The sequence below is a fragment of the Tursiops truncatus genome, chromosome 2, assembly GCF_011762595.2.
Source record: "Tursiops truncatus isolate mTurTru1 chromosome 2, mTurTru1.mat.Y, whole genome shotgun sequence".
NCBI lineage: Eukaryota > Metazoa > Chordata > Mammalia > Artiodactyla > Delphinidae > Tursiops > Tursiops truncatus.
In genome coordinates this window covers 150341490-150413578 of record NC_047035.1, presented here as the reverse complement: position 1 = coordinate 150413578, position 72089 = coordinate 150341490, and the positions used below count along the sequence as shown (strand labels likewise).

Sequence of the window (72089 nt, the reverse complement as noted above, 5' to 3'; positions counted from 1 at the left end):
AGGGGTGAGGGAGCTCCTGTGGTCTCTTTTATAAGGACACTGATCCCATCGTGGCAGGTCCACTCTCATGACCTCATTACCTCCCAAAGGCCCCACCTCCTGACACTATCACCTTGGGGGACAGGGTTTCAACATGAACTGGGGGGACACAGACACTCAGCCCATAGCACCCTCTCTTGAGCCTTGTCTGTGGGGTGGCGGACACACTTTTCACAGGAGAAGGGTTTGCTCTGGGACAACATGTGGACATCTGACTCCCTTGACTTGATTAGAGTTCGGAAAGTTATTCAGAGCAGTAGAGGACATTATCCTTTTAGGAAGACATTTGAGTTTGCAGTAGTTTTTTAGCCATCTGGCCCCAAACCCTTCCAGTCCACTCTCAGTGGTGTCTGTGGGAGATGCTCCCGGTGCATCCTTAGGCCTCTGCTCCCGTGTCTTCCCAAAGCAGCTGCGGCTCCAACCTGGCTCCCCGGGGAGGCATTGGGGTGTTAGAGCCCCTGGGGATAGCCTCAAATGCTGGGAAATGGTAGGTGGGGTCTGGAGCACAAGCATCCCAGTATCGTTGCCCGAGGTGGGTGGTCCAGAGGTGTGTTCCTCAGTGTCTCCCAGAGACACCCCAGAACTGAGCGTGGTCATCCACAGAAGTGGTCCACTCCACAAGGACCCCTGCTCCGTGTCCTCCCTTCCTTGTCTCTATTCCCTGCTCCCTTGATGGCGCTTGCTTTTGCTCCCCCCCCCCCGTATAAACTATTGGCCCTCAAGTCCTCGTATGAGTCTGCCTCTTGTGAAACCCAACCTAAAATAGTCTCGAAGGTATTAGAACCTCACCTTTACAAAGAGATACACTTGTAGACACCTACACGTCCTGTGTTCCCTAATTACTGTGAACCGTCAATTCCGTGTGCTAATGATCCGTGTGTCTCTGTCTGATGGAAAGAGGAAGAACAGGAAACAGGTTGCCCGAAGACCTGGGTGCTAATGCCTGCTAACCCCATTCATCAGCCTCATGATATCAATGAGTCAAATGCTCTCTCTGGACTGTGGCTTCCACATCTATAAACGTGAGAATGACTGCTGTGATTCCTTTCCAGAGCTGCTGGAAAGTAATAATGAAATTGAGGTCACTCTCAAAATAGACAATGTGACTATTACCAGCAACCTGCAGGAAACAGCAAGCCTGGGGCAAGCCAAGGACTCTCCAAAGCCTTACTTCTTACCATGACACTGGACACCCATTTCCTCAGTAGGAAGGATGTTTTATGAAATATTTGCTTTGGCTTCTTTGATTTTTATCTTCAGTGATAATGCCCATTTTCATATACACCTTGCTGAACAAAACTATATGGAAATTCAGTATTTGGGGTGAATTTCCCTTTTACATAGCCAAACCTGACATCTCTGAAATATTAATCTGTTATCTGAAGTCACCTCAACTAACATCTAACAGATGTAAATTTGGTAAAACGAACTTGTCTATCCCAAATATCACACATTTCACATAGTTCTCTCTCTGAAGCTGCATTTCCCAGAAGATTCAGGAGACACTAAAGAACATTCAGATACACACTACTGTATATAAAATAGACAAACAACAAGGACATACTGTATAGCACAGGGAACTAGAGTCAATATCTTGTAATAACCTATAATGGAAAAGAATCTGAAAAACTATATATATATATATATATATATATATATATGTATATCTGCATCACTGCTGTACACCTGAAACTAACACAACTTTGTAAATCAACTATTCTTGAATAAACAAAGAAAAGAAAAGAGAAAAAGAAGAACATTCAGAAACGAAAGGCCACTGTCAGATGCAGATACGAAATGAATGTTCCCATGAGCTCACATCCCTCCAATGATCTTCAGCATCTTCATTTCCTTTATTAGCTCTAGTTCCAGCATGGAAGGGAAAGTGAGGCCTGGCAGAATAAGTAATAAATCACACAGTTATTTATTTTATTGGATATCATCATTCATGGTTAATATAGTCCATACTTGACTTTTCATGTTTTATTTTATTTTTAAATAAAGGAGCCCAGGATTCCCTTTCCAGTAGCATCCACGGAATGTGTTGTGTGCTGTCTCGCTCCTCTTCTGTGTTGGTCGAGGCTACACTTGAATTATTGGGCTGATCACCAGCTGCAGTGGTTGGTGACTCCACTCTTGGCCGAACCCCTAGAACAAAGAGGGTCTCCCTCAGACACTGCTTTCAACTCCTCCCAGGGGGCAAAACCATTGATAAGATTTCTACCAAAATATCTACTAAAGCCATAATATATTACCCATTGGACACTTTCTCCTTCTTTTTGGAGGAGAAACACTCTCCAGTTGAAGAATGGTTTTGGATAACTATTGGCCAGAAAGGAGTCAGAGGAGTTCATATCGGATCTTCATAGCTTTCCCCTAATACCTGATTATGATCTGTTAGTTTTCTGTTCTTTCCTTCCTTTTGCCTTTTTTAAATTGAATAAAAGTGTTCACATATTTCAAGAATTCATAGTTTTTATTACTTCAAAGTTCAAGCCAGCCTGTGTGATATGACAGATAACATGTTTACATCTGGCAATGGAGATGTCTGGTTACATAACAGCAATTTGACTAAGAAATATCCATTCTGATATATGATATTGTAACATGGAAGTTGGTTATCAGCCTACTGCTATGATTTTTTTTTAGCTTTTAATTATGTACTACAAAACCTCTATGACTAGGATACAGTTAGCAAGAATCAATGTCAGAAAACTAATGGTATCTCTTGTGTACAAATATAACACGGTTCTGATTCATAATTCAAAGAACTGACAGAATTTAAAAGATTAACATTTAAATTAAATGCCAATCCACTGATGTCTCATAGCTATTTGATATCATACAGTCAATAACCTTCACTGGTGCTAATTTTTCTCATGCCTATTAATCCCAGTTTTATGGGATTGCTGTGGACAATAAATAAGATAAATTATATGAAACATTTAGTACAAAATCTGCCATCCTGTAAGTCCTCAAATCCTTGCTGGGTTCACTTTTAAGGCTATCAATGCAGTGTTAAGTTTGTTCTTTTCATTCAAATTTGTATTTATTTATTATTTATGTTTTAAGCTTTATTGAAGTGTAATCAATAGTCCATTAACTGCACATATTTTAAGTGTGAAATCATTGTCACAGTCAAGATAATGCACATATCTTGCTCCCCCAAGATTTCTTTGTGCACATTTGTAATGCATCCTACACATCTTTCCTTGCACCCCCTGCTCACCCATCTTCAGACAACGACTAATCTGATTTCTGCCACTTTAGATTAGCTTGCGTTTTCTATGTGTACAGAAACAGAGTTATATATCATCTACTCTATTTTTTCGTTTCACTTCTTTCACTCAGTATAATTATCTTGAAATTCATCTATTTTGTTGCATGTATCAATGATTCATTTCTTTTCCTTTCTGAGTAGGATTCCTTTTTATGGATATGCAATTTACCTATGTATTAATCTACTCATGGACATTTGGGTTGTTTACAATTTGGCTATCACAAATAAAGCTGCTATGAACAAGCCTAGATCTAAATGTGAGAGCGAAAAAAATAAAAATTCTAAGAGAAAACATGTTTTCTTTGGTTTGGCAAATATTTCATAATTATGAAATAAAAAGAAAGCACTATAGAAGAAAACGAATCATTGAAGTATACTTACCAAAATTAAAACCTCTTCAGATGACATTGTTAAGAAAATGCAAAGGTAAGCTACACACTGGAAGAAAATATGTGTGAAATATATGTCCAAGAAAAAATTTGTTTCTAAAATATATAAAGAACTCTTGCAACTCAATAACCACAGGATAACATAATTTGAAAAAAAAAGGAAAGACTTGAACAGACCCTTTGCCAAAGATGATATATGGATGACTAATTAACACATGAAAAAATGTTCAATGTATTTCTCCATTATGGAAATACAAAAAAAAAAAAAAAGCCAAAAAAACCCACCTCTACATGCCCACTTGAATGGCTAAGGTCAAAGAGTGACCACACCACCTGTGCATGAAGACGTGAGCAATCAGATCTCCCCTCTGCTACCGGTGGGCATGTAAAAGGGTGCATCTGCCTTGGAAAACAGTTGGCCGTTTCTTAGAAGTTAAACATAAATCTACCATATGACCAAGCCATTCCATTCCTAGGCATTTACCCAAGAGAAATGAAAGCATATGTCTACAGGAAGACTCCTAGCTTTAAGTTAAAAGAAAACAAAGCAAACTTGATGTATAGAAACCACTATCTGAAAGAGTAATTAAAGCTTTGTAACATCGACCAGTCCCTCAAAGGTCATTTAAAATTCTGTAAGGAGAGAACAACACCAGCTCCTCTTCATTATCATCGCTTATTTCCTAAAATGTGGTAGAAATCAAGGGCATTAGAAATTACTGTGTAAAGGGAAGAAGTGACACAGAAACACAGAGGGAAAAAAAACAAACTTCTTAAAGACAGTCTTAAATACATAAATGCTTTATCAAGTAGTCCTGCATGATTTTCAAAGATAAACAGTCTCTAATGTGGTGTATGCTTTAAGACTTTGCATAAGGTGTGTTAATTCAAGTTAACAATGGATATTATATAAAATGTACAAATGTAGCAAATCCCTTCACTTACTTTCAGTCATTCACGTACTATATTAAGCTGTATAATTCACATCCCAATTGACAGCTACAAAATAAATCCTTCCAGAAATATGAAAGCTTTGTCTAATAATTCTCCCCATATGTTTCTGGCAAATAAATAATTGAGGCTTAAGAGAAATGCTATCTCTGCTCTTGTTTCAAAAGAACAAAGGCCTAGCATCTTTTCTAGTTTTAAAAAAATTCTTTGCATCATAGATCAAGTCACATATTTGAAGGAAGCCAATATGAATATTTCCTTTTCATCTTCGTGTGCTTAAAAAGTAGTTCAAACGATTTCCACACATCTGCAACTTAGATGGAGATATAGCACAACCCCAAAAGATGTAATTCTAACACTCTCATGCTTTAAAGATTCTCCAAAGGACTGTCAACCAACTGTTTGGCCTAAATCATCTGGCTAATCAGCTGGTGACATCAGCTTGAGTCAAGGGAAAGAGAAGTAAAAAATGAGACTTTGCTGTTTAGTAACAAGTAGAGTAGAAATGACACCCCCATTATGTTCCCAGTCATTTCTTTAAAAAGCTCACTTAAGCAATCAGAGACATAGACAAAAAAATCTTAAGCGTAGTTTCTCTTCATTAACAACAAAAAAATGTCCGGACATATGACATGAAATCTCAGGTAAACAGAGGTAAAAGTAGTAAGGCAGGTAAATCTTCTCTTTTTGCCATACATTTTTTTACCCTTTGCAAGCACAACCTGTTTGCATCAAGCCACACAATTTTATATTAAACTGTCCTCTCGAGTGAAAAACAATAAAACAAAACAAAACTCAAACACGCATTTGTCTGAGTGTTAGTTCTCCTGTTATAAAAAAGAAAAATAAGTGTGCATTAAACACACATAGGCATAGTAAGAAGAATTTTTTTCACCTACAAAGAATATGTGCTTGAATCACATGGGCAAACCCAACAAGCATTATAAGCACTTGTTCTATTTCTTTACAAGAGGGACAAACCTCTGTTTTCTCTCCAGATACTTCCCTGAGCACTATTTGTCAGCATTCAGTAGTTCTTGTTTGGCAGTAATAATCTTTCTAAGTTTGACAGATTTATGTAATTTCAAATTGTTTTCAAGGCTCACTTTCAATTCATGTTTTAAATTGCAGTATATGAGGCATGTAAAACACTTGTTTCAATGAGAACATGATGCTTGCACTTAGTATTTACACAATATGAAATAAATCATGTCAGAATTAATAAGGTCTAATTCTATTAATGTCAGAAAAGATTAACGTAAGTTCTCTCTTCTAAGCAGACTTACTCGATACTCTTTGAATTATCCTTGACAGTGTTAAAATTAGACTAAGCCTACAAATAAAATAAGCCAGCAAATAAATTGAAGTAATAAATTAAGACATTGTGTAAACAAAGGTATCTGTGCTAGAAGAAGCCGATTTGATTGAAAACCCTTAGTAGATTTGTCATCGGCAGCACACTTTATTTGTATCTCTCCTGATGGTTCTAGTTTCCTCTGAATTGAGTTTGTCTATATTGTGTTTGTTGTGAAATGTGAGTTTCTTACCAGGGATGTAAAAATGTTAATTATAATTAAGAGAGGCCATATCAAAGCAAGAGAGCATTATTTTATGATGTGACAAAAGATGTTTTGCTTGTCAGTTCGATTAGCTTGATCAGTCAGAGGTAGCTAAAATTTGTATCTAAACCTCATGAGTTCATACAGTTAGAGAAAATGTGAATGAGTGGTTTAGTCTGATTATCTCTTTTATTTCTACATTTGTTTCCATTTGTTCCCTTGTGCAAGTTAATACTCATGAGGATGTGTTTTTCCAAGAAGTGGGAAAAATGTCTTTAATTTAACCTTTCACTGAAATTCTATCCAACCACGAAAAGGCATTGCTTTCATTAAAAAATGTTTTTATTTTAAAATAAGGTTAGCATTCCAACTGGCAGTAAATGATATTATTCCTGTATTTTATTAAGAGAAATATAGATCAGATTAGGGAGGCTGGAAAAGAAAGAGAAGAAGAGGTAAAATGGACCTGAAATAATGAAGAAAAATGTAGGAACAATATACATCTCCATGTTCTTCATGGGTACCAAGGGTATTATAGGTATGTACATGTTGCTTGCGATATGTTTATATTGCTAAGGATACATACTATTTAAAATTTAGTGTATATGATGTTTATTTAAGTTCTCTAAGGTATTTTGTGTAAAATTCATTATAATCCAAAGAACAGAACTTAGTCAACTCAAGAAAATTTTGCCCTGATGATGAAACAGAAATAAGTCATGTTTTTATTTTCTCCTAAAGAACATGGTTTGGAGACCAACGGTTAATATTTACAAGGCTTCAAACATTCAATTGAAATGAACAAAATGGGAAATATGTAGATTATCATTACAAGGTGCACCCACTGGGAGAGGCAAACTGGAGATTCTGTGCAGGGGATTTCCTGGACCCTGCCGCACACCCCTCTAGCTTGGCTGGTCCTCATGTCTCTTTGTAATAAACCGTAACTGTGGGTACTACAGCTTTCAATGTGAGTTCTGTGAGTTCTAGCAAATTACCAAATCTGACAGTGGTCTTGGGGATCCAGAACTCGTAACTGGTGTCAGAAGTGAGGATGGTCTTGGAGACCCCCTAACTCTGCAGAAATACACCAATCACATATGGAGTATTCTTGCCCAAAATACATTAAACTTGAACCTATTCATGAGAATCAACTAGACAAATCCAGGACGTGGAATGGTTAAAAAAAAAACCAACATGAACTCTTAAGTATGTCAATAATCTGAAATCAGATAAAACAAAAAAGTGGAAAGAACGCTTCCAGTATAAAGCATTATAACATCCAGAGGAAGAGAGAAAATGTTTCTCCTTACCATGGAATAAAAGTCTTTTAGTTTGGACATTTTAGGCCAAAGTAATTTTGTGCCCAACACTGAACCACTAAGATGTAACAAGGGTTTGCTGTGTTTTGCCTGGTATAAGCCTGGGATTGAGAACCAGGCGTGGCAGAGCTGATGAGCTTGCTCTGGTCTGCTAAGCCTATTCAGACACTACCCCTCAAACTGAGGATGGAGTGGTATTTCCTTATCACGTATGTCATATGGGGGAAAAAAGTAAGTAACAACAGTGTCCCATACACACACATAACTTGTCCAGATTTGGGGTTCAAACTACCCAAACAATAAAGGTCCACCTTCTTCTGGGACTCATGTTGGATTACAAGCATGGAGACCTGTACAAGATTTGGATTCCAACCACAGAGACCTAATTTTTAAAACATATTTTTGTTTTTAATTAAAAATAAATTTTATTTTATATTGGAGTATAGTTGATTTACAATGCTGTGTTAGTTTTAGGTGTACAGTTAAGTGATTCAGTTATACATATACATATATCTATTCATTTTCAGATTCTTTTCACATATAGGTTATTACAGAGTTTTGAGTAGAGTTCCCTGTGCTATACAGTAGGCCCTTGTTGATTATCTATTTTTATATATAGTTAGTGTGTATATGTTAATCACAAACTTGTAATTTTTCCCTCACCCCTACCTTTTTCCTTTAGCAACCATAGTTTGTTTTCTAAGTCTGAGAGTCTGTTTTGTAAATAAGTTCATTTCTATCTTTTGGTTAGATTCCACCTATAAGTGATATCATATGATATTTGTCTTTCTCTGACTTAATTTCACTTAGTATGATAATCTCTAGGTCCATCCATGTTGCTGCAAATGGCATTATTTCATTCTTTTTTATGGTTGAGTAATAATATTCCATTGTATATATGTACCACATCTTCTTTATCCTTTCCTCTGTTTTAGGTTGCTTCCATGTCTTGGCTATTGCAACATAAACCAAATACCCTTGAGAGAAGAATGACAAATAGTAGCTATTTGAAAACCACTAATTAGCACAGCTTAGAATATCACTTTCTTTTCTTTTTTTTTCTTAGCATCCTTTTTGGAGTATAATTGCTTTACAATGGTGTGTTAGTTTCTGCTTTATAACAAAGTGAAACAGCTATACATATACATATATCCCCATATCTCTTCCCTCTTGTGTCTCCCTCCCTCCCACCCTCCCTATCCCACCCCTCTAGGTGGTCACAAACCACCGAGCTGATATCCTTTTGCTATGCAGCTGCTTCCCACTAGCTATCTATTTTACATTTGGTAGTGTATATATGTCCATGCCACTCTCTCACTTTGTCCCAGCTTATCCTTCCCCCTCCCTATGTCCTCAAGTCCATTCTCTAGTAGGTCTGCATCTTTATTCCCATCCTGCCCCTAGGTTCTTCATAACCATTTTTTTTTTTTAGATTCCATATATATGTGTTAGCATACGGTATTTGTTTTTCTCTTTCTGACTTACTTCACTCTGTATGACAGACTCTAGGTCCATCCACCTCACTACAAATAACTCAATTTTGTTTCTTTGTATGGCTGAGTAATATTCCATTGTATACATGTGGAATATCACTTTCTTATATTCTACAAGTACTCTTATCTAAGACACCATTAATATTGATGAAAAATATCTGTAGCTACCAATACCATACCTCATCATGAAGGATGCACCCCCATCCAACTGTATTTTTTTCCCCTAACATGGCTAGGTGAGAGCAAGATTCAGATGGCCCTGGAATTTAAAATCCTATGATTCTAAAAACAATAGAGGAAAATATAAGTGATTCAAGAGAGTAGAACTTTAAAAAAAATGAGTACAAGTTAATAAATTAGATGTCTCTAATAAGTTACATTGGACCTAGAAATTAAAAGCACATTTGAAATAAAAATAACATTAAAAACAAAAGTAAAATTGGGAAATAAAGAAATGTTCAATTAAAAAAAACCCAGGAATGTCTCAATGTAAATGAGCCAACTACATGATGAAACAACAACCATAGAAGAATCTGCAGATGATTAGCAAATGAATATAAAGTTTTAAATTACATGGAATCTAGGACTATAGCTAGGAATGTTGTGGTTGCCACATAGGGTGAGATGCTGAAATCAGAAATGATGGATTTGTTGCCAGCACAAACAAATCCAATAGCTTTAAAAAATCTATGATATTCACTTAATAACATAAAATTAAAATAAAATGGCCATTATTCAGAAACATTTTGTAAGAAAAGAAATCCTAATCAGTCATAGCAGTTTGGGTGATTATGTCTCTGGTTAGTCTAGAAGAAAATACACATATGAAACTGGCTTTATTTTTAATTATAGAAAATAGGCTTATTTTTCTTCGTCATGATAAAGAAAAAACTTTCAATGATCAGCCTTAAAATAGTGCCTGAAATTCAAATATGAGGACTAAGCACACAGACTAAAATCATAAAAGTGACTCATTTTCTTTTATTGGGGGATTATACATCTCTATAAATCCTCAAAATACAAGTAAATACCAATTTGAAATAGTTCATAGCTACAAAATGGAAAACTGGTTATAAAAGAGGATGAAACAGATACGTGGCATTTCCATGGGAACACTTGGGGAATCTGATGAATAATGTGAGCAAAATCCATTCTGGAAAAGGTTTCCTAACCTGATTATCTCTGTAAACATAAAACATTGACTTCTGCATCTGACAAACCCTCGTATCAATGGATTAACTGCATAAAGGACTGTCAAACATTTCCCTGCTAACATGACACAAGATACAAAATATGAAAGATGTTTCGATCATTATGGGAAAGGATCAATTTCACTTTTAACCTGCTCAATCCTCTCACTCAAGTTCAATAACAATTTATCCTTTAAATGCTACTTAATTTAGCCTTAATTTATTTTCTGGCAAATGACTCTAGGCAAAATTGAATTCAGTAAGGACCCATTTTCCCTTCTTAACCTTCATCCTTTCAAAGATCTATAGCATAAATCACTGTAGCGTTTTCAACTTTATTTTTAGTGTAATTTATCTAAAGAGGACTACTAGAAAATTAAACAAAAAATTAGTATCGTCTGTTCAAACCACATCAGGCATCTGCTTAAGAGAGAAGAGTGAAGTGATCATGTGAACAATCACTAAATGAATCAATTAAAATTATATTTGAAGATGCTGGGAAGCATCCAAAAGCAAAGAGAAACAGGGAGAGTTGAAACTCGGAAAATGAAATTGGAAGAACTATAAGTTGTGACTTATCAGGTCCACGGCTCAATCAATCTCCAAAGCTAAGACAGATAAAACTGCAAAACCCCGAAAAAGGTAGGAAACACCACAGCCTCACTAGTTAAAGGTGCCAGGCTGGAAAGGTGCCGGCATTCAGGACTGGAAATGAAGTTGGAAAATGTAAGGGAAAATCCAGGGCAGGCTGAGAACCAAGGGAGTCAAACAATCTACGATTAATACGCCTGGAAGATTGAGAGGAAAGGTTGCCTCCACCAAATAAAAAACAGGAAAGTAAAAGTAAGGGGAAATCATGACACATGAAAGACGCCATGGTAGTTTAGAATAAGGGAATAAATTTGATGCTCTGAATTGAGGGTGGGATGGTAAAAGCAGAAAAATTTCTCTGAATTAGTATAAAAATAAAGAGAAGAAAAATGGCTTTAAAATATTTGTATATAATAAAATGAGTATCAAGCAGTTATGTTCAAAGCCCTACTTATATCTCTGTGTGTGTGTTTGTGTGTGTGTGTGTGTGTATGTGTGTGTAAAATCATGGAGACAAATATATTAAGAAAATGGTACAAGAAAAATTGTTAGAATGGAAGAACTCAAAATCGCCATATTGAAACTGCCCTGTACCCCACAAAATGAATGCAATGATCTAAATAAAGCCATGTTTTGTGAAATCTGAAAATACTAAGGATGAAGAAAAAACTATAATAGCTTACAGAAATAAAAAGCAAGTTTCCTACGGAGACACAGAAATCAAAACAAATTTATATTGATATTTCTCCACCTCAACATACATTGAAAGAGAAATTAAAATTGATTCCTCTCAGGCCTCCCAAACACTGGAAGCCAGGAGTAAAATAGAACGTGCCCTTCCAGCTCTGAAAGAAAATAATTTTCCTCCTAGAAGTTATGCTCATCAGATCTATCCAGTGAGGAGAGAATAGACATCTCCAGAAAGGCAGTGACTGGAACTGCTCACCCCCTAGGGGGCCCTTCCGTCAAAGTTGTTTAGGTCTTCACTCTTGGACATTCTTACTCAGTTCTCCATATTAATCTCCACAATATATTTCTTCTCAGCAAGTCTCTGTCTCCCCTCCCCCCACCCCATCCCACGGCGCCTTCCTCTCTGTGGATGCCCCAGCAAAGTCCTCCTTTTCCTCACAGAATACCCTCAAATTCATCCCTCACATAGCACCTCACTTCTTTCTGAAATATATTCATTTCACTAGATGACCTCAAAGCTTTCAGCAGCTTCCCATGGCACTTAGGATACAGTTACATTATGTTAGCATAGCCATAAAGTGCTGGTCCTGTAGCTGGAATCTTTAGAAGGGGAACCGATTTCTCTAAAACCACTCGAATCAGTTATGCCATAGTTCCAACATGATGGCCTGTTATTATTTTCTGGATCACACGAAGCCCTCTCTTTTTGCAGGATCTTATCCCATGTTCTTCACTCTGTTTGATTGATTCTTCTCCCAACTCTCATCCTGTCTAATTCTTACTCATTCAAACTTTCTATCTCCCACTGTACTGGACTTTTGACTAATGAAGGTGCCATGTTCATTTTTGACACCAACATACAGTGTCAAAATACAGATAAAATTCACCATCATAATAGCTAATGAGAGATTTAGGTTAAATTGACCAAGTATATGGTCATTCTAACGTTATAGAGTCTGTAATAAAAGTATTATATTCCAACTCCCAATGCAGTGCAGATTAATAATGACAGTACTCTTTTTTTTTTCATTTTTAGGAATAGTTTCTTCCAGGGAGAGAGTGACAATGGTAGCATGGCACAGAGGAAACAGAAATAATCCACAAGATCTTAATGTGCATAGTAGTATGAATATAAACTTTCAATTTTCATTATAATGATGAAAATATTTTTACACTCTTTATTGAAGAAATTTCAAACCTACAGACTAATTGCAAAAGTTGTTCAATGAACACCCATGTATCCTTCGTTTAGATTCACCCATTAATTCCTCTCTCTCTCCGAAGGTACGTGTATATAGTTGTCATCCTTCCCCTCCTCCTCCTGCCCCTTCATGACATCATTCTCATTATTATTACGGTCCGCTCATAAAGAGTAAGTTGCAGACATCCCAATCCTTCAGCCCTAAAGACTTTCTCATCTATATCCTAAGAACAAAGACGTCACCTTACACATCTACTATACGATTATCAAATTCAGAAAATGTACCATGATACAACACCGGTATGCGTTATAGACTATATTCATAGTTCACTAATTGTTCTGTTAAAGTTCTTTTTCAGCATTTGTTTTTCAAGTCAACACACAATCTGGTGTCCATCGTTTCACTTAGCTACCATGTCTTCTTCTGGAACAACTCGTCAGTCTTTGTAATTTATGACATTTAGGTTTTTGAGGAATGTTTTCAAGCTGTCCCTTCATTTGCGGATTTCTAACAGCTTCCTTATGTGAGACTCAGGGGTCTATGTCGTTGGTTTGTTGGCAGAGATGCTCCCTGAGCTGTGCAACACCCTCAGCTCACCACACTGGGAGACACGTATCTGTCCCACTAGTGGATATGAACTGTAGTCACGGGGCTACGGTGGCATCTGTCAGCTTTCTCTGTTGCAAAGTTACGTTTTCCCATCGTCATGAATAAGCTACCTTTGGGGACATACCTTGAGGCTGTTCAAATATCTTGATCCCAGCAAACTTTTACGAAATGGTTTTAGCATTCATTGATGGCTCCTGCCTGGATCAATTATTACTGCCGCAGTTGCAAACTGGTGATTTCAGTACCTCCATCATTCTGTCTGCATTTATTAGTTGGGATTGCACCGTAAATAAGGCTTTCCCTCTCCTACCTCCACTTTTTAAAGCTAATTTAATCATGTTCACTGAAATTAGCTTTATAAATATTGAGCTATGGCTACAATAGCACAGTAGATATATGTCTGGTGTCTAGTGTATCATGTGGACCCCTGGATGGAAAACTCAACCTGAATTTAGTCCTGATTTTATTGATAACATGCAGGGCTATTAGGAAAATCACTTCACATCTCTAAGTTTTAGTATTTGTATCTGTCCAGTGAGGGTTTTGACTACTTAATATGAATGTTTTCTTTCAGTTTTGATAGTTTATAACTCTTAAAATATTTCATTCACTGTCTGTGTGGCCCTAAAATTTTTTAAGACAGGAAGTTCCCCCTTCTCAGTCTTAATGACAGCTGGCTTGATTAATTGCAATTGGCCAAAAACTGGCAAAGAATTCCTAACTCCATTAACTTATTTTGGTTCTCATTAAACTTTTAAATTCACTTACTTTCCCTTGACCTTGTCTATTTCAAGCTTATTCTCATCAGTGGTTTTTCTTTGGCAACCATATTTGGAAAACGCACAGACTGAACACCAGTGTGGGAGGAATTATACAGCTAAAATACATTCCATGAAATGATCACGGGTATTTCAGTTTGCTTCAGGATTAATTATAGTCCTGCAGTTCCCACACCAAGGCAGTCTGTGGGTTAGAAGGCTGGACTAAGAGAGCTGTCATCCCAATAATGACATTCAAGGGGAGTGATTTACTAAAACAAAATCTGTACCAATTTCAACCTACACTTCGGAAAAGCCATATAAGCATTTTTAAAAAATGGTTATAAATGTGTTCCTAGCAAAATCTGCCCTATAAATTCTAAAACTATGAGAAAATCTGATGTTTGACAAAATGTATAACTCCATGAAACACTTAGAAATGATAATTTTAACATCATTACTAATACTTAACAAGAATCTAGAGTGCAGAATGAAAAATCATCCTGGGCATGATACAAAGAATGTAAAGTAGCTAAGCATATATTAAAGGTTTAAAATTTCCATTCCATAAACATTAATATATTTGCTTGCTCCTCTTGACATTGTTCAGAGAATAAATTACATATATAGAAAACAATTTGTTACTTTCATGCCTGTCATTTTTAAACTGTAAATTTTAAATTGAAAAGTATTAAGGAAGGTTTAGAATTCCACTGTGATTTTTTTAGAAACAAAATATTCAAAAAAATACGTGATAAATCGTCACTCTACTTATATCTATCATCTATGTTTGATATGTATATGCATATCTGTGCATAAATATATCTCTATAAATATATGAGCATAATAGATCATTTTTACTGAGCACTTCTTTGGAAAGAGGTGCTAATCACTTCACATGAATTATGACTTTATATAAATTGTATCATTTAGATTTCTTAATAACCCTATGAGATAACTACTACCACTGTCCCATTTTGCAGTCATAGAAATCAAGTCAAAAGCAATTAAGTCAATTGCCTATAGCCAGACTATTAATAAATGGTAGAACTCATTAGGGAAACAGACAGCTAAGTACTAAGTCTTTTATTCTTAAAATTTATTTAAACAAATAATTTATATATGAATGCATTTCTCTCTTTTTCTTTCAAATCGTGCTTATAATATATTATAATATAAATCCTATAATATATAATGTCTCTAATATAATATATACCTATATTATATATGTAATTTGCATCTGCTTTAATATTTACATATATATGAGTATGTATTTTATGCTAACGAAAAGCGCTGTGAACAAATACATTTCCCATCTCTTTTTCTTTTTCTTTTTTTTTTTTTTCTGTACGTGGTCCTCTCACTGTTGTGGGCTCTCCCATTGTGGAGCACAGGCTCCGGACGCGCAGGCTCAGCGGCCATGGCTCACGGGTCCAGCCGCTCCACCGCATGTGGGATCTTCCTGGACCAGGGCACGAACCCGTGTCCTCTGCATCGGCAGTCGGACTCTCAACCACTGCGCCACCAGGGAAGCCCTGTTTTTCCCTGTTTTTCTTTTTTTTTTTTTTTAACATCTTTATTGGAGTATAATTGTTTACAGTGTTGTGTTAGTTTCTGCTTTATAAGAAAGTAAATCAGCTATATGTGTACATATATACCCATATCCCCTCCCTCTTGCATCTCCCTCCCACCCTCCCCATCCCACCTCTCTAGGTGGTCACAAAGCACTGAGCTGATCTTCCTGTGCTATGCAGCTGCTTCCAACTAGCTATCTATTTTACATTTGGTAGTGTATATATGTCAATGCTACTCTCTCACTTCGTCCCAGCTTACCCTTCCCCCTCCCCATGTCCTCAAGTTCATTCTCTATGTCTGTGTCTTTATTCCTGTTCTGCCCCTAGGTTCTTCAGAACCCTTTTTTTTATTTTCCCACATATATGTTTTAGCATATGGTATTTTTTTCTCTTTCTGACTTATTCACCCTGTATGACAGATTCTAGGTCCATCCACCTCACTACAAATAACTCAATTTCATTTCTTTTTATGCCTGAGTAACATTCCATTGTATATATGTGCTACATCTTCTTTATCCATTCATCTGGTGATGGACATTTAAATTGGTTCCATGTCCTGGCTATTGTAAATAGAGCTGCAATGAACATTGTGGTCCATGTCTCTTTTTGAATTATGGTTTGTTCAGGGTATATGCCCAGTAGTGGGATTGCTGGGTCATACGGTAGTTCTATTTTTAGTTTTTTAAGGAACCTCCATACTGTTCTCCATAGTGGCTGTATCAATTTACATTCCCACCAACAGTGCAAGAGGGTTCCCTTTTCTCCACACTCTCTTCAGCAATTATTGTTTGTAGATTTTTTGATGATGGCCATTCTGACTGGTGTGAGGGGATACCTCATTGTAGTTTTGATTTGCATTTCTCTAATGATTAGTGATGTTGAGCATTCTTTCATGTGTTTGTTGGCAATCTGTATATGTTCTTTGGAGAAATGTCTATTTAGGTCTTCTGCCCATTTGGGGATTGAGTTGTTTATTTTTTTGATATTGAGCTGCATGAGCTGCTTGTATATTTTGGAGGTTAATCTTTTGTCAGTTGCTTTGTTTGCAAATATTTTCTCCCATTCTGAGGGTTGTCTTTTTGTCTTGTTTACAGTTTCCTTTGCTGTGCAAAAGCTTTGAAGTTTCATTAGGTCCCATTTGTTTATTTTTGTTTTTATTTCCATTTCTGTAGGAGGTGGGACAAAAAGGATCTTGCTGTGATTTACGTCAAAGAGTGTTCTGCCTATGTTTTCCTCTAAGAGTTTGATGGTGTCTAGCCTTACATTTAGGTCTTTAATCCATTTTGAGTTCATTTTTGTGTATGGTGTTAGGGAGTGTTCTAATTTCCTTCTTTTACATGTGGCTGTCCAGTATTCCCAGCATCACTTGTTGAAAAGGCTGTCTTTTCTCCATTGTATATTCTTGCATCCTTTATCAAAAATAAGGTGACCATATATGTGTGGGTTTATCTTTGGGCTTTCTATCCTGTTCCATTGATCTATATTTCTGTTTTTGTGCCAGTACCATACTGTCTTGATTACTGTAGCTTTGCAGCATAGTCTGAAGTCTGGGAGCCTGATTCCTCCACCTCTGTTTTTCTTTCTCAAAATTGCTTTGGCTCTGTGGGGTCTTTTGTGTTTCCATACAAATTGTGAAATTGTTTGTTCTAGTTCTGTGAAAAATGCCAGTGGTAGTTTGATAGGGATTGCATTGAATCGGTAGATAGCTTTGGGTAGTATAGTCATTTTCACAAGATTGATTCTTCCAATCCAAGAACATGGTATATCTCTCTATCTGTTTGTATCATCTTTAATTTCTTTCATCAGTGTCTTATAGTTTTCTGCATACAGGTCTTTTGTCTCCTTAGGTAAGTTTATTCCTAGGTATTCTGTTCTTTTTATTACAATGGTAATTGGAAGTGTTTCCTTAATTTGTCTTTCAGATTTTTCATCATTAGTGTATAGGAATGCAAGAGATTTCTGTGCATTAATTTTGTGTCCTGCTACTCTACCAATTTCATTGTTTAGCTCTAGCAGTCTTCTGGTAGCATCTTGAGGATTCTCTATGTATAGTATCTTGTCATCTGCAAACAGTGACAGTTTTAATTCTTCTTTTCCGATTGGGATTCCTTTTATTTCTTTTTCTTCTCTAATTGCTGTGATTAAAACTTCCAAAACTATGTTGAATAATAGTGGTGATATTGGGCAACCTTGTCTTATTCCTGATCTTAGAGGAAGTGTTTTCAGTTTTTCACCATTGACAACGATGTTGCCTGTGGATTTGTCATATATGGCCTTTATTATGTTGAGGTAGGTTGCCTCTATGCCTACTTTCTGGAGAGTTTTTATCATAAAAGGGTGTTGAGTTTTATCAAAAGATTTTTCTGCATCTATTGAGATGATCATATGGTTTTTCTCCTTCAATTTGCTAATATGGTTTATCACACTGATTGACTTGTGTACATTGAAGAATGCTTGCATTCCTGTGATAAACGCCACTTGAACATGGTGTATGATCCTTTTAATGTACTGTTGGATTCCGTTTGCTAGTATTTTGTTGAGGAATTTTGCATCTATGTACATCAGAGATATTCGTCTGTAGTTTTCTTTTTTTGTGACATCTTTGTGTGCTTTTGGTATCAGGGTGATGGTGGCCTCGTGGAATAAGTTTTGGAGTGTTCCTCCCTCTGCTATATTTTGGAAGAGTTTGAGAAGGATAGGTGTTAGCTCTTCTCTAAATGTTTGATCGAATTCGCCTGTGAAGCCATTTGGTCCTGGGCTTTTGTTTGTTGGAAGATTTTTAGTCACAGTTTCAATCTCAGTGCTTGAGATCGGTCTGTTTATATACTCTATTTCTTCCTGGTTCAGTCTTGGAAGGTTGTGCTTTTCTAAGAATTTGTTCATTTGTTCCAGGTTGTCCATATTATTAGCATATAGTTGCTTGTAGTAATCTCTCATAATCCTTTGTATTTCTGCCAGGTCAGTGGTTACTTCTCCTTTTTCATTTCTAATTCTCTTGATTTGATTCTTCTCCCTTTTTTCCTTTATGAGTCTGACAAATGGTTTATCAATTTTGTTTATCTTCTCAAAGAACCAGCTTTTAGTTTCATTGACATTTGCTATTGTTTCTTTCATTTGTTTTTCATTTATTTCTGATCTGATTTTATGATTTCTTTCCTTCAGATAAATTTGGGGTTTTTTGGTTCTTCTATCTTTAGTTGCTTTATGTGTAAGGTTAGGTTGTTTATTTGAGATGTTTCTTGTTTCTTGAGGTAGGACTGTATTGCTATAAACTTCCATCTTAGGGCTTCCCTGGTGGCGCAGTGGTTGAGGGTCCACCTGCCAATGCAGGGGACACAGGTTCGTGCCCCGGTCCGGGAAGATCCCACATGCCGTGGAGCAGCTGGGCCTGTGAGCCATGGCCGTTGAGCCTGCACGTCCGGAGTCTGTGCTCCACAACGGGAGAGGCCACAACAGTGAGAGGCCCGCGTACCACAAAAAAAAAAAAGAAAAAAATCTTCCTTCTTAGAACTGCTTTTGCTGCATCCCGTAGGTTTTGGGTCATCGTATTTTCATTTTGATTTATTTCTAGGTACTTTTCTGATTTCCTCTTTGATTTCTTCAGTGATCTCTTGGTTATTTAGTAGTGCATTGTTTAGCCTCCGTGTTTGTTCCTTTTACAGATTTTTTCCTGTAATTGATATCTAGTCTTATAGTGTTGTGGTCAGAAAAGATACTTGATATAATTTCAATTTTATTAACTTTACCAAGGCTTGATTTGTGACCCAAGATATGATCTATCCTGGAGAATGTTCCAGGAGCCCTTGAGAAGAAATTGTATTCTGTTGTTTTTGACGGAATGTCCTATAAATATCAATTAAGTCCATCTTGCTTAATGTGTCATTTAAAGCTTGTGTTTCCTTATTTATTTTCCTTTTGGATGATCTGTCCATTGGTGAAAGTGGGGTGTTAAAAGTTCCCTACTATGATTGTGTTCCTGTTGATTTCCCCTTTTATGGCTGTTAGTATTTGCCTTATGTACTGAGGTGCTCCTATGTTGGGTGCATAAATACTTACAATTGTTATATCTTCTTCTTAGATTGATCCCTTGATCATTATGTAGTGTCCTTCTTTGTCTCTTGTAAGTCTTTATTTTAATGCCTATTTTGTCTGATATGAGAATGGCTACTCCAGCTTTCTTTTGATTTCCATTTGCGTGGAATATGTTTTTCCATCCCCTCCCTTTCAGTCTGTATGTGTCCCTAGGTCTGAAGTGGGTCTCTTGTAGACAGCGCATATACAGGTCTTGTTTTTGTAGCCATTCATCCAGTCTATCTCTTTTGGTTGGAACAGTTAATCCATTTACATTTAAAGTAATTATCGATATGTATGTTCCTATTACCATTGCTTAATTGTTTTGGGTTTATTATTGTAGGACTTTTCCTCCTCTTGTGTTTCCTGCCTAGAGAAGTTCCTTTAGCATTTGCTGTAACATGGTTTGTTGGTGCTGAATTCTCTTAGATTTGCTTGTCTGTAAAGGTTTTAGTTTCTCTGTTGAATCTGAATGAGATTCTTGCTGGCTAGAGTAATCTTGGTTGTAGGTTTTTCCCTTTCATCACTTTGAATATGTCCTGCCACTCCCTTCTGGCTTGCAGAGTTTCTTCTGAAAGATCAGCTGTTAACCTTATGGGAATTCCCTTTTATGTTTTGTTGCTTTTCCCTTGCTGCTTTTTTTTTTTTTTTTTTGGTACGCAGGCCTCTCACTGTTGTGGCCTCTCCCATTGCGGAGCACAGGCTCCAAACGCACAGGCTCAGTGGCCATGGCTCACGTGCCCAGCCGCTCCACAGCATATGGGATCCTCCCAGACTGGAACACGAACCTGTGTCCCCTGCATCGGCAGGCGGACCTTCAACCACTGCACCACCAGGGAAGCCCCTCCCTTGTGCTTTTAATATTTTTTCTTTGTATTTAATTTTTGATAGTTTGATTAATATGTGTCTTGGCATGTTTCTCCTTGGATGTATCATCTATGGAACTCTCTGTGTTTCCTGGACTTGATTAACTATTTCCTTTCCCATATTACAGAAGTTTTCAACTATAGTCTCTTCAAATATTTTCTCAGTTCTTTCTTTTTCTCTTCTTCTTCTGGGACCCCTATAATTCAAATGTTGGTGTGTTTAATGTTGTCTCAGAGGTCTCTAAGACTGTCCTCAATTCTTTTCATTCTTTTTTCTTTATTCTGCTCTGCAGTAGTTATTTCCACTATTTTATCTTCTAGGTCACTTATCCGTTCTTCTGCCTTGGTTATTCTGCTATTGATTCCTTCTAGAGAATTTTTAATTTCATTTATTGTGTTGTTGATCATTGTTTGTTTGCTCTTTAGTTCTTCTAGGTCCTTGTTAAACGTTTCTTATATTTTCTCCATTCCATTTCCAAGATTTTGGATCATCTTTACTATTATTATTCTGAATTATTTTTCAGGCAGACTGCCTATTTCCTCTTCATTTGTTTGCTCTGGTGGGTGTTTTCCTTGCTCCTTTATCTGCTGTGTGTTTCTCTGTTTTGTCATTTTGCTTAACTTACTGTGTTTGGGGTCTCCTTTTAGCAGGCTGCAGGTTCATAGTTCCCGTTTTTTTCTGTGTCTTCCCCCAGTTGCTAAGATTGGTTCAGTGTATTGTGTAGGCTTCCTTGTGATGGGACAAATGCCTGTGTTCTGGTGGATGAGGCTGGATCTTGTCTTTCTGGTGGGCAGGACTGCATCTGGTCATGTGTTTTGGGGTGCCTGTGACCTTATTATGATTTTAGGCAGCCTCTCTGGTAATGGGTGAGGTTGTGTTCCTGTCTTGCTAGTTTTTTGACATGGAGCATCCAGCACTGGAGCTTGCTGGCCGTTGGGTGGAGCTGGGTCTTAGCTTTTTTTTTAAAACATCTTTATTGAAGTATAATTACTTTACAATGGTGTGTTAGTTTCTGCTTTCTAACAAAGTGAATCAGCTATACATACAGATATATCCCCATATCTCCTCCTTCTTGCCTCTCCCTCCCACCGTACTTATCCCACCCCTTTAGGTGGTCACAAAGCACTGAGCTAGTCTCCCTGTGGGTCTTAGCTTTGAGACGGAGATCTCTGGGAGAGCTCACACCAACTGATATTATTTGGGGCCAGGAGGTCTCTGGTGGTCCAATGTCCTGAACTCAGTTCTCCCACCTCAGAGGCTCAGGCCTGACACCAGGCTGGAGTGCCAAGACCCTCTCAGCCACAAGGCTCAGAAGAAAAGGGAGGAAAAAAATATTAAAATAAAAAAAAATCCTCATAATAATAAAAAAAAGAGGAGAGCAACCAAACCAATAAACAATTCACCAATGATAAGAAGCACTAAAAGCTATACTAAGATAAACATAAAATCAGAAACAAGTCAGTCACAGACAGCAAACCCCAAGACTACTGTTGCTCCCAAAGTCCACCGCCTCAATTTTGGGAAGATTTCTTGTCTATTCAGGTACTCCACAGATTCAGGGTACATCAGGGTGATTGTGGGGATTTAATCTGCTACTCCTGAGGCTGCATGGAGAAATTTCCCTTTCTCTTCTTTGTTCACACAGCTCCTGGGGTTCAGCTTTTGTTTTGGTCCCACCTCTGCGTGTAGGTCACCCCCAGGCCTCTGTTCCGCCCAGACAGGATGGGGTTAAAGCAGCAGCTGATTAGGGGGCTCTGGCTCATTCAGACCAGGGGGAGGGAGGGGTACTGTAGTTATAATTGGAATGTGGGGTGAGCCTGCGGCGGCAGAGGCCGGCATGACGTTGCAACAGCCTGAGGCGCACCATGTGTTGTCCCGAGGAATTTGTCCCTGAATCACGGGACCCTGACGGTGGTCGGCTGCACAGGCTCCTGGGGCGGGGGGCAGCATGTGGATAGTGACCTGTGCTTGCACACAGGATTCTTAGTGGCTGCAGCAGCAGCGTTAGAGTTTCACGCCTGTCTCTGGTGTCCGAGCTGATAGCCATGGCTCGCGCCCATCTGTGGAGCTCATTTAGGCTGTGCTCTGCCTTCTGTGAGCAGATGGGGAAGGATTCCTCTCTCCTCGCGCACCCCGAAACAATGGTCTCTTGCCTCTTTGGCAGGTCCAGACTTTTTTCTGGACCCCCTCCCGGCTAGCTATGGTGCACTAGCCCCCTTCAGGCTGTGTTCACGCAGCCAGCCCCAGTCCTCTGCCTGGGATCTGACCTCCGAAGCCGAGCCTCAGCTCCCAGAGCCCACCCGCCCCAGCGGGTGAGAAGACAAGCCTCTTGGGCTGGTGAGTGCTGGTTGGCACTGGTCCTCTGCTTTGGGAAGCTAGTGTTCAGCAGGTGTTCTGTAGGAACTGTTCCACATGTAGATGTAATTTTGATGTATTTGTGGAGAGGAAGGTGATCTCCACGTCTTACTCTTCCACCATCTTGAAGGTTCCCCCTCATCTGTTTTCCAACAGTACCAGGAGCCCTAGACTTCCCTGGTGGTGCAGTGGTTAAGAATCTGCCTGCCAAAGCAGTGGACATGGGTTCGAGCCCTGGTCTGGGAAGATCCCACATGCCTCAGAGGAAATAAACCCATGTGCCACAACTACTGAGCCCATTCTCCACAACAAGAGAAGCCACCTCAATGAGAAGTCTGTGCACCGCAGCAAAGAGTAGCCCCTGCTCTCTGCAACTAGAGAAAAGCCGAAGTGCAGCAACGAAGACCCAACACAGCCATAAATAAATAAATCTTTATAAAAAAACGCAACAAAAAAACAGTACCAGGAGTCCTGATTGGCTATGTGGGCTGTCCTGGTTACAATTTGATAGGACTGTATATGTGTTCTCTGGTGAAATATTGTTCTCTTGGCTAATGTTAACCTTTAAACCTTGTTAAGACCCAAGATTGTAGGAATGGAAAGCAAAACACTTACTAGTGGTCTATTACTGTAACAGTGAGGGGGCTGCTCTCACCTCTTTCTCACTGTTCCCTATGGCGTCCACAACACAATACACTGACTGTGGATTTGAGAGTCAAACAGAATATTTTAGGACCACAACCCCAACTCAAAAGGTGTTGTCCCTTGGCCAAGCCTTCAGCAGTTCGGTCTACCATTCTGTTACCTGTTTTAGGATAAGAGGCAGCTGGCAATGCTAGTCAATGTCTTGGGTGTGAGCCCCTGTCTCCTTTCTTTGCTATAAAATGAGGTGTTTATTGTTAGTGATTAACAAGTCTTTCTGGAAGTCCACAAATGGTGATTCTGGCAGAAGTGTTGCAGCAAGTGAAGGAAAATTCATATGAATATTATAAAATAAAGAGTTTCCCTCTACATTATCAACAGTCTAATGTAATCAGCCTGCCATTGGATAAAGGGCTAGTCCTTCCTGGGATGGTGCAGTCCAAGGATGCTTGGAATTGGTCTCTCCTTTAGAACTGGGCTCTCAGCAGGAGCAATAGCCTGTCAACCTTGGTGAATAGAACTGAACACATTTATGACCAATAATTATTTTAGAAATGTGTAGGAGTGAATTGCTTCTCTGTTTTGTACACTTGCCCCCATTTCCCCACTCCCACCACCTCTCTCTCTCGTTCAGTTGTTGAGGCACATCTCTGGAACCTGTCTAACCTTGTCTTGGCTGAATTAAAGGGCCAGGAACGTTTCCATAGCAAGCTAGGAGTTAGTAGAAAAATCAGAGCTCCTGGATTCTCGATCTGGTGATGGTAGCACCAGCTTTTCCTTAGTCCAGCATCCCCCCCAGGAGTTAGGAACTGCTTCAAGGTTAAGGGGTAAAAATTTGGGAAGGAAGAGTTGAGGACAACCAAGGTGGGTGACCTCCTCCTCCTTATTTTAGAGCTTTTGTTCACTGGAGGCCTTATTTTTTTGTTTGTTTGTTTGTTTGTTTTGGGTTTTTTTTTTTTGCGGTACGCGGGCCTCTCACGGTTGTGGCCTCTCCCGTTGTGGAGCACAGGCTCCGGACGCGCAGGCTCAGCGGCCATGGCTCACGGGCACATCTGCTCCGCGGCATGTGGGATCTTCCCGGACCGGGGCACAAACCCGCGTCCCCTGCATCGGCAGGCGGACTCTCAACCACTGCGCCACCAAGGAAGCCCTGGAGGCCTTATTTTATATTGCAATTTAAGACACTTGAAAAACACCTCATCAAACAAGCATGCAAAGATGAAAGCAGTGTGGAGCCAATTGGGGGCAGTTAATTTTTAATTGTACTCTCTCTCTGCTCTGACTTTATTTATTGCCAAGTAGCTAGAAGGCTAGAACCCACCAGAGGGGAAATCACCAGTGCTGTGTGGATGGGAATGTCGTTACAGTACATGGTTCAAAAATAGACTACAAGTGAGACTGACGTTTTTCAGGACAGCTTGTTTTTTCCTCCTTAAATGTCATCGTAACACAGCCCTGTCTCAACAAAGCCAAGGTGCACAGAAATGTACAAAAGCCACAGCTCTCACAGTCCCCTGGCTCCTACTGAAGGGAAAGTTCTGTTCCAATTACAAGAAAAACATAAAGGCCCGAATTAAGAAGGAAACATCAGTTATAAAAACAATCTACTGATCTCTTTAGAGTCAGCTGAATGACCAATCTTTATCATTTGGAGACTTAAAAAATAAAAGGAAAATTGGAGCTGTTATGAAAGATTACATTGGTTTTAAATCATCCACGTACTCAAAGTTTCATTGCTCTTCACCGAAACACGGTAATGTGGCCCTGGAACTGCACCAGTATGTGACGGCTGATGAAATCCACCAGGCTGGCTGCACTGCTTCTGAAATGATGCCTTGTGAGGTGAGTAAAGCCCAGAGTTTGTCAAAGATGCTATCATACAATTGGGGTGCCAATGTCAAGATGTGGAGTGAGAATTGGGACATACTATTATGGATTGCATAACTTCTTTAACTTTTTTCAGAACTACTGATCACAGATAAAATTACACACAAAAATAAAATCAAGAGAACGATAGCTATTGTCACTCTAAATCCTGTGAAAATACAGATTTTTAAGGTAAATCTTTTGGGAATACATGCATTCTCAATTACTAATGAAAACGACTACAGTCAGCTCCCAATAACAGAAATAAATCAGAGTGTGAACTTCTTGGGAGATGTGCTGATGAGTTGATAAGTGTTGATGTTTAAATACAACAGTGTTATAAGTTCTTATTGTGTTTGTACCGTGGTATATCCTACTTATCAAGTGTAGATCAATTTAGTATCTCTAAGACAAACATCAAATCCTGATAACCATTTATTTCTAATATACAAAATATCTCATTCTATCTCACCTTGCAGATAAACCTAAATGGAAGTGCCTATATGAAAAGTAGGATTTTTTTGATATTTTCGAGTTGTTTTGTTTTTCCCATTTTGCAGTGGTTTTGCTGCTTCGAAGAACTGCCACAAGGGAATGTTTTATCTTAACTTGTACTGACTTGGTTTTACAAAAATCAGTAACATGAGCACTAAGTATTCTAATTGGTGAACACAAGTAACATATACTCCATAAGGGTGTTAAGTTAGTTTTTAGCCCATTTTATATGTACTCAAATCCCCAGATTGGTGCATTTATCATGATAGCCTTTGAGTGTTTCCTTTGTAACCCTTAGATCCAGGGACAATATAGTACATGTGTTTCTAATTGACTTGCACTTAGCTCATGGAAGTGTGGTTTTGTGCAGGCAATGTGATGTCCAAGAAACTGTTGGGAGGTACTTTTCTTGGAAAAAGGAAGTAATGTTCTTTTATTTTATAGTTCACCAGCTGACTTCTAAAGATTGGAATTTATTTCTAATGTACAAAATCACAAAGTTCAAGTATGTTCTAAATTTGGCATGGCATCCTTCCATTTCTGATTAGAATGATGTCATGGTATAAAGCTAAAAGCAAAGAAACAACACCTCAGGACCAAGGAAGCGGATATTGCATTTGTAGGATTTCTTTCTCTTGAAATTCCCTTTGTTGAAGCCAAAATGCTTGTGTACAGACATGGTCAATCCGTGATGTCATATTTCCCAGTAATTCTAGAACAGTTATAGCTCCTTGAGCAAATTTGTTTAATATCTTTAAAATTCGCTTTAATGGTGTCTAAAGATTTTGTTGCTCTGTAGAATCCTTCCGACCTGCAACAAATAGTATGTTTAAATTTTGATAGTTCCATTTTAGAAAGTAAACCATGCATTTCTTTCAGCATTATTGGAGAAAGCAAACAGTGTGGAGTAAACTTCAAGCTTTCAGAGCCTTGGATCTTTCTGCTTTCTTGGCTATGTGATCCCGTACAAAATATTCTGTGCATCAACTTCTTCATGTATAAAATGGATAGTAATGCTCACCTGCAATTATGGCAAAAAGAAGCAAGTGGTATCATGCCTGAAAAACAAGTAATTGTGGTTGACATTACTAGCCACTCAACAAATGCCAATTTCCTTCCTTCTCACTGCCTCAAACAGGAAACCTCTCTACCATTATTGACAACTAATCCATATAATGAGTTTTGCTAGATAACAAAAAACTGCTTTTAATCACATTTCAGGGAGTGAAATTCCTATGGCAACCGAGATTTATTATCTTCTTGGAGACTTCAAAGAGTTCAATGGATAGTGAAACTACATTTTGAACTCGAATTTAAACATATTTAATTAAAATTTTCATCATTCCTGGTAGACTTTTTGACCTCCCTACAAAGAAGAGAAAGATTGGAGAGCTTCTGGCCACACTCCTCTTTCTCTCACCCTCAGCCTTTCTTTTATCACTGCTCTGTCTTCCTGAGCATCTCATCAGCTCTGACAACATCTATCAGGTCTGTGAGCTGATCCACCGGAGCACTGTTGGGAACAAATGCCATTATGAGGATGTTTAGTCCATCACAAAGCTTTTATTTATTTATTTTTTTGGAAACAAAGTGAGATTAAAAATATATGCGTGTGTGCCCATAAGTTAAAATAATTGTTAAAATCCTTCTCTAATGTTTGCATTTTGAAAATACTCATGGTTTACTATTTCACCAAAGCATGTCCATAGTCTATGTGATACTTTGTTATTCCAAAATATAGGATGGGGCAGGTACACGTAATCTACAAACCCCATGTAACCCATCCTGTATACAAGTTGTTATATCTGTTCCCTCACCTGCTCTCTGATGGAGACCTTGCTGGTGCCCACCACCATGAACATAAACTTTTACAAATTATTTCAGGTTGTTTTTCACTTAAGTGTCTCTGCTCTCCTCTTGGTTCTTGTACACCCATCATCTCCAAATTCATGAGAAGCATTGATTAAAAATATTTTTTGTCTGTAGCTAATAACACTCAGCTTTACAAATGAGTGTGAAAAAACTAGCCAAGAGAGTTGTCTGTACACACAACCTGGAACAGACATTGCAAATGTAGCATTCTTTAGAGAGTGCTTTTTCTAGCATGTTTCGAATCATGTTGGTTGGCAAAACCATCATGTGGTACCCACATGGCTGAGAATTATCTCTAACAGTACTGATATGAGTTTGTTGACAGAGCAGAAAAATGGAGAATTACTGAACACTCAGTGAGCAAATTTACAATCTAGGATAAAGTAATTATATAAATAATAATATACAGAAAGTTTCTGGAATTAATGTCTACTTTTTCTTTATTATGGCATTGATCATGGTGCTTGCTATGGACTGAATGTAGTGCCCCCCCCCCCCACTTCATGTGTTGAAACCTAATCCTTAGTGTGAAGGTGTTAGGAGGTGGGGCCTCCAGGAGGTGACGAGGTCATGAGGATGGAGCCCCCATGATGGAAATAGTGCCCTTACAAGAGGCATGAGAGACATGAGCTCCCTCCACCATGTGAGGACACAAGAGGTATCCTTCTGCAGTATAAGTGTGGGTCCTCACCAGACCCTGGATCTGCGGGTACTTTGATCTCGAACTTCCAGCCTCCAGAAGAGTGAGAAATCAATGTCTGTTGTTTAACCACCCAGTCTGTGGTATTTTGTTATAGCAGTCAGAACAGACTAAGTCAGTACATGCAGGCAGTAGTATTTAAAAAATAATCACCTTTGTGTTCCAATTTGGATTTCCATATGCATAATTTCTAGGTTACATTTCTGTGCATTCCATATTCCCATAGGCCTTCAGGGCCAATGTTGGGTTACCGTGTTTGTGAATCCTGGTTAGATTTCTGAATTTTTGCTTTCTAAATGTTTACATTCACTTTTAGTCCATTGTGTCACAATGGTAATTTGGAGGAAGAAGCATTAATTAATTTTCTTGGCAAATCAACTCATTTGTTCATTTGCTTCTCCCCTCTTCTCTTAAAGTAGTTCCTCTTTTATTACATCCTCTGACTCAACTTTCCTGTAGCATTGATGAGGGGAAGCGAGAAAAACTGAAATGGTATTCTCAAGTTTTCATTATGACTTTTCCCAGTTGCCACAGCAGCTACGGAAAGAGAAGAAATCCCATGCATGATTTAGAGCAGGGTTTCTCAGTCTTGGCACGATTGACACTTTGGGCTGGGTCACTCGTCATTGCCGGGCTGCCCTGGGCACTGCAGGATGTTTGTCAGGCTCCCTGGCCTCCACCCATTAGATTCTTGTGACAACCTCCTCCCTCAACAAGAAAATCAAAACTGTCTCCAGACATTGTCAAATATCATCTTTACAGAGACAAAAATCATCCTCAGTCGAGGACCACTGGTTTAGAGCCAGTACCTTTTAATAAAGAAATTACATTCAGAAGGATATTTCATATGTAGTTACTTGAATAGCTTGGCATTAAATGGTATGCAAAGTAATTTATTAATAGTAACTACAATACAATAATACCTTTCTTATCCTGAGCACCCAGTACGCACAAAACACTGTGTTAAATTCTGCACGTGCATAGTCCAATTTTACCCTTAACACGGAATGTCTTCTCGAGGTATATATAGACCTGGGCAGGATGTACAAACAAACTGAGGACTTCAACTTCTAATGCCTTAAAGGCTGTAGAAGGTATCCATTAGCATAGCTTAATACATCTTCCTCAAGTTATTCAGCATCAGTTGATCTGTTTTATTTTAAAAAATATTTTCAGCCATTGATTTCTATTAGAACGAGGAGTCATTAAAAGGTACTTACCTCAAATTCCTCCTTTGAAATAAATCCTGTCATTCTATTTTATTTTTCTGTGTTCTCATCAGTGTCGGACAATACATTTAATTGATTTTCCTTTCTGTCTTCTACAGCAATCACATCAAATTGTGTATTTAAATGCATTCTTGCCATTTATACTGTCACTTTGGGGAGTAAACTGGCAGTGGTGTCTGCCTTTGGCCTATGGGAATTATTAGTAGAATGATATTACTTTGCTACACAGGTTTTCTTCTCCACTGATGAAAATTGATTTTTAGTATGCAGTGCAAGATTTTTCAACAGAGAGAAATGCACAGTGAATACAGTTCCTATGCTATGTCATATAACTAATTTTACACACACGATTTTCACATAGTACAGAAGAGAGATTTTTATGTTCATTAAAACAATCACATTCATCTATGATAATTTCTCCAGCATATGGTCCTGTTATCAGAAAATCTGTGGGCAGCTTGTCCAGCTGAGGGAGTGGAAATTCATAACTCACTGTCAAGTTACTGATGCACTGGTAGAGGCTGAAATTAAAACTGTGTCTCAAGACAGATTGACATTCAAGGCTAAGGTTCTTCCATCTCCTACAATTGATGATAGAATTTCACCAGATGGGCTCGTCTGGGCAACTTGAAAAATTATTTCATATCCTGAATTCCAATGATTAATACGTATTTTATTCCTCTCATAAATCACAGACTTATGGAAGATAAATGAACATTTTCTATGTCCAGAGTGCATCAATAAAGAATTTTGTATGTTAAAGAAAAAGTGACTCCCAAGTTATAAATGTTAAACTTGCTACTGAATTCCAAAAGAAAAGTACTAGAACGATCTGCCCTATTGAAGCTGCTGGGCTTCCTTGTGTTGTAATCATTGAGCACAATCAGGACCTATTTCCAACGTGTTCCATTTCTCCTGCTCCCCCGTCCCTGTCTAGAAAGAAAGAAAACTTTTGAAGAAACAACAAAAATTGTCAGACATGAGTTTCATGGATCATTTCAATCTATATGTGGCAGCCAAGAGGGCGCCTGGCAGTTTGGGTCTTCATATGATCCAAGAGAGAAGAAAGGGTGCTATGGACATAGTTCAGCTTTGAATTTGACAAACATCAGATAGTGTTGCATCATTTAATAGCAGATGAAGTAACAGCAAATACAGGGCTGGAGAATATGACAAGCAATATTAAACAAGAAAGTTGTTCATCAGAAGAACAGAACCTCATGAGCAACTACAGGGAAGTTTCTAAAAATCCCTGGTTGTACTTCTGAACAAATACAATTTGAAGTGATTGCTGGTCGTGAATTCTGTATTAAATTGAAAAAATAATGTTTAGACTTGTTTCCAAGGGGGAGAGGGGGTTGGGGAGAGATGGATGGGGAGTTTGGGATTAGCAGATGCAAACTATTATATATAAAATGGATAAACAACAAGGTCCTACTATACAGCACAGGGAACTATATTCAATATCCTGTGATAAACCATAATGGAAAAGAATAGGAAAAAGGATATATATACATATATATGTATATATATGTATGTATAACTGAGTCACTGTGCTGTACAGCAGAGATTAACAACATTGTAAATCAACTATACTTCAATAAAATAAAAAAGTAATGTTTAATAATTTATCTCATATTTATTCACATGATATTTTGATCGCCTCCTATTCCAGATATCATGGGAAGCACTTAGGGATAAACTACTACATAAGACAGTCACAGTATTTCATTTCTTACCAGCTCTTCACTACTTAGTGTAATAGATACCCCAAATATTGGATATTTTTGCTGTCCCAGAAAATAAGATAGATAATATGAAGAATAAATCCTGGTCATCATTAAATATATTGAAAAGATAGTGAAAAGCTGCTTTCACAGAAGTTCTAAGTAATTAAGTATCACCTATTCATTCAACAAAAAATATTTTAATAAGACTTTGAGACTATCTATGTGGTATTTCCTGTGGCTGGCCCCGGATTTAGAATGATAAAGACCCATTCTTCTCTGCTCTTATGGATTATCTATTCTAGATCGTAAAAAACAGCTCAAGCACATAAACAAGCAAGTGAGCAGGGTCACCGCCATGTAACCTGGATGTAGCGCAAGGAAGGGGCTGGCTGGACTGTGATATTATCACAGAGCGTCCTCATGGAAAAGCCAGATATAGTATAGTTTCCAGAGTAGTCTCTTGGAAAAGTTAGCAATTGATCAGATACTAAGTCTGGCTTCTATTATAAGAAGCCAGACACGTGAATATCTGGGGGAGAACATTCCAGAGAGAAGTTCAGTTTCAGAGAAAATGCAAAGGCCTCCGAAGCAGAACGTTGTTAAGAGTTTTGAGAAACTGATAGTATGTCTAGATTGTACTCAACCAGGGGGTGTAGATTCAAGACATTCAAGTCCTTGAAGATTGTATTCTCAATGCACTTGAGACCACAGAACAATGCAAAGGAAGGAAGTGGAATGATCACAATTGTCTTTTAGAAAAGTTACACTGTCTGTGGTGTCAAAAATGAATTGTAAGGAGTCAGAGCCTGAACAGGTGCATCATTGGGCAGCTATTTGATGTTGCACAGGTAAGAAATGATCATGGCTACATCTAGCTGGCATGGAGATTCACAGAGAAGTGAATTTATTTGGAATTATTACTGATAGGAGTTACTGAGGCAACTTAATAGTTAAGGAGTCTATTTTAATGTTTTAAAATATTTATTTTATTAAAATGAGTTACCTTCAGGCATCCAGTATTTGCCTAGTTTTGGTCTTTGGCTATTAATTTTAAAGAACATGCTGATACACTGGTCAGGTTTCAAGCAAAAGTTATAAATATTTATAAGATTAGAGACTAGTGCTTATGAATTAAGGAGCTGAATCTACCTGGTGCTTATGCATTAACAGAAGTAAACTTACAGCTCAGTTTAACAATAGTTCAGGTTTAACAATATCTAAAAACTAAGCAAGAAAGTTATGCTGGTGTTCTTTCCATGTTCTCACCACGTCAAGAAAGTAAAAAATAATTCTATTACTCTAAGAGGCGATATTTCACAGAATGAACAATTTGACTTTAATCTTAAAAACTGAGTATAATTTTGCCAAATAAAAAGAGAGACAGAGAATGGAATATTGTAAATTACAGATAGCACTTGAAAAGGCGTGAGGATGTGACAGACTGTGGCCTATGAGGGAATGCCAGAAAATGTGGGTGACCAGATCACACAGTAAATGACAGAGAACAGCAGATTGTAAAGCTCAAAATTGGCTGAGGTTATAAAAATCCTGCCCAGGAGTTTGGATTCATTGGGAAAGGACCATATTTGGATGTTTTCAAACAGAAGAATAAAACAATGGAATCTGTATTTCAAGGAGATAAAACCAGGACAAAATGGTGAATTAGCACAGGCTGCTAGACTAGTTCTCTCCCCAAATCAACCTTGAGGAAGCTACAAAATTTGGAGGAAAACATGATCTGAGCAGCATGCACACGTGTGCGCGCACACACACACACACACACACACACACACACAGTGAAATACCCAGGGAGACAGCAAGGCCTGAGGTAAGCTGTTGTGTGTATGGGTTGCAGGGAACAGGGTGTGACATTTGTTGTCTGGAAGCAGCAGTGGAAAAAGACAAATTGCAGGAGAAAAAAAAATCTGCTCTTGCTTGTCCCCCGTTCTACGTCAGGATGATTATTTGATTATTGCTGTCCAATTATTACATAAACTGGAAAGAAGTCATCTTAGGGTAAGCTGCTGATGAGAACAGGTTGACCAGCTGCCTTTGGGAGTTCACTGCTGAAGAACACCCCCTTCAAAAGAAAAAAAGCTGGAGGAACACAAACTAAAGAAATTTGCCTGTCGATTCTGCACCCCCTGAAAAGTTTAAAAATGAAACAGTGGCTGGACGGGTCCACCATAATGGAGGTATGTTATCAGCAGTGGTTCTGCACATCCTACTTTGGCCCTTCCTCTCCATTCTACTTAATCTCACCTGGAGGGTCATAGACAACCACCTGCCTTTGGTCTCTCCCTGACACACCTTACATGCGTCTCGCATGGTGGTGAGATCCCCAGAGAGAACAAGCTCAAATGCCAACGACTAAAATCCTGAGGATTGCAACTATGACCAAAGTGACAACGGATGAACCAACATAGACCATAGGAGCCTGAATGTTTGTAAAAGACAAGGAGTTTATGATAAAAAATTCTCAAGAAGATGAAGGTTATTTTTCATCTGAAATAGAAATAAGAATTTACAAAATATTGGACAGAAGTATTAGGTAGGAGTTGAAATAAAGGAAGCAAGCACTGGGGGGAGAAGTAAGATGGGTAAAACTGCAGAATGATTGGGGTGAAAGATGCAGGTGAGGAAGCCTAGCAAAAATAGCGGAAATGGATAAACATTCACAAGTGGAAACATTGATGTCTGAATCATAGGAGTCCTGTTAGAAAAGAAAAACTAAAGGAGAAGAGGAACTTTTAAGATCCACTTTCTTAGCAAATTTCTGGTATACAATAGAGTATTGTTAACTATAGTCACCAAGGTGCACATTTGATCCCCAGAACTTACTCATTTTATAACTGGAAGTTTGTGCCCTTTGACCAACATCTCTATTGGTAATAATTGTGTTTTCCAAATAAAAATTAAAATTTAACTATCTTGGGCTATTTTTGATATTTAATATTATTTATTAATAATAAATTATTAAATTTATTATTTAATAATAATTAAATTATTTAAATAATAATAATGTTTTATTATTATTAAATAAATTATTAAAATATATAAAACTTCTAACAAATTATCTTTTATTATTTATTCTGATATTAATGAAGAGAGAATCTATGAAAAGTAGAACTCTATTTTATTTAAGGTTATCTAATGCTTTTAAGCATAATGCTAAATGCTTAATGTAGTTTAGAAAATTTTGAATTGTCCATGCAGTTATTTTTTAAGAGGTTTGGGAGAATTGATGCCAAATAAGAGGCTTTTTGAGCAGTAATAGTGACATGTCTGTTTACTCATTGAAATGTGTCTCTCAGTCAAGACTAAGTTCCTTGAGAGCAGAAATTTGAATGCAGCAGCCTGTTCATCTTTGCTTACTTATGCTTGAACCTAGTAGGTGTTCAAGAAAACTTTGCTGAAACAAGATGACATCTTATCATTGGCCACTGCTCCATTTCTGGAGAACTTGACATGGGGAAACATACAGCAGTTGATGTGAATCAGGATGCTCTGAAAATCTGCTGATTCACCTCTGCCAAGTAAGAACTATTCTGTAATGTAAAATCATCAGTTGCATACCTACTGTGTACTTAACATCATTAAATTTCACATCTACTCAATAATCATGAACAGATGGAATCAGCTAATATAAAAGAGCATGTTTTTCCATCTCCACCCACAAACACAAAGTAGAAAAATAGAATTCTCCATCATTTATTTTTTCTAACAAGGACATCTTCGGATGTATTAGTCAAACTTGGAGTCACTCCAACACTAACACTTATGTCTAAATTTAGAACTAATGAACTGTCTGCATGGACCAAACTAGAAAGCCCACATTCTCTCCGTTAGCATCAAGGGTCTTTTAGTCAACATACATCTATTGCCAAAGAGAATATTAATGTTTCTTTAGTGTTACTGGCTCACAAACCAAGACTTCCTTAAAGTGCTTGGGAAAAGCACAAACATCTTCACCAGGAAAAACGAAAAGTTTGTAGAGAAAGCTGACTTCAGAGAATCATAGATCTCTCCATCTAAATGGGTCTTTAAGGGTCCTTCAGCCCAATACTGCTTGTCTGCTCATTTCCTTTTAAAATGACTTTCCTGGCTGATTATCCAACCCTCTAAATACCTTCCCTGACCAGACCCTCCCATCCACATTTTGCTAGCTCTGATTGGCAGCCCCCATCACAAAACCAAAATCCTTTCACTATTGTCCTCCCCAAGCACTTCAGATTTGCTCCTTTGGACCCACAGGTTGATAACTCGTTCAGAGGACCCTTTTTTAATGCTTGATGACAACCACCACGTCTCCTCCCTCTCCATCATCCTATGCCCCTGCATCCCAGCCCACTCTCCTCCAGGCTAAAACGCCAGCTCACGTGCCCTTCCTGTGTTATCCTGGCCACAATTTTGTTATGCTCCAAATAACGCAACTTTCCTAACAAGGGCATTGTGACTTTTAAAAGAAGTTAAATGTGCAAGAGACATGAAGAACTGATTGCTAGGGGGTGTAATCAGACCCCCTAACTAATGGTTATGGCTGAAATGAGTGATCATTAAAATAGTACAGTTGACATGGAGAGAAGAGAGTAAATCCTTGACTATTTACAGAATCAAAGGAAGTAATGATCGCTTTATGGAATGACACCACGGCGATGAAAAACTCAAGGACACCTTCAAGATCTACTTTGAAAGGTTAGTAGACGGTACCATTAATTTTATTTAAAAAAAGATTTTTTTTTTGGCTCCGCCATGCATCGTGCTGGATCTCAGTTCCCCAACTGAGGGATTGAACCCGCACCCCCTGCAGCGGAAGTGCGGAGTCCTAAACTGCCAGGGAAGTCCTGATACCTTAATTTTAAATCAGAACATAAAGGGTAAATTTACTTATAGAAGGACATTCATAGTACATTGAATATGTTTTCTTAGAGAAGTTTATTAGAATTGCTAGAGAGAGAAGTTTTTCCTAGTAATTAAAATATCTCTATGCTGGTTATATGTTAAAGCATCTCATAGCTGAGTCCTCTTTCCCAAGCCTAGACCATCATATGTAGTGCTTAAAAAATTTAAGATGTTGAAAATAAAACCGACCACCCTTCTTTCCTAAACTTTTTGCCCCGTTTTCACAATCACAGTCACCACCATCCAGTCAATCTTTCACATTAAAAACATATACTGTAGTATTGCCCTGTGCTTTGTCTTTTTTCTTTATTCTAATATGCAATCAATTACCAAACTTTATCTATTAGTTTTAGCAAACTTTATCAAACTCAAAAGTGTTTATCAACTCTAGATGTTTTTCCCCCATTCTAATGCCATTCCATTAGCTTTGTCACTTACTACTAGTCCTCAATATCTTGTGTTATTTCATAGCTTCTTACCTGTCCTCCTGGCTAGGAGCTTTGTCCAGTGGAGTCCTGGCGACAGCTTGGGCTGTCGTGGAGGAGCCCAATGATGAATGTTCATGAATTTTGTGAGCTGGGTGTCAAATAATTGCTAGCTTGAAATTAACTATAGTGGGATAATTTACATATGGAAATCCACAAACACTACAAATTGAGGCTTGGTCTTTTGTTTCTGATTTTTGTTCTTTGCTTTATCAGAATACTAGCACTCTTGCATTTCCAGTCTATCTACCACACTGGTATCAGAATCCATTTCCTCCAAAAGCAAAGATAGTACTGCCACAACCCAATAAAATGGGAAAAAATGATTTCTATAAATGCAAGAATCTGCCTGAAATACTGGTGAATACAGAAATCTGAGTCCGAGGTATTTATAAGTCAGAGCATTAAAGATTCTTATACAGAAAAGCACACTCACACATAGGTTTCTCTGTAGATAGTTAAAAATGGTGGCCACTCTTGTCCTGATGAAGAAACAGGTGGCAGATTCATCCTCAAGCAGGCTGGAAGGTCTTCTGCCAGACCCATTCAATGGCTCTTTTACACTCGACCGGGCATCTTGGTTAAATGTTTCCATGTGTCCTGTGCTCTATTAGTCAATCGATGTACCCAGAGATGAAGGTGATTCCTGAGTTCTTTCATCTTTGTCTTCTCCAAAACCACTTTATTCTTCTCAAGTAAATGTCCTTGTTATATTCAGGATCTCTGACGTGGGGAAGGAGAAAGTATCTCTGACAAATTGATTTTCTCAAATATTACCAGAAAGTAATGTTGATTATTTTCAAACCTGCGAAGGTGATTCTCATGTTTCTGAGATGAACACATGAGGTCAGCTCATATTCTGTGCCTTCGCCCAGTTTCCTTCAGGTGACCACATATCATAGAAAAGACCACATATCTCTAGAACTTTTCTGTGTACAAGACAGTTTCTATTTGAACTCTCTGCTGGTTTTAACTATTGGCCCATTGTTCTTTTTACTTATAAAAGTATCATTTCTTAACAATTGATATTATAATTTGATCTGGTCAGCTCAAAATGTCTTTCTATTATTCTCTCTCAGGTCATAGAACTTATTTTTGTTTATGTTCTGCTCGAGGTAAATCTTTGGTCTTTCTCTTACAGCTTATCATTATATTAGCACTATTACATTTTGGCTTATAGCATTTTACATATTTCACTGCTTTAAAACTGGCTTAAAAACTGCCGGTACTGGCTTTCTCCTGCCCAAAGGAATATTTGCTTCAAAATTTTCTTAAAACAAAATGTATGAGAAGCTCTGGGGTGAACACAAGGTCCCCCACATTATTTTACACCCTAGAGCCTGAAAACCATGGTCCTATAGATCAGGACAATAGCCAAACTCTCTCGTATGAGACACAATTCTCTTTCATTATCCAACTCTTATCATCTTAACTACCTTCAAAATCTCATTTCCAGCCATATTCACCCTACAGTTTTTGAAACATCGAGCTTCTCAATTTATTCACTGCTCTCTAATCTCTGGGCATATGAGGTGTTTTAACATTTTCATAAATTCTCATTCTGCATGAGAGGCTTTTCTCTGTATTACTGCAAAGTGTGGTTCGCAAATATCATCTCCTCAGAAAATAATAACAGCTAACACTTATCGAGTGCTTTCAGCATGTTGCCAAGTCCTTCCTTGGATCATCTCATTCAATCATTCTGCATTTCAAAGAGGAGGCTGTAAGAGAACGAATATGTAGCCTTGACCCATCAAGTCATCTGTGTACGTTTATACAAATACAAATCCAGTCCTGGGGACCCAAGCGGTGGATATACTGCCTCTATCGCTCTCCATTGCTTTCTGCTGATTTAGTTTAGTTATGGCAATCATCAAATTCTAAAATGATCTTTTTCATGTATTTATTTAGGTATTTATGTTCTATTTTTCCCTATCAGAAGCTACGGTTCACTATGATATGCACTTTGATGCCTGGACCCAGAATAGTCCCTTGTACATGGAAGATGCTCAATAAATATTTCTTGGATGAATGGATGAATGAGTGGATGGAAGAAAGGATGGATTGGTGGATGGGTGGTAAATGGAAATATGGATGGATGAATGGGTGAATAAATGGGTGGATAGGAGGATGAATGGGTAGGTAGCTGGATAAAAGGATGAATGGATAGATGGGTGGATGGTGGACAGATTGATGATACTCTTATCTGGGTCTTTACTTTTAGTGGGTGAGGGGAAACAAATGTCTGAACAGGTACATAAGCTTTCTCCTATTTTCTCTCCAGAGGGTAACCAGTTTGAGGTAATATTATACTTCTTAATGTGTGGTCTGCAGAACAATAGCATCAGAATAATCTGGGGGCTTATTAGAAATCCAGAACCCTAGGCTTCACCCCAGGCCCACCAAATCAGAATCTTCATTTTCACAAAATTCCCATTACTCCCATGTACACTAAAATTTGAGCATTTTTTTGGCCATCATTTTTTTTAAATGAGAGGTAAACAGGAAAGAGCTCAGACTTACAATAAGCTTGTTATACACCTGAGAACACTTTTGAATTAGGAAGCTAAAATTCTTTTGGTTTCAATTTAGAAAAGGGATTAATATTTTCCCTATGTTCAGAATGTAAAAATAACATAACATTAAATACCATGTAATGTGGAAAAAATTCTAAGAAAGTCATACAAAACTAAGCTAAATTAAATCCTTTTTAATGCTCTACAAAGATGATTTCAAAAAAAAGGATACAATTCATTGACATTTCTAACAAAGTATTATTTAAAAATTAAAATCATTTTTACAAATCTCCTTAAATACTAAAAATGTGATTTACTAAACATAATTTTCAAATCCAATAGAAAAATATGAAAAGAAATGGGACTGCATTATTTCATGCAATTTCTGCATTTATTATCCATATATTTGTTCATATTATGTGTATAAAGGATAACAAATGTAAGAATTAAAAGCGAATCATTCAGGGAGGGTTCTGGGAAGATGGCAGAGTAGGAAGCGTCGGGAATCTATTTCCCCATCCAGATAATAATTGCTCTGGCAGAATCTGTCTGATGTAACTATTTGGAACTCTGGACTCTATTGAAGGCTTGCAACTTCCAGGGGAAGAACTGGATGGCGAATTGCAGTCACTTGTGGTCAATTTCAGCTCTTAGCACAGTAGCAGCTACCCGTCCTCCACCCTCAGCTCCTTAGTAGACACCTGTCCAGGTGTTCCAGGAGAAATTGCACTCAGCAAGCAGGAGCCAGGATGGACAAAAAAGGACCCTGTACTCTAAATATCAGGGATCTTGCTGGGATTGCTGCTTCTGATCACAGAGGTACAAAGAGGCAGTGCCATTGTTGCTGCTGCCCCCCCAGACCAGCTGACCTGACTTCCAGCGGATTTAAAGCACCAGCATCCTGTTTTTCCATCCTTCATTTTTCTCTTTTGCCCCTTTTGGACGCAGACGTTAAAGACTAGGACATTTAAAAGAACTCAGGATGTACTCCTAACTAGAGGCCCATCCTAACTATCTTGTTATCAGTTGCTTATCCTTGTGTCTTTACTTGGCCATTGTTTATGGAGAATAGGGTCATAAAATGCCATTTCTCTAATGTATGGTTATTTTATTCATGGTAATGAAATATTAATACAAACATTAAGCACACGTTTATTGAGTAATTACTTTATAGGCTTATTTTATTTAATCCTGACCATAGCTAGAGAGATGGATTATGTGGTCCAATTATTTGTATGGATGAGGTTCCTGATGCTTAAAAGAGTATGCAGTTTACCCAAGGTCACATTTAATTAAGACCAGAGTTAGATCGGACCCAGTCTGGCTGGCTCCAAAGTTCTTGGTCATAAACTCTGAAATCCGGTTAAGGAGAAGGAAGGGCCTTCGAAGAACAGCTTTTCACCAAAAGGACCATTTTAATGCTGAGAAATCTGAAGTTTTGGCAAGCCAATGAATGCAAGTATGTGGTCACTCATTCTATTTCTGTGAACTAAACACCTAAGGTATTTTCAAGAAAGGAAGGGCAGTAGTGGAATGGGTTTGAATTGGGTGGGGGGGGGGGAAGTTTATCATTTTTGAGCAGTAAAAATAATTATAATCTTCAGGAGTAGATTTCATGAAAAAATGCTCCTCTCATTACAAGTCCATTGTGAGTTAGCATACATGCCTAGAATGATGTTTGTTAATAAGAAATAGGTTATTTAAGATAGGCTTTGATTATAATCACACTCTTGGTAATGTTCTCTGATTTATAAAAATTTTCAAAGTAATGATTTCTTTCATTCTTTCCTTGAATTTTTAGAAATCACTGCTTTACTGTTTTATAATTAATGAAAAATGTCATAAAATTATGCATAACTCAATACTTTAAAAATCATTGTTCGCCTAGACTTTGAAATGTTATTCAGTACTGTCATTTAAAAAATGGCTTTATGTTTAAATATGAAAATTTGCAAGCAATTAGTTCTTTTAGTGGACTAATTGCTGTTGCTATTTAAAACTAAAATTAGACAGTACAGCTATATCGGTATGAAGAGACAGTCTTCTGCTCTAACATAAACAAATTCATAGAAAGTTTCCTAGGGCATTTCTAGCTGTTTTTCTCTAGGTACATATTACTTTGGTCAGCTTCTATTCAGGGATATTGGGCTAATGATTAATAATCTGAAAATTTTCTAATACAGCTTCAATGCCATTGATGCAGAAGACACAGTGCTGTCGATTGGGTCATTGATTTTTAAACTTCACATTCCCTTTGTGTACCAAGTTATTAATCAGTCCCAATGGCTCCACTGGAGATGTGCTGATTAATAAACCCTTCTGATTAACTCCCTGATTTATCCTTGACCCAATTATCATTACTGCAAAATTGTTAAAGTCTTTCATCTTATCGTACAAGTAATCTATAAGGAGTTCGATAGCCACCAAGACATACGCAACACCATTATTTTTCAGACATAAGGGGAATGACCTCCATTTGCATAATATTCGACTCCATCTTGGAGGTTAGTAAAATGAACAAGGGAAAGTCACTTCTGGTTGTGTGTTTGCAGAGATACAGAAGCATCACAGGAGTCAGGGGGCCGAGAGTGGTCTGGCTTGGACACTGGGAGACGTGGCTTCTTTTACTAAGAAGACCAGGCGCACTCATGAAAATGCCAGCAAACTATACTTCCAGGAGACTCATCCCTTAATGTGCAAAATAAGGGCGGTAGAAAATATGATTTCTAAAATACCAGTAACATCAGACCAATCTTGGGACAGCTCTTATTCCTGCATCCCCTGGGAACTTTCCTAGCAAAGGACTGGATCATCGTTACCATTGCTCAATGTTTGAATTCTTTGTGACAAGCAGCAGACACCAGCTCTGATGGCCTAGGCTTGTAAAGGAATTTGTTGTACAAATATTGTATAGTCCATAGAATTTCAAGAGGTGCTCAGAGCCATGCTTAGAATCTTCAGAGCCAGGAACACAGAGAAACATGCCATGTTTCTTTAAAACAATGATTTTTAAAGTATTGAGTTATGCATAATTTTGTGATGTTTTTCATTAATTATGAAACAGTAAAGCAGTGGTTTCTAAAAATTCAAACATGCCATAAGGACACTGCCGCCAGACTTGTTGCCATCAGGTGCTACAGCTCTTAACCCTGCCAGCCCAGGACAGGGCATCGAAAGTCTCTGCTGGCACCACTTCCTCTATCACACTCAGAAATCACAGCTTCTCCACTGCAGGATGTCAGCTAGGCTTCAGGACTCTAGAGGTCTACACTGCGATGCTCTAACTGAGGCTGAGCAGAGGTCTACACAGCATGCGTATGGACCACAGGTCCCTCCCAACAATGGGATCTGCTGTTTCATTGGCTCAAGCTGGTGTGGGGGGCGGGTTTCTTTAACTGCATGTTGAACATGCTTCAATGTTAACTCTTATTCTAGGCCCTTATCAAAAAGGCATCCTTCCCAGGCACCTGATAATGGGTTGGCATAGTATTTCCAGGTTCAGATTATACTGGCTCCAAACCCAAAGGGTTCTACAAAAGCAGTGTGCTTCATTCCTTGTGATAAGAGGTGCAAGGTGTAAACTTGTTCTTTACCTTCAAGAGGATGTCACTGCCCATTCCCACGCACAGGTCCCTACACTCTTGACTAACACCTGGGACTCCTTACTTCATTCTGTGGGACAGCAGAATGCACCCTCCCAGAATATGCCACTGTGGCAGAGGGATTATTCTGAGCTGAAGGCAAGTGAGAAGAAACAGATACAAGAAAAGCTGTCCTCCCCCATTTGCCTAAAAACAGGACATAAATGTATAAAGGTGTCCGCCTCCCGGCTCTACCAGGAAGGACAGAAGTTAACCACCAGGGACAACTCTAGACCCTGATCAGCCCAGAGCCGGCACTAGAGGAATCCACACAGCAAACCTTACTAACTAGCCCTTATCTCCCATTAACTCCCCCATATATTTACCTTCCCATCATTTGCTACCCTAGAAACTCAAAGTCCTTTTCTTTTGTTTTGTCACTTCTCTAAAAATGTATTATTCCTTTGTTAAGATGCTATATAAGCCCAAGTTCTAACCACCCTTTTGAGTTACTCATTGCTGAATTCTCCTGTGGATATGAGCTCTGCATATGTTAATAAATATCTTTGTTTTTCTCTTGTTAATCTGTCTTTTGTCAGTCTCATCTATAGACTCCCCAGACAGAGAACCAAGGAGGGTAGGGGAAACAAGATTTTCTTCCTTCCTTGCGTCATGATTTTTCTTTGAGGTAACTAACATAAGTCTTTGGCTCACCCACTCTTGACCTGTTTTTTTCTGTTGGCCAAGCAGTTCCCTAATTGGCTGCCCATCTATTTCACACCTATGGAAACCCTGTCCCTCAGCCCTGGCCACAGATCCACTAGTTGCCATTCTATTGCCAGGGCTACCACCTGGCCTCTGTCATTTCAGAATCCTGCCACTCTCATGGATGCTGGGGGGTCTCTGGTCCACAGTATCCCACTCCACTGCCATGCTGACCACATGGCAGTGATGGTGAACTGGTCATCAAACAAATAGCCTCTGGGTTCCTTTACTGCTTGTGGGGCTGGAACGCTCTCTGGGCCCTCCCAGGACACAGTCAGCTGGTGCGTCCTCTGGCTCTGTGTAGCAGATCTGTTCTAACACATCTAGCTCCCAGAGCTGTCCTCTCCCTGCTCTTACTCTATCAAGGCATTGCTAGCATCTCCACAACAATACTATATAATGGAGGTTTAATTGACAAAAATTCTGTATATTCAAAGTGTACAATGTTATGTTTTAACATATATATATTGTGAAATGATTATATAATCAAGCTATAATATAATATTATATTATATATTCATCACCACCCAATTAGCGTTTTCTTTCTTTGTGAGAACCCTTAAGGTCTACCCTCTTAGCAAATTTCAAGAACAGAAAACAGTATTGTTAAATATAGTCACCATGATGAACGTTAGATTCCCAGAGCTTATTCATCTTATAACTGAAACTTTGTACCCTTTGACCAGCATCTTCCATTTCCCCACCCCCAGCAACCACCATTCTATGTGGTATGTGTATATATACATATATATACACACTCAGGACAGAATATTAATCAGCCTTAAAAAGGAAGGAAATCCTGCCATTTGGATGACATGGATGAACCTGGAGGACCTTAAGCTGAGGGAATCAAGACAGACACAGAAAGACAAGCATGGCATGATCTCATTTATATGTGGAATCTAAAGAATTCAAACTCATGGAAGTCACTGTTTCTTCAAGGAGACCGACAGTGGCATATTAGCTGTTTATCCCCACAGTGCACACTGTTGAGATTAAACCTCCCTTGCAAAGCTGAGCTGAGGCTTAGGAGAGACACTATATTTAATAACATATTGGTTTTCACTATCATCATTATTTTAATGCTTTAGTGTCCTTTTAACTTTCCAATTTTTTTCCCTTTAAACTCTGTGTTCCAACAGGCGAGTCATATAATTCTCGATTGCACCTATTTTCAAGTGAGTAACACACACACATACACACACACCAAAATGTGTTTGCTTAGAATTTCCATCTGAGTTGACATAATGCGTTGAGAATTGATTCCATGTATATAGTCACCGCACTGTACATTACGTCCTAGAACTGATTCCTTCCTACAAGAAAGCAGCCAAGTGACCTCGATTGTAACCTGATCAACAGAGGCAGAAGACAATCTGGTTTTCTTCGCTCTCTAGGATGCGAGCCTCCCTTACAGTCCAGGTTCTGTGCTTTTAGAGAGGACTCCTTCACTCCTGCACACGTGGAGCTGTAGTTCCTGGGCTCTATTTAGGTCCCGAGAGCTATTATTACAAAAGTGAATACAGAAGAAGGAATATACATGATTGTTGAAATGTCATTGAGGGAGTAAAAACTAATCTGAAAATGGCACTTGGGTGAGAAAATGGAGACAGAAGGATGACAGGCTCTTTAGAAATGAAGGACAATTAGTCAAGAGTGAACTGTTACGATAAAAGCGACTCCATTTGGCCAACAGAAAGATCTTTTATCCAAAAGATGGTCTTTTTCCTTCCACAAAGTGCTTTCCTATCATCCAGGCAGAACCTGTGAGTGCTGTGCATCCATTACGCAGGTCTTGCTTTTATCCCCTCTGCAATCTCCTTTGTCTGAATCGGTGGCCAGGTGGTCAGCTACCTGAAGTAAGTGGTGCTGAGGCCATTAGACTCAGACTCAAAGCCTGGGCCTCCACTGTTCCATTGTGGGAGCTTTCTTTCACTCACATGACCTTGGGCACCCAATTTACAGGACAACACGTGATTTATCTACACCTGACAAAGAGAACACAGTGGACAACAGCTCTGAGAGTGTTCTGCATGTGCTTTCAGGTAATCCTGCTGCTCCGTGGGTTTCCAATTCCTATCCTCATCCTTTCAAAAATCTAAGAAGCTGAGGATCCTTGGAAAAACAAAACGGAATTCACAAGGCAAATACAAAGATAAACCCAGAGAGCATTCATTGACCTTGTTTTCTGGAATATTAGAAACATCTAAAATTTATTATCTCTTTGCAGCTCTGTGATACACTGTTTCTCTGGATGTCTGCTACACAGGAAGCAGAAATGAGTTGTCTGCAAACATAGATAATTCATATCACATTTACTGCAGGCGTGTGGTACTATATGACCTTGCTGTAGAAGGACATGACCCCTGGCATGGGCAGCCCCAGCTCAGCCACCAGGGAGAAGTCTTTCTTCAAGTACATAGTACCCTTACCCAGTGCTTTTAGACATGCTGGCCCCCAGCTTTTGTCACAGCAAGTCCCCTCTTTGAATGCAGAAACTTTACGTTAATAACCACATGGGGCTGGATACACAGCCTTACACTTGTGGGTATGGCTTTTCTACTTTATGACCATTTTGTAAGAGTCACACTTTATTTTGCAAATGTTTATTAAATCAATCTCAACATGCCACAAGCAAATCCCATGCCTCTTGTGAAGGTAGAACCTGAGACACCAAGTAGTTTTTCTGACTCACATGAGGAAATGCCCTTGTACAGGGAATTTGTCCTGATAATAATTTATAGAACCTGTAATTCATTGCCTTTTCTTCTTCCCACCAAAGGACTCTGGCAAAGTTAATATTAAAACACACACGTGCACACATGCACACACACACACACACACACACACACAAATTTGTAAGACAGAAAAGATTATTCATTATTAATAAAACCTGAAAACCAACAGTCCACGTGTTAACTTTTTGTAAACAGCAACTGTTTCAATGCACACATTTATGCACAGTAAGTGCTTTGATTTTTGGCAAACGTTATAGAAGAGATGGGAACATAAAAGAATCAGGATAACAGGAATATAGAGACTTTTGGAGAAAAAGTGTGGTGTTTTAGTGTGCCATCCTCTTTTGCAGTAAATGTTGATGTTTGCTTAGCTGATAGTTATATTTGACTGAAACATTACCCTAAACAACTTACTTGTGTCAAGAATATTTTATAGAGGAGACTTCAAGAAGGCGGAGAGTAAGACATGGAGATCACCTTCCTCCCCACAGATACAGCAGAAGTACATATACATGTGGAACAACTCCTACAGAACACCTACTGAAAGTTGGCAGAAGACCTTAGACCTCCCAAAAGGCAAAGAAACTCCCCACGTACCTGGGTAGGGGAAAAGAAAAAAGAATAAACAGAGACAAAAGAATAGGGATGGGACATGCACCTCTGGGAGGGAGCTGTGAAGGAGGAAAGGTTTCCACACACTAGGAAGCCCCTTCGTGGGCGGAGACTGCTGGTGGCAGAGGGGGGAAGCTTCGGGGCCGTGGAGGAGACCACAGTCACAGGGGTGCGGAGGGCAAAGCGGAGAGATTCTCGCACAGAGGATCGGTGCCGACTAGCACTCACCAGCCCGAGAGGCTTGTCTATTCACCCACTGGGGCAGGCAGTGGGTGAACAAATGCTAAAGGAACTTCTCCAGGCAGGAAACACAAGAGAAGGAAAAGACCTACAATAACAAACCCCCAAAATTAAGAAAATGGTAATAGCAACATACGTATTGATAATTACCTGAAATGTAAATAGATTAAATGCTCCAACCAAAAGACATAGACTGGCTGAATGGATACAAAAACAAGGCCCGTATATATGCTGTCAGACCTAGGGACACATACAGACCGAAAGTGAGGGGATGGAAAAAGATATTCCATGCCAATGGAAATCAGAAGCAAGCTGGAGTAGCAGTTCTCATATCAGACAAAATAGACTTAAATAAAGACTACTACAAGAGACAAAGAAGGACACTACATAATGATCAAGGGATCAATCCAAGAAAAGATATAACAATTGTAAATATTTATACACCTAACATAGGAGCACTTCAATACATAAGGCAAATGCTAACAGCCATAAAAGGGGAAATTGACGATAACACAGTCATAGTAGGGGACTTTAACACCCCACTTTCACCAATGGACAGAACATCCAAAAGGAAAATAAATAAGGAAACACAAGCTTTAAATGATACATTAAACAAAATGGACTTAATTGATATTTATAGGACGTTCCATCCAAAAACAACAGAATACATTTTCTTCTCAAGTGCTCATGGAACATTCTTCAGGATAGATCATATCTTGGGTCACAAATCAAGCCTTGGTAAATTTAAGAAAATGGAAATTGTATCAAGTATCTTTTTCGAACACAATGCTTTGTGACTAGATATCAATTACAGGAAAAAATCTGTAAAAGGAACAAATATGGAGGCTAAACAATGCACTACTAAATAACCAAGAGATCACTGAAGAAATCAAAGAGGAAATCAGAAAAGTACCTAGAAACAAATGACAGTGAAAACATGACGACCCAAAACCTATAGGATGCAGCAAAAGCAGTTCTAAGAAGGAAGTTTATAGCAATACAATCCTACCTGAAGAAACAAGAAAACATCTCAAATAAACAACCTAATCTTACAACTAAAGCAATTAGGGAAAGAAGAACCAAAACCCCCAAAGTTAGCAGAAGGAAAGAAATCATAAAGATCAGATCAGAAATAAATGAAAAAGGAATGAAGGAAACAATAGCAAAGATCAATAAAACTAAAAGCTGGTTCTTTGAGAAGATAAACAAAATTGATAAACCGTTAGCCAGACTCATCAAGAAAAAAAGGGAGAAGACTCAAATCAAAAAAATTAGAAATGAAAAAGGAGAAGTAACAACTGACACTGCAAAAATACAAAGGATCATGAGAGATTACTGCAAGCAACTATATGCCAATAAAATGGACAACCTGGAAGAAATGGACACATTCTTAGAAAAACGCAACCTTCTGAGACTGAACCAGGAAGAAGTAGGAAGTATAAACAGACCAATCACAAGCACTGAAATTGAAAGTGTGATTAAAAATCTTCCAACAAACAAAAGCCCAGGACCAGATGGCTTCACAGGCGAATTCTATCAAACATTTAGAGAAGAGCTAACAACTATCCTTCTCATACTCTTCCAAAATCTAGCAGAGGGAGGAACACTCCAAAACTCATTCCACGAGGCCACCATCACCGTGATACCAAAACCAGACAAAGATGTCACAAAGAAAGAAAACTACAGGCCAATATCACTGATGAACATAGATGCAAAAATCCTCAACAAAATACTAGCAAACAGAATCCAACAGCACATTAAAAGGATCATACACCATGATCAAGTGGGGTTTATCCCAGGAATGCAAGCATTCTTCAATATATGCAAATCAATCAATGTGATACACCATATTAACAAAGTGAAGGAGAAAAACCATATGAGCATCTCAATAGATGCAGAGAAAGCTTTTGACAAAATTCAACACCCATTTGTGATTAAAAACCCTCCAGAAAGTAGGCATAGAAGGAACTTTCCTCAACATAATAAAGGCCATATATGACAAACCCACAGCCAACCTTGTCCTCAGTGGTGAAAAACTGAAACCGTTTCCACTAGGATCAGGAACAAGACAAGGTTGCCCACTCTCACCATTATAATTCAACATAGTTTTGGAAGTTTTAGAACAGCAATCAGAGAGGGAAAAGAAATAAAAGGACTCCAAGTTGGAAAAGAAGTAAAGCTGTCACTGTTTACAGATGACATGATACTATACAGAGAGGATCCTAAAGATGGTACCAGAAAACTACTAGAGGTAATCAACAAATTTGGTTAAGTAGCAGTATACAAAATTAATGCACAGAAATCTCTTGCATTCCTATACACTAATGATGAAATATCTGAAAGAGAAATTAAGGAAACACTCCCATTTACCACTGCAACAAAAAGAATAAAATACCTAGGAATAAACCTACCTAAAGGAGACAAAAGACCTGTATGCAGAAAACCATAAGACACTGATGAAGGAAATTAAAAATGATATAAACAAATGGAGAGATATACCATGCTTTTGGATTGGAAGAATCAACATTGTCAAAATGACTATACTACCCAAAACTATCTACAGATTCAATGCAATCCCTATCAAACTACCACTGGCATTTTTCACAGCACTAGAACAAATAATTTCACAGTTTGTATGGAAACACAAAAGACCCCGAATAGCCAAAGCAATCTTGAGAAAGAAAAACGGAACTGGAGGAATCAGGCTCCCAGACTTCAGACTATACTACAAAGCTACAGTAATCAAGACAGTATGGTACTGGCACAAAAACAAAAATATAGATCATTGGAACAGGATTGAAAGCCCAGAGATAAACCCACGCTTATATGGTCACCTTATTTTTGATAAAGGATGCAAGAATATACAATGGAGGGCTTCCCTGGTGGCGCAGTGGTTGAGAATCTGCCTGCCAATGCAGGGTACACGGGTTCGAGCCCTGGTCTGGGAAGATCCCACATGCCGCGGAGCAACTAGGCCTGTGAGCCACAATTACTGAGCCTGTGTGTCTGGAGCCTGTGCTCCACAACGAGAGGCCGCAATAGTGAGAGGCCCGTGCACCGTGATGAAGAGTGGCCCCACTTGCCGCAACTAGAGAAAGCCCTCACAGAGAAACGAAGACCCAACACAGAAACAAAGACCCAACAGCCAAAAGTAAATTAATTAATTAATTAATTAAAAAAAAAAAGAATATACAATGGAGAAGACAGCCTCTTCCATAAGTGATACTGGGAAAACTGGACAGCTACATGTAGAAGACTGAAATTAGAACACTCCCTAACACCATACACAAAAATAAACTCAAAATGGATTAAAGACCTAAATATAAGGCCAGACACTATAAAACTCTTAGCATAAAACATAGGCAGAACACTCTATGACATACATCACAGCAAGATCCTTTTTGACCCACCTCCTAGAGAAATGGAAATAAAAACACAAATAAACAAATGGGACCTAATGAAACTTAAAAGCTTTTGCACAGCAAAGGACACCATAAACAAGGTGAAAAGACAACCCTTAGAATGGGAGAAAATATTTGCAAACGAAGCAACTGACAAAAGGTTAACCTCCAAAATATACAAGCAGCTCATGCAGCTCAATATCAAAAACACAAACAACCCAATCCCAAAATGGGCAGAAGACCTAAATAGACATTTCTCCAAAGAACATATACAGATTGCCAACAAACACATGAAAGAGTGTTCAACATCACTAATCATTAGAGAAATGCAAAACAAAACTACAATGAGGTATCACCTCACACCAGTCAGAATGGCCATCATCAAAAAATCAACAAACAATAAATGCTGGAGGTGTGGTGAAAAGGGAACTCTCTTGCACTGTTGGTGGGAATGTAAATTGATACAGCCACTATAGAGAACAGCATGGAGGTTCCTTAAAAAACTAAAAACAGAACTACCATATGACCCAGTAATCCCACTATTGGGCTCATACCCTGAGAAAACCATAATTCAAAAAGAGTCATGTACCACAATGTTCATTGCAGCTCTATTTACAATAGCCAGGACATGGAAGCAACCTAAGTGTCCATTGACAGATGAATGGATGAAGAAGATGTGGCACACATGTACAATGGAATATTACTTAGCCATAAAAAGAAACAAAATTATTTGTAGTGAGGTGGATGGACCTAGAGTCTGTCATACGGAGTGAAGTAAGTCAGAAAGGGCAAAACAAATACCGTATGCTAACACATATATATGGAATCTAAAAAAAAAAAAAAAAGAAAAAAAAAGGTTCTGAAGAATCTAAAGGCAAGACAGGAATAAAGATGCAGATGTAGAGAATGGACTTGAGGACACGGGGAGGGGGAAGGGTAAGCTGGGATGAAACGAGAGAGTGGCATGGACTTATAAATACTACCAAATGTAAAATAGATAGCTAGTGGGAAGCAGCTGCATAGCACAGGGAGATCAGCTTGGTCCTTTGTGACCACCTAGAGGGGTTGGATAGGGAGGGTGGGAGGGAGACACAAGAGGGAGGAGTTATGGGGATATATGTATATGTATAGCTGATTCACTTTGTTATAAAGCAGAAACTAACACACCACTGTAAAGCAATTATACTCCAATAAAGATGTTTAAAAAATTAATTAATTAAAAATAAAGAATATACAATTTAAAAAAATCTTCAGTTAAAAAAAAGAATATTTTATAATCTGACGTAGCAAACTGGCTGATTATCCATCTACTTAAGGACATTAAATAGAGCTCAACAATATTAGAACTGGACTTTTCAAGGCATTAAGAAATCAATTCTTCATTTTCATTTGTATAGAAGCAAGTCTCTTTTCATTCACAAACTTAGATATGTAGACACTCAGAGAATCACACCAGAGACTTAAATATAGCCAGACATTGAATTAAAGTTCAAGAGCCCTGAGCAAGATTTCAAATCCCTGGAAACTATATGGTTAAATGTAAGTGGATTTCATTCATTTAATTAGATAGTCATGCGAAATTAAAGGAGAGTTTCTGCATAAGCACGTATACTGTCCCAAGAGTTCACATGAAAGTAGGATTCTTCTGGCTTGCAAGGGAAAGTTTTCCTGACCTAAAAGTTCAAAATGAATGTCATATGGGCTTTAGAGCAACTGGTAACTAAATAGCTTTAGATCATCACTGAGGATAAATGATGGGTAGATGGAAAAATGGCTAAATAGTTTTGTATTTTTACTTCATGTTGTACATGTTAGAATCTGTTTCCTTTAAATTTCGTAAATGCTTTTTCCCCGGGGTTAATTCCATAAGAGTGATTCCCCACGTTTTCCTGTTTCACAACAAATTCTAAAATGCCTTTTTTTCTTAGAAAACCATATGTATTTCACTCATAATGTCTTCTTCTAGCTTATTTAGAAACACTCTTAAAACCGTGAAAGTTACCTTTTAAAGGAAAAATGTTGACCACTATGCATTCAACTATCCCACCCACAGGACAAAATAATAGAAACATAATATTAAGAATAAAAATGGTAAATATAAAAAATGCAAAATCCAATAACTCTGGGTAACATACAGCTGATGATTATCTCACCGACGAGGGAATCTCCCATTTTAATCTTGGCTCGTATAAGCCATCTGAGAAATGATACCTTTTAGTTATTTACTTGCTCAAAGTTTCCTGCTAGGGTCACAGCTGATAGCAAAATGTGACAAAGAATTATGACCTGTCTGGATTCTACAAAATTTTCTGGCTCAAAACATTTAACTACAAATTGATTGATGTACAAATTGATTTCGTCTTTCCTCATAAGCTACAAACATTTAAACAGACATTAGTACAACTTCTTTTTAAATCATCACGCTTTCATTTTAAGAGTGAATCCAAAGCTACATTTTAATGATTATACTTTGCCCTTTTTTGGCTGTGGTATGGACTCGGGCTGAGATTCTCAGTTGAAGTCTCAATAGAAGCAAACAGGGTAATTCTATGATCACTTAAAAATGAGTGCAGTAATTCTTAGCTGATTACTTCCTACAAGCGTAACTAATCTAACGTTTCGCTTCCCACGCGATGGTGGTTACGATGCTAACTGTTAAGGCCTTATTGAAACTTCATTATTTGTCTCCGCTGAAGTCAGAAATTATCGGCCACATCGCTCCCCACTTTATTTAAGGAGGCTGAGGAGACTCTGACTCCAATGCTCTGCCCCCTCCCCTAGCTTCTCTCTATTTCTTACAGAGACTCAGACCTCAGAGTGGGAGGACAGGCAAGAGAGGATACGAGTGAAAAAAAGAAAGGAACCTTATGTCAGTTCATTAATACTACGCCTCACGCCCTTGGGTCAGAGGAGTGAGCGTTGCAAAAACAAGTAACCTTATACAAGGCTGCTTGCTTAGCAGAGCTGTTCTCTGTGCTTCTTTAAGGGAGTCCAGAGAGAAGTGCAGGTACACGAGGCAGAATCAAGACCCAGATGTTCTCAGTCCCTGCTTGTTTTCCCGCAGGAGAGAGAAGAAAACGTGGATCCAGCGTGACTGCATCGTGAGCACGATCGCCCGGCTCCTCTCTCTCCCGGCAGAGACATCAACCGCCTTCCCCACTCACTTGCACACGTTGTTACAATATATTTCCGCAGCCTTGACTGTGTCTAGTCTGAGAGCTTCTAATCGCGGTATCGAGCTTCTTCATTGATGGACAATTTTCAGGAGAAGAAAATGACTACAATTTCTTTTTGTGGAAACTCTCCCCATTCCATCTCATTATTCCTTATCACATTCCTCTGCATCCTCATCTATCTCCCTTTTCAGGGTTTACACCCAGCAGATTTTTGCAGACATTTATTCTGTCTTTCCCCAGTCGTCATTGAGGACATTTATTCATATTGCAGTCACTTAACGTGTCTTCATAAATCAATGCAAACAGCCCCTTCATCATTTTCATTGCTTTTCCCTAAACTGCTGTCAGGTTTTTCCATGTCTTGCACACACAATTAGGAATCCAAAGGCCAAATAAATACTCTAATAGACGGGCAGGCTGGCTTCTTTGGGAAGCTGCTTCCATTCTTCCTAGCTCAAATTGATGGTCTTATGGTTGCAGTTTTAAATTTCATGAACTCCCTAAAAAGAATCTACCATCTTGCCACATGGGAGACTTCTAATTCCCACAATCACATGGTTGGTTAGACAGGCAAGAGTTCTTATTTGCAGTGTAGAGACAGAGGTCTCAAGTATCAGCCGACACTTGTGTATTATGGCAGATGCATCTGTTGGAGACAATTTCTATGAAACTTGAGTTCATTTCGATTTATTAAAATGTATACATTAGTGCTTTTGTGGTCAATTGGATCATTTGAAGATATCTAGGTAAATTTAACAGAACCAAAATATTATGAAAATGACAAGTTTTTATATTACTTTCTTGGAGCCTGTAATATTTATTTATCACAGCTTTCTCACCGTTTCTTGACGTGTGCTATTCCTTTTGTTCTGAAGCACATTTTAACCCTTAAAGGTCTTGTCCCCACCTGCTGTAGAATGTTTCTGTCTCTCAAAATTCATGTGTTAAAACCTAACCCCCAAGGTGATGGTACTAGGAGGTGAGGTCTTTGAGGGGTGAGGGCCTTCACCAGAACCCAAGAATGCGGGTGCCCTGATCTAGGACTCCCAGCCTCCAGAACTGTAAGAAATAAATGTCTGCTGTTGATAAGACACCCAGTCTATGGTACTTTGCCTGAGCTGACTAGCATGCAACCCCACACCGTTCCCATCCCCAGGCTCGCGCACACACACACACACACACACAGCCTGAAATATATCACACCCCAGTTCAGGATGCATTTGGCAGCACTGGAGAGACTGACCCCTCACTAAGTGGGCGAAGCCTTGGGTTTGAGTCTCAGCTTTGCCACCCACCCCACCGTGCCAACACTCATTCTTAAACATGAGAGTCAGACTGAGGCATTATCGTCCAAGGATCTTGATTCCATTCCAAAACCTGAACTATGGAGAGAGCCCACTAGCACAGAACCAGAAATGACAAGCAAGTTGGGGACCCAGTGAAACTTCCCCCAGATGATATGAACAATATGACATTATTATTGATCAGGCCCAAACATCCTTACTTTTCTTACTTGGAAAATGCTCTTCAACTGAATGTGTATGTATCCAGAGAGCATTTATCTTTCCCTTAACTCTAAGGTTGAGCTGCCCTCAGGTAAGGATATTGACCTGTTCCTGGACATTCTGATGGCCCTTCAGGCTCAGGCTGGACAGGTCCTGGATGGTCAAAAGAGGCAGTCCAAAAAAAAAGCCCTGTGTTTATTTACCTTGAATAATACCAATGGCTATCGATCTTCTAAACAATGACAAAAATACCTGTCTCAGAGAGAAAAATTATTTTCTACATATTTGTGATGCAGAAAAAGCCAACCTATTTGACATTTCCATTCAAAAGTATCATAAGCATATTTTAATTCCTCTAGGATGAAACATTTTCAAACTAATATATAAATGCTAAATTTATCTACTGAAATTTTAGCTCAATATAGTTACTCTATACAAATAACTCTACTTCTTCAAAATGGGGACCTAAAACTCCCTCTAGTGAAATGTTAGTTGTTCTGAAATGTCTCAAATTTAAAATTTTTAATCCACAGTTTCAGATGTGATGAAAATTCCACATTGATATTTTGACAAATTCATTTATGTTAAGTTAGAATTCAATTTTATTTTCTCTTTAAGAAAATACAAACAATAACTTAAAACCCCTTTTATTTAAAAGTTGTGTGTGTGTTTGTGTGTGTGTGCTTATGTAGGAAGGAAGGTCATGGAAGGAATTTAAAACTATGTAATATTTACACTACAAGTTTAGGGTGTTTAAAAGTTATTAAAACATCAACTTAGGCAAGGACATATTAGCTAAAATAAAATAAAATAAATAAAATACTAGTAGCTAATTCCTATTAAGCCCCAGGCATGGTTCTAAGTTTGTGATAGGGTAGCCACTAGCCATGTTTGGCTACAGAGGAGTTGAAATGTGTCTAGTTCAAACTGAAATGTGTTGTAAAATACACACTGGATTTGGAAAACATTGTATGAAAAACACAGAATGTAAAATATAGCAATAATTTTAATTTTCATTATGTGTTGAATGGTAGCATATATTGAGTTAAGCAAAGCAAACGTTAAAATTAATTTCACCTGGATGTCTTTTTCTCTGCTCTTAAAAAGGTTCCTACAAAGTTTAAATTTCGTATGTGGCTGTCATTTCTATCGTCAGTGCTGTCTGCTGCCGTGTTTTCCTCATTGTCTCAGACCTGATGACGATCTCATGAGAGAGGTGCCATCATTGCCTCATTTTACAGATGGTCAAGCTGTGGACACGGGGAGTGAGGGACCCGGCTAAGGTCACCCCTGTCCTGAGGACTGGCATCCAGTCATCTATTGGTTTCCAACACTAAAAGTTCGGAAAGAAATGCAAATGTGCTATAATCAACACTCATTCCTTTAATCATATAATTATTTATAGCAGCGTAGTACTGATCTTAGAATAATTGCAGTGTGTTTGCTGAACTCTGATCAGACAAAATGGACTTAGTCATGCTTTGCATTAAATATTGGTGTGTTTTATATCCTAAATCCAATGGCAACACTTTACACTGGCGATACCGTTACAAATTTAATTCCATCCACCCAACTGAATCCTTAAAAGCAGCTCCCACTCTCCCCCAGATTAACCCACCAACGTCTAGCCAGTAAGCTTACTTGGGCTGCCATCTCACCTCAACTGAAGGCTAATGGGGCTTTCAAATGCTCCCTCCTTTCCCCTAATCAAAATCAGAGATTAACTTTCCAAATATCTACTAATGAGGAAAATCGGCAGCTTGGTTTCTACTTGTGTTTTGACACATGCCTGCAAAGATGCACATGCCGATCCCACTAAATCCACAGCTTTCAGGGTCCTGAATTTTTTTTCTTTTTAGTTTCACTTCATCTCCTAGGAATTTGGTCCTCTGAGGAATGTTTAAGGTGGTTCTCGACAGGGAAAGAGGATAGAAAACTGGAACATTTAGTGCAGCACAGACGGGGAGATTCCCATAAAACCCATTCATTCCAGCAAGTTCCTCTGATCCTGGCCTGATGGGCTTTAGTGTTGCGACTTATGCAATTGCTTTCAGTGTGTTCCAAAGGTTTTTAGACACATCTGCATACACTAACCATCTTCTCTGACCATTAAGCCATCAAAGGTCCACAAGATCCTAGAGTCTGGTTGGTCAAGGCCCGGCCATCAGCTAAGGGCAATCCCTACATCAGCAGCTCCACCCTTCATCCTGGTCCATAGGCTAGAAATCTGGAAGCATCCTAGACCTGAAATCATCCTTTCCCTTGCACACCACATGTACAAAACCTCTCTGGATTTACTTCTCCTACGCATTTCTCAAATCTGTCAACTTTTCTCCATTCCCTCCACTGCTCCTTGAGTTTGAACTGTTAATATCTCCACCTTAGGTTATAGGTTTCACCCTCTTAATTCATTACCTTCTCCAAAACATTCATCACTCTTCAATCAGAGCATCTATCCAAAAGGCAAGTTTGAGACACTCCAGTCCACCACTAACAGACTTTGATGGCCAGTCATTACTTTTAGAGAAAAATAAAGCAAAATTCCCAACTCTGGCCCCTGTTTGCCCTTTAGCTCCATCTGGTATCTCTGCCCCCTCACCCCTGCACTACAGCAGTGCTGAGCCTCTTAGGGTTTAGAGCACACCAGGCTCGCTTCTGCCATGAGGCCATCGTCTCTCTGCAGTTGCCATCCTAAAACTCTTAGCTATTTATTACCCTTTTTTCCATGAGACTTTAAGGCAGATCTATATCCAGGGAAGCTTTTCCTGTCTTGTGAAGTTTTCTTCATTACTGTACAATTTAATATAACAATTGTTCTTTCCCTTCCAAGCATTATGCACCCTTGACAGAAACTATATGATTAATGTCAATCTTCTCTATTAGAATGTATTCTTCATAAGAGCAGGTAACAAGTCTGCCCTTGTAAAATAAGTGTAACTGTTGCATTTCTTTCTTCTCCAAAATTCTATGTTTCTACCTTAACCAAATGTTTAAACACCCATGATGTCTACAGTATACCTCCCTAAAGACAAAATAAAGAAGAATAATTATTGGTCATGAGTGGTACCAGTAGACGGATTTCTCTTACACTCATGGAACTTGAGTGTAGTGGAAATTGAAAGCATGAATACTTGCACAATGTTTCTTAGATGTCATTTAAAATTCAGTTGTCTGATCTAGCTTCCTAATCAAATTTTTATTTTTGAAAATTAAATTTTGTTGTTGTTCTGGTTTCCATAGCTTTCTAATGGGGTTCTCAGTAGACTGCATACAATATAAATGTGGTTACAATAACTCGTACAATTTACGTTACATGCATTTGGTCCTCTGCCTTCGCCTCAAGACACCCAATTGGCAAATCCCACACCTTTTCAAGGCTTTGCTCAAAGCTCACCTTCTCAATAAGACCATTCTCTTCAACATCATAACTACCATAGAAATACTAATCTCCCTATCATGCTTTACTAGTTTTTCTTTAACTTATAATATAGTACATAATTTACTCATTTTCATATTTATTATTTATCATCTGTCTCCCTCAGCTATATCTTTGTATTTTGTTTAACGATAAATCCAGACACTGAAACAGTGCCTTGTGCATAACTGGTGCTTAATAAATATGTATTAAGTGAATGATGACTCCTTTTCAAAGATGTCTACAATTAATATCTAAAATAAAACTATTTTTTTAAACATGCATTCTCCCCTCCTAATTTATTCCAAACATTCCCTGAAACTCATCCAACTTTTGTTATTTAAATCAAGCCACACTAATGGATCAATTTTTTTAAATGTTAACCACGTATCTATAAAGCAGGCACCAGCTCTCATAGGCTGCTTTCCTTAATCAGTAGCTTCTCTTTCCTTAGGATTGAAACTTCGAGCCCACCCTGAAGGATGCTTCTCTTTTATATGCTTGTGTAGAAAGTCGCATACACTTGCTTGGCTAACATTTAGTGGCACACTTGTTGACTAAAGGAACAAGAGCAACCACAAAAAAAAGCTTCCCAAACAAACCGTGATGGTCTTTGCATGTCTCATTAGAGACTATCTAACCCAGCCTATATTAGCAGCTGGGGCTACTATCACACACCACAGACTGGATGGCTTAAAGCAACAGAAATTTATTTCTTACAGTTCTGGAAGCTGATGTCCAAGATAAGGTGTGGTCACTAATCCTACCCTGAGGGCCCCACACTCATTAATCTCATCTAACTCCTCCTAAAGTCCCTACCTTAAAATACCATCACATTGAGGGTTAGGTCTTCAACATATGAATTTTGGGAGGATACATTCAGTCCATAATACAGTCGAATGTTGTTCTTAGCATCTGCTTTTCTGATAGCTTTGCTAACTTGTTCTAAGTTTTCTGTATTCCTTTATAAATAACTAAGCAATATATACTACTGGTGAAGAAGTTGAGATGTAGTCAGAGAGTCAGAAAAACTGAGATGAAGTCTGAAACCTGCACCCGAAATTGCCAATTTTGCAGTTTTGCTTTTGAGTAGAAAAACTGAACGTGAATCTTGGGTCACCAAGGTGTTGACTCAGTCATGTAGCTTGTACTCCTGCTTTGTACTTAAAGCCACACATCTAATCATACAGTTAACATTCTCAACTTCCTCCCAGACACTAATGCAGGGTCATGAATAATTCATTTTCCCACGTTGGCCTCTATGGGATCTCCATGTGTAAGCCCTCAGTGTCACTACTTTGAACCAAAGAAAGCAAGGTCCTCACAGACCCCTAAGCTGAGAAAGCTTCCAAGGGTCATCTAGGTAAGGCTACAGACAGCCTTGTGGCTGGCACGTGGTAGATCCTAAACACATATTTGAATGAATAAAATAATTATTTTCACCATGCCTGTGCAAACTGTTTCTAAACGTTTCAGTTACCAGGTGGCTGAGAGACTTGATGCTGGTCCTAAAAAGGAATAGAAATTTACTGGAAAAAACATTGCTTCTCTTGCTTTGCCCATATAATGTGGAGACGAGGCTGGCAAAGTTCTCCACCTCTTCCTGCTTTGAACACAGAGGTGATGCCTGAAGGTGTCACAGCTCTGATGGGACCAGGAAGTAGTGACATCCAGAGAGCTGAGGGTGTCACCAAGACGTGGGATTTCACATCGTTGAGCTGCTGGGTCAGTGGTGACCATCACATCCTCTCAGCTTCTTGTGAGCTGCTCTTAGGAAGGAATTCACTCATAGTGATAGTTTTTTATTCAGATCTAAAACCGTATAAGGAAAAAGCTGATATAATTTAAAACCTTCTTAGTAACCTTGTTTACAAACAATATTACAAGAAATGTATAAAAAAATCAATTGATACTCTGAAGTGACTGCTGGAGGAAAAAAATAGATAATCAAATACAAAGGGACAGTATGGAAATTTTAATAGACACAGTAGCAATCTATTTTTAATGACTCTGTCACATCTAAAGTGATTTATCATTTGTTGGCAAAGCAAGGCTGAGGTTTATCACAAAGTTAATGCATGTGTGAATCATTAATTATTAGCAGTGATTAATTCTCTATAAAAACTTTTCCTGCTTGCCTAAATGAGTATGTCCATCCTGATCCCTACGCAGCCCTTGCTTTTTTTGACCTGATATTTAAAGAAATAGTTAACCTTAAAGTCATGTGACAGCCCTGTGCTATGTTCTGAATTATGGCCAAAGGGGCATGGCCACAAATTGTTAGAATGGCTGTGATTCATTTGAAGTCGTTTTATTGGAGAAATTATAGGTGGAAATCTCTGTAATGGAATAGTTCAGGCTCCCATCAAAGCAACTTTCTAAAACTAGGTTTGAAAACTAGAATCAAGGTCAGAGTGACAAGATGACCTTGCACTTTATAGCACAAACTCCAAATAGGAGCCAAGCCATTAAAAACGTGAGTGATGAGAGTGGCTGCATTCTTTTTGGCCCGTGGGCAAATACAAGTTTCAAAATGCCTGTACTGTAGATTTCCTACGTTCTAGCTTCCCCAATACTGTTGCTCGGGTCTACATAAAGATACATAAATACAAATAAGTGAAATATAGATTTTTAATGTTAGCCCGGACCATCTTGATTGTGGAATATCTTGATTGCTAAGTTGGAAATGGAAGAAAAAATTTCTGCTCCTTTGAGAACCATTTTCCTTTGACAATAATTCAAGCCAGCATCTTCTAAATGACTTACAAGGATATACATGGTAGGAAGGCCACCCTGAGGAGGTAAAATAAATACTGGCCTTGCAGGATCTGGGAGTAAACTGCTACCATTGCTATTGGCTGTTTGGTGTTTGACATCCCTGAACCTATTTGCTATTCCAGGAGGTAGCGAAACTCAGTGGAGTAGAATTTAAGCTTTGGATCAGACATCCCTGCTTCCCTGCTGAGGAGCTCTGTGTCAGTGGCAATTTCACTTAATGTGCTAATCTTCCAGCTCATCTGTGAAATGGGGATATTGACACTTGTCAGAGTGTTGATGTGATGGGTGAACCGGACGTTGCACAGAGAGCACGTACCATGGTGAGTAAGAAAGGGCCCACGAGAGTGATTGAAATGAAAGTGAATACAATTATACTGTGTGAGTATAGAATTATACTATTATAATTATGGCAACTTATATATTATAGTATATTTATATACAGTTGATCCTCGAACAACTTGAGTGTTGGGGCACTGATTCTCCACACAATCGGATACCCGCATATACTCTCCACATCCCTGGCTCCTCTGCATCCCTGGTTCTGCATCTGCAGATTCAACCAACCGCGGATCGCATAGCACTGCAAGATTTACTATGGAAACAAGTCCCCGTGTGAGCAGACCGGAGCAGTTCACACTGTACTGCAGTGTAACTACAATATTAGAATACAGTACGTTACTGTCCAACTGAAATTTGAGGTCTCTAGTTCTTAGTCCTACATTTATTTTTCCTGGGGGCACTAAGTCACTATCACATGCCCTGAGAGGAACTTCATAAACACCTTGAGACCTGGTCACTGTCCTCAAGATGCCTAATTGTCATGTCAGCAGCGAGAACAAAGAGCTGTGGATAAATAATTTGGACCCTTTCTGAAGGAGAAGATGAGAGAGGCTGGTAGTCAGGTGAGATGTGTGGGTGGCATTTCCATTGCCCAGCAGCTCGGGAGATGAGGCGGAAGTGAGGCTCAGAGGTCTGTGGAGGGAGAAGTGGTGCAGGAGGCTGAGCAGGTAAACTGTGACCAGCACAGGTGCAAAACTGGAAAGTGTAGGCTGGAGTAAGAGGCCCATGAGTCTTGCCATTGAAAATTCTATTCTGTGAGGCTTTCTTGCCTCAGTCATAAAAGAACTGAAGAGCAAATGTCACTATAGTCCCAGCACGTAATAGAAAGAAAGCAATCTGGTGGTAAGTGGCTGCTGGCATTTGTTTAGCTGCTTAATGATGCAGTCAAGGATCCAGACTCTTTATATCTTCTTCACTACCATCCTCTGCATATCGGCTTTTCATTCTCATGCTTATTGTATGGTCACATGAAGGCTGCCACAAATCCAAGCATTATATGTGCACTCAAGGAAAGAATAAAAGGGAAAGTTTCGATTTAAAAAAAGAGAGAGAGAGAGAGAAAGAAAGAAAGCAGACTCCTGGATTAGGCAGATTTGGTTGAAAACCTAGTACTACTTCCTATTGGCTGTGTTTTGATAGACCAATAATTTGGACTCTCCAGTCTGCAGTTTCCTCATCTGCAAAAAGAGGAGTACCCTAGAATTATAATGATAATTAAATGAATTAGTAGATGTAAAGAATTGAGCAGAATGCAGTAATGTGTAACACAAGTTCACTAAACATTAGTTTCAGTTTAGTCCATGTATCAGGATTATATCTCATTCAATTGCAATGCAAATCTAATATCTGGAATGGGATATAAACCACGGCTCTGCAAACAATGAATTAAGGAACTTCTGTTCAGGTTCAATATAGCACATGTCTATCAGTATGAATTCTAGGAAAGGTCTAATGAGATGACTATATGTTAAAAGTATCCTTTACTCTATTTCTGCCTGATCGGATTAATTAGTATCTGAGCACTGGTGCTCAAAGTAAATTGAAATACCTTAAAAGTAACCACTTAATCACTCAACTTTGCTTTTGTTATTGGTTGGGGGAAGGGGGGATACTGGGAATGCAAAGCCACTGACTATTAAGTGACCTCACTGAAATATCACCAACACAATATCTTCTGAAGTGAAAGAAAATTATTACGTGTTTCTGAAGAGGTTTCTATGAAAGGAGTTATCCTTATGTTTAGCAGTTTTATAGCAAAACTCCTTTGTATTAATTTTTGCCAGGCAAATGATTATGTTCAACCCTTTAAGAAAATTAAATGGTAGAAGAAAATCAGCCTATCTATACAAAATTCTTATTAATTTCTCTAGTCAGGTGAAAGTTTATTAGTAATTTTTTAAAATGAGGAGTCTTTTTTTTAATGTAACCATCCATGTATGTCTTCTCAAATTACCTGAAAAATGTAAAATAGCAAAAAAAAATACAATGATCCGTGCTTTTTAAAAATTTAATGTATGAAATTTAAGTGGCAAATAGAGACTCCTGAACTAATGAGTAGGACCGTATATACTTGGAACTCTGGAGAAGGAGTTTGGGAAGAAAACATGCCTGTGATGCCAATTAGGTTTTTGAAAAATGAAAGCAATTTCAAAAAGAGCAACTTGGTATCATATATATTGGCTGTAGTTAGCATCCATCAGAAATAAAATAAAAATAAAGACAGCAAATTATCACCTGCATGGGCAAAGGTCAGCACAGCCACATGAAACACAGTTTACTGGCAGCTCAAGCTAGACATTTTGATGTGCCTCCAGAACCTGACTAGCTCATGGGTACAGAGCAAGATTCATTTAAGTCATTACTTTTGAAGCAACGGGTGGAGTGGAGCCAAAACGACCCTTGGTAAGTAATACAATAAATTTGTGTTACTTCAGAAAATCTTTGAAGGGAGAGTTTTAAAAATTATTATTAAAATGTTACTTAAATGCTTAGGCTAAAAGCTATCATCTTTACTTGAATTTGTCAACTTAGCAGAAAAATAAAATGTCATTTTATCGAGAGAGAGAGAGACAGAGATAGAGAGACATGGACAGAAAGACAAAGAGAGAGAAAAAGAAGAAGAACAAGAAAGAGAAGGGAGGGAGGGGGAAGGGGAACGGGAGGGGGAAGAGGGAACAGCAGGGAGAGAATGACAGGCTGAGGAGAAACAGTCAAGCTTGTTCTCTTGCATTTCTGCCACTGCCCTGCACTCTCATGAGACTAGCTTACTGACTCCAGAAGAAAAATGAAAGACACCTGGAAGGGAGCTAGAACACCGCAGTCCAGCCCAACCTTGACCAGTCCATCCGCAGCTAAGTACCAGATGCGTGATAGAGCCCAGTCAAGACCAGCAGCTCCACCTGGCCAAGCCTGGCGTGTCTTCTGAGCCTTGGCTATAACCATGCATGACTGCTGTAAGGAGTTAAATTTAGGGATGGTGTCTTAAATGACATTTTATGGCAATAGCTAACTGACACATAGGCAAAAATCCATGCGATTAATGAATATTTTGGATGCATCTGTAAGTTGCATAAGATAAATGCATAAATAAAATGCATTTATTTAATTTGAAAATTGAGATGAATATATAATAACATTTGAGAAGTAAACAGTATATATAATATATATTTAAACATCTGGTATAACATATAAAAGTTATAAAGTATTTCAAAATAACAAGGTAATTTTATTTTGATGTTCTAAAATACATATATATCGTATATATATAAGAAGATATATATACATATATATAAAAGGTGAAATTATCAAATGTGTTCAATACCAATAAAAATCATTAAAATAGAGCTCCTTGATCAGTATCACATCATCACTTTCTTAAAAAATGGTGTATTGCCTACAAAAAAAAGCAAAAAAATTAAAAATTTTTAATTTGTCTTAAACACTTTTATTTCCTATGAGGATACCAACATGGTATCCTTGAATATAATTTATTAAAAATTCTATTCCTGGAGCTATTCAATAATTTATATAGATGCATGATGGAATGTTACATTTGATGATATATTGAATAATTTCTTTCTTGCTTAATTATTAAAATCTGCATTGTGGTTTATAAGCTTACTAGGTAAAATATATCATAATCAATGATCCAGCTAGATTAGCTGATATACCTTCTAGTTCTAACACTCTAAAATTTATTCAGCGATTTCAAATACTTTTTTTTTAGATTGACCATGCGAAATGACCTCCGTTCTTCCATGGAGAAGGCATTCATCCACCTCATACTAGAAGTAAGAGGGCTGGAGAGGAAGGAATTTCGAGACACTGAGTTGACTCTTACAAAATGTACATCTTTATATTCCCCTGCACTATCAATTTGGATTATCTTACGATAAAGCATATAATAGACGTGCCATCCATTTTCAAACAGTGGCCCAGGGAGTTCTTATTTTAAGACAAAATTGTCATCTATACAAACTCATATAAAAGACCCAAAAGAAACGTTATTAAATAAATTATTCAAGCAGGTATTATAGAAATAATTACTGACATCTGCATTTTTAAGATCTTCAATTCTTTATTAAAATGAAAAGTTCTCTTAACCTAGAAGTGATATTTTTGCAAACATATCAATAAATAACATTATTATTCATTAATTCCCTCTTGGAATCTAAATGCTGGTCTCACAGCACCTTTGGAGAGTTCTAGGAAACTGTTCAAACTTTTCAGATTACAAGATTCCTTAAAAGTCATGATGTGATCACCTAGGAACTGATGTGTACAAATGAAAGTGCCTGGGGGTATATATGGAAAAATTGAGGAAAAAAATCATAGCAACTGAGGACTTCTACTTCCAGCCAAGATGGAGTAACAGGGACTAGATTGACCCTCCCTCTTGAAGCAATTTTAAAAATAGGCAAAACATGAGAAGCAACAGTTTTTAAGAACAGGGCAGGAGGCATCACGGTAGAGCTATCCTAAAGAGAAAGGAAGAAGATGAGGTAAGCTCCGGGATTGCTGTCCTTTATTGCTTAGAGACAGTTTCCAGACTGAAACTCGAGATGGGAAGGCAGAGGGATGCGACCTACTGCCCAAGTTAAGGAAACAAAACCTGGAGAGGCCAAGGCAGCTCAGGTACACAGGACTGAGCACCAGAGGACAGGTGGACAGAGAGACAGCTCTGGTGCTTTGCAGAGGGTCCATCCTGAACTTCCGCTGAGTATTGATCATCAGTGCAAGTGGTGAGGAAAGGACTCATGGCTGGGGAAAGAACCACCTGCGAGGTCTAGAAAAAGCAATCTCTGAAAACACACAGAGTCAGAAATATTTCCTATTCACCAAAACCAAAGTAGAAAATCTTATTATTCACAAGGCTTTGGGTAGAATAATCATCAGGGTTTTCCCTCAAGGAGTGGGAGAAAATTAGACCTAGAAAAACAATGCTACACTGGTCCTACCTAACAAGGATCAAAAGTGAGATTCCAAAAGATTGAACTATGACCAAGTAATGAAACTGCATCTTGGGACACAGCTCAAAAATATTTACAGGGATACAAAAATTATTCATGACCAAGGCACTACTGAGTCAAAGACAGCTGAAATGGCTATAATTTCAAGCAACATATATTTCAGAGCAAAGAATAGTCTCAGGGATAAAGAAAATCATTTAACAATAAAGAATGGTTCAGTGCATCATCATTCTGGCTTCATCTGCTAATCAATAAGGGTTAAATAAATATTAAATAAGTATAATGAAGATCAAAGTTTTCTTTACCATTCTGGGCACTCTCTAAAGAGCAGCAGTGGGTATGCATTTGTGTTCTTGCAAGCCCACCATATATCCTTCCTTCAGTTTCACTTTGGGAAATGTCCTTTCCTCCATTCTGTGCAGTCTTGTAGACTGTGACTCAACATGTATACTAAACGACAATCCAATTGTTTTCCAAGGAATTAGAATCCTATGAAGGGACAGGAAGGGGGATACATACAGACCGATACATATCAATGCCCCAGGAAGACTGCCCATTAGTTCTGGCTGACCTGGTTCTGATTCTTACAGGTTATTCAGGTTTGTCTCCAGTTTGATGAGCTACATAAGCTGACATCTGTCTACCTCTCAAAACTTAATTATAATGTTTTCTCAGTTTCTCATTAAACTCCAGTCATCCCAGCCTCCTCTCTCTTCATTAAATGTTCCAAGTTCTTTCCCTCCGAGGCCTTTACCATGTCACTCCTTCTGGTGAGCAATTCCTGCAGTCCTACCTATAACTGGTTCCTTCTCATCTTTTGTAAAGTAGCTCAAATATTACTTCTTCAGAGAGGTCTCTTTTTATACTATCTAGAGCCACCATCACTCTGTTATTCTCTATGACATAGGGTCAGCACATTATGGCCCTCAGGCTAAATTGCACTCACTGCCTGTTTTCGTAAACAAAATTTTATTGGAATGCAGCCACACTAATTTTTTAATATTGCCTACGGCTGCTTTCACCCTGCAATGACCAAGTGGAATAGCAGACACAGTGAGAATATGTCTTGCAATGCCTAGAATCTTTGCTACCTGGCCCTTTAAAGAAAAAGTTTGCTGACCCTGCTTCATAATATGATTGTTTATTTCCTTATACATCTGATCACCATCTGCAATTATCTTGATCATATTTTAGTTGATTCATATCTGCCTCTACTCAACACTGTAGGAGTGAGGAAAGTAGGTGGCTTGCCTGCTTTTAATCCAATGCCTGCTGAGAGCAGAACTCAACAAATATTTGTGGAATAGATGAGTGAATAAAATGGGTATATCTCATCAACAAGTACTCAACAAGTACTAGCCACGCCACCTCTAGTATTCAATATACATGACAGTGAAGTGTTCTTCTCACATTCTTCTCTAAGGCCAACCTGCTAAGGCCATCTACTTTAAATGTATGCCATGAGAATTAAATTCAGCACCTGTTCTTGTTTTCCAGCCATAGTTTATGCATCAGGAATGAACTCACCCTCGGTTCAGTGGATCGCACTAGGAGTGGGCATCCAACAAGCAGACCAGCCGGAACGCTATGACCATGCGTAGAAAGATGAACTGGACCACACGATTCATTAGCTATGTTTTTCAAGACTGAAATTGGAAATGTAGCTCAGGAGTTGGATTTGTCTCTGTTGAGAGATGCCTGAATGAGACTGAATTTCTCGGTCTTCAGGCATTCTTACATTAAACCCACTTTGTACTTGGGTTAGTGTGAGTTATATCTGTTACGTGCATCCAAAGCAAAAAATATAACATCTAAGTTAGAACGAGCAAAAATTACATAAATAAATAAACATACAATAACTCTCTCACAGAAGAACAGAATATGTGCTTTAAGATTTAACTAAAGCATCCCTCGAAGACACGTGGGGCAAGTGTGGGCAACCCCGGGCAACAGTAAAACTACTGTCCAGTTCAACATGCCCTTACGAAGAACAGACTGTCTTTCTGAAGTGATTGGTACTAATCAATTTCTTAAAGGTACAATGCCTTGTCACTGATGTGACTCATGACAGGAAAATCTCCTGGGCATGCTTAGAGTAGTGTTTTTGTTTCATCACACAGAAATAAAATTACCTGACCATCTTATCTCTTTTCAGGAAAGAAGTAAAAAGAAGTGTGGTTTTGTTACTTTATTTTTCTGGGAGTTGCCTTTACTACTGTTAATGTCAAAGATTAAATGAGTATGACCATAAAATAAAATTCACTCAATAAAAATATATTAATTAAGCACTCAATTTGTGTCCCATTTTCTTCTTGTCTCCAGAGATTTATCAGTTAATAACACTTTGAAAAATATATGTGATCATGGGTGTTAAATGGGGTCATATACAATTCATATATGGGAACATTAAGAGACACTTAGATATTCTGGAAAGATATAAATTACAAAACACCTAAAGTTAACAATAAATTGCCATTTATCCCTGACCATGAATGCTAGATATCCTGGAAAACAATTAAGAGAAGAAATTTGTCACATCTTATTCAAACTAAAAATAAGCCAAAACGAAATTCTGTTCTATTTCCCACTCTCTATTACTAAGAAAATATCTTCTAAATATTTTATATATTATCCTGTGAGAGAACAGAATTTTGTCACTGTTACATTAACAATGTTTTCCATTTTCTAAGTTTTCTCATTGCATACAGTTTGCTTTTATTTCAGATTTTTTCTTCATATCAAATATATGGCTCTGTGTTTTTTCCTAGTTATTTTAGATTTTTCCCTATTTCTTGCATAACCCTGCTGATTATTTCACCAACTTTCTTTGTTTTCTTTTGTTTATGTACTCTTGGATATCTATTGCTTTGATCGCCTTCTTTTTCATCTTTTTTCCCAAATTAATCCAAACAACTAATTTATTTATTTTAGATTGTTTAAACACACCCCTCACTGATGTGCAGTCAAATTAATGAGAAGGAAAGAAAAAGAAGACAAAAAATTCAATTTAGACTTGTTATACTGAAACAAATGCTCATCTAGATTTTGTTCAGATATAGTCCTTCAAAGAAAAATAATTTCTTTCTTGGTACTATATTACAATCATGTATAACAGTGAAAACATCACAACAAAGTATTTCTAAATCTATAACATAATTGTGAGGTGAAACCCGAGGCTTAAAAAATAGACCATGAATCAACTTTGAACACAGTCATCATAAAACCACAAAACTCCATCTTCTTGTCTGCATCTGAACCCACCTGATTCTAACACTGTGATTTGTCAGTTGTAGACTGTAATGCTGATATGGATAAACTTGCATATACACGCACATAAGCCCATTAAAAGAGGTGTTCAAACGAACAGACAGCACAAACCCCCTTTTTGAATGTGTGACTCATGAACTGAGTCTTAACCTTGGAGTTACCTGGAAAAAGAAGGAGAGTAAACATTAAGTGGGAGGAGATAGGGATGTGAAATGAAGATAGACTCAGTGAGAAGTAATTAGTTCAGTAAGGCTGGAGAATGTGGTCTCCACCTAGAGTGGCAGGAATTCCAGGAATCAGATGATGAAAATCCTCATGAGCCACCCAGAGGGGATGGGTTCCATCCCGGAGGAAGGGGGTCTGTTTAAGTGTTTTAAATAGTGATGAGTCATTTTTTAAAAAGTAATGGGAAAAAAAGACATTCATTGTCTAGTTAGAAGGTTGACGAAATGGTGCGATTAGAGGCAAAGAGGAAGAGTGATGTTCTTGAACTAAGCAGCAGAGGAAAGGGGTGTGCAGGCTCCTTGCAGGGCTTGCAAGTATTTGGCTGTGGAGGATGAGAGACAACTCCAGGCACCTACCTTTCTGCCTGCTCATGCACTCTTTCTTTTGACATTTGTTTTAATATTCTGAAAGTGTTTATTTCATCCAGTATATTTATTTTATCTGTTTAATTAATTATTATGACAAGGACTGCTATGGACCTTTTGTCAGTCTTCTACTTGCCCATGGAGGAACCATTTGCTAATGAGAATCTATTGCTTTTTTTTTTTTTCACTTTATTTTATAACAATGATACTCTCTATGCATCCTCATTGCCAAACCTGAACATACTGGCCATCTACTTTATTTTATTTTATTTTTATTTTTATTTTTTTTGCGGTACGCGGGCCTCTCACTGTTGTGGCCTCTCCTGTTGCGGAGCACAGGCTCCAGACGCGCCGGCTCAGTGGCTATGGCTCATGGGCTCAGCCGCTCCACGGCATGTGGGATCTTCCCGGACCGGGGCACGAACCCGTGTCCCCTGCATCGGCAGGCGGACTCCCAACCACTGCACCACCAGGGAAGCCCTGGCCATCTACTTTAAATGTATGCCATGAGAATTAAATTCAGAGAAATAAAAGAAGAACAGTAGGAGCAAATACAATGAAGACTAAATCACATTTAAACATCTGTCTAGAATTCATTTAAACATATTCAGGGTGTTCTCCACCCCTCAACGCATGAGGTTGAATTTAACCTTATATATGACAGGAAGGAGAGGCCTGACTAGCATCACACAACAGGTGAGGGTAACAGCTGAGGGATCCAGGTATCAGTTTTCCTACTTCTAAATAGTGAAGAGTGTGAATTGGGAAACCGAGAGGAAAATAAATGCTTGAATGTCCTTGGATGTGTATCTATGAGGTGGTTGCAAGGGTTTGTTTTTTCTGTATGCAAGTCTTGATAGATAGGTGATAGATAGATAGATAGATAGATAGAGAGAGAGAGAGAGATGATAGATGATAGATAGATGATAGATGATAGATGATAGATAGATGATAGATAGATAGTTAGATGATAGGTAGATGATAGATAGATAGATGATAGATAGATGGAAGATAAATATAGAAAATATATTTTTCCATAAAAATATCGCTACTTTTATCACTAAATTATTTTTAGAAACTAGATTGTCAATAAGTTCCTCAATTTGTCTCATATGTCCATCTCATTTTCTCATTTTCTACATTGCCTTGAGAAACTTTTTCTCTGTATCCACAACCAACTGCATCTAAATGATTTCCTACACTCATCATATTAAAAAAAAGTATATTAAACATACATGAATATATTTATAATATATTTATATCTCATTAATTGATCTTCGTCTAATTTAATTAATGTTAGGAAGAGCATGAATGGTTTCCCATTATCCCTTTTAC

General features: G+C 38.3%; 1 long non-coding RNA gene across 2 annotated transcripts; it reads left to right on the top strand.

Moving 5' to 3' along the window:
- The first annotated feature begins 25067 nt into the window (after nucleotides 1-25067).
- Nucleotides 25068-59035, top strand: LOC141278084 (uncharacterized). Of its 2 annotated transcripts, none has more exons than XR_012330342.1 (4): nucleotides 25068-25424; nucleotides 34869-35010; nucleotides 36086-36169; nucleotides 53779-59035. It is a non-coding gene; the product is annotated as an uncharacterized lncRNA (long non-coding RNA). The 2 variants fall into 2 exon arrangements; XR_012330343.1 differs by having other exon boundaries at nucleotides 34866-35010.
- The last annotated feature ends 13054 nt before the right edge of the window (nucleotides 59036-72089 follow it).